This window comes from Lithobates pipiens, unplaced genomic scaffold, assembly GCF_037356315.1.
Source record: "Lithobates pipiens isolate NorthernLeopardFrog02 unplaced genomic scaffold, aLitPip1_a1.2 Scaffold_16, whole genome shotgun sequence".
Classification (NCBI taxonomy): Eukaryota; Metazoa; Chordata; class Amphibia; order Anura; family Ranidae; genus Lithobates; species Lithobates pipiens.
Genome location: NW_027507748.1, coordinates 328,831,604 through 328,903,692, shown reverse-complemented (window position 1 = coordinate 328,903,692; position 72,089 = coordinate 328,831,604). Strand labels below are relative to the sequence as shown.

The following is a 72,089-nucleotide window of genomic DNA, read 5'->3' as shown; positions in this document are numbered from 1 at the left end:
GATGAGAAAACAACAAGCCACTCGTATAAGAAGCAGTATGGTCTCTGATATTTTAGGATAAATGTATGCAGCACATACTGATGTTGAAAAAATAAGAAAATACATTATTTTATATTAAAAGGAATCCAGAGCATTCTCTATGCTCAATGTTAGTTATAGAGGTTTTACAGAGAATCTTTTTTTACATTAACCTATTAACATTCGGTCACTTTACAACCCCAACTATCTAAAGGATGAGCACTGTGGTCTTGCTGCAAGATCCTGAATTCAGAAGCCACCACTGTTTGCCCATATCATACTTGTTCTTTACAGGAATGCTTTTTTATACACTGGTTTTCTCACATGGTTCAAAATAATACCTGAAAAAAATGTGGGTAATTTATAATAAAAAGGAAACATGAATTGCTCGTGGGACTTTAGATGAGGAACAACACACTCAATTATTAAATCAGAAAGGTAAAGATTGGTAGATACATTTTTCAACAGGTCAGCAGTCACATAATGCCATACAGTCAAGCAGATTTGTCAATATATACATATTCATTTCATAACCAGGGACAGTGTTTTGAAGACCAATTCATAATAGGTATGAACTTGCATCTGTGTAACCTGTTGCTTTTCATGACATAGCTTCACTTCTTCAGGGGTTGATGCACGCACAATTGTCTATAAAGTAGAAATACTTTAGGAATATACGACACATAATAAAATGTATTCTGTTAATGCAAACATTGGATATCAACCAAAATAGGATTTATACATATACATTATAGTTTATGTGATGTATACTAATGTCAGAAAACGTGAATCAGACTGAGACAGAAGTACTGTTAAATCGCACTTGTTTAATAATAATACAAAAAGGTAAACAGAGTAAACTTAGTCAGACAAGCCAAAATGTCAGGGAGCCAGGGATGAGTGTAGCAGAATAGCAAGCAGGATCTGGAGTAGAAGGAATGTCAGCCAAGCAAGTCTTGAACAGGAACACAGGAGAGCGTCTCTAGAGATGTGACCAAGGCGAAGGCAGAGGTCACCTGGACTGGATGGCTTAAGTAGGCAGGACTGACGAGCAGGATATCATCAACAGGTGAGTCACTGGGGAGAGGTAGTAGCTGCCAATTAGCTGACAGCTGAGCGGCCAGCTTTGAGAAGGAAGGGCTGAGCCCAGCCCTGACAGTATCCCCTCCTCAATGACCCCTCCCCCTCAGAGGACCACCAGGCTTGAGGGGAAACCATCTATGGAAAGGAGGACAGGGGCATGTACATCCAAGGTTGAGACCCAAGATCGTTCCCCCCAGACTGTACCCTTTCCAATGCACCAGGTACTGTATGCGCCCACAGAACCTACGGAAGTCAACAATGGACTGTACTTCATACTCCTCATGGTTCTCAACTTGTACAAGGTTTTAATAAGGAGAAATGAAATACATTCGAAATATGTATATTAGAAGGAAGGTCTAATGCGTAAGCCACTGGGTTAATTCTGCGAAGAATACGGAAAGGCCCAATAAATCAAGGTTCACACTTCGGAGAGGGAACATGAAGTCAGAGGATGCAAGATGACAGCCAGACCCTGTCCCCAAACTTGTATGAAGGCGCATGCAGGCGTCTGTGGTCACCATTGAGTCTGCACCTGTCATTAGCATGTCGCAAAGCCTCCTGGACTTGTGTCCAAGTGGAATGAAGACTATGGAGATGCTGCTCTAACGCAGGAATACTCTGTGGAATAAATGAGTTGGGCAACATGGAAGGTTGGAAACCATAGTTCACCTTAAACTGGGACAATCAAGAAGCATAATTCAAGGCACGATTGTGAGCAAACTCCGCCCATGTTGAGAGGTCTGACCAGTTGTTATGGTGGTCAGAAATATAGCAACGTAGGAATTGCTCCAAGGACTGATTGGCTTGTTCTGCGTCCCCATTAGACTGCGGGTGATAAGCAGAGAAGAAAGCAAGTGCAAAAATTACAATGAGAATATCAGTATACTTATATAAATAAAATAGAAAAATCACTCCTATGTATTAAAGAAAATACAAAGAATAATAATTAACCGGTCATGTGACAAAAAAACACAATGGTATTGCAGTCTGGGGTTGTCCTGAGTCCTGAACTTACACAACCAGCAATTTCGATGTGAGGGATTGGTTGGAGCTGCGAGAAGTCCCCTTATCTCTTTATCCATCCTGAAATACCCTGGACTGGGGGAGTCAGTCATTCGCTCTTTATGGTTCTCTGTAATAAAGAACCATATGCTTCTGGTAAGCAGCAGTGTTAACCGTGGTGGAGGTGTTCACAACTCACACTAATTTGGATGGTCTGTCATCACTTTATCACTGTGGAGCTACTATTGCTATTTTTCAATTTGGGACTTTTTTATATGGACTTTTTAAAGTTACTACTACCAAAGTGTTCCTCTCACACTGTTTAATAATTGTGTCTTCTTTTTGTCACATGATCAGTCAATTAATATTTTTTGTATTTCTCTTAACACATACACAGTTTAACAATTGTGTTTTTTTCGTAAAAAATTGCAAAAATGTCAGCCAGTTCTTTAGAAGTGGGCAACTTAAGTGGAATATGGTGGGACATTTTCAAGTACCGATCAACCACCATAAGAGTAACTGTGTTGTCCTGGGAGTTGGGTAACTCCATGATGAAATCCATAGACAGATGGGTCCAGGGCCTCTCTCCACTGGGTATGGGTTGTAGGAGGCCCAATGGAAGGTGTCGTGCAGTCTTACTCTGAGCACACACAGAACACGCAGCTATGAAGGTGGTTACATCAGCACATAGACTAGGCCAACAGAATTGTTGGGAAATGGCTCAAAAGAGTTGATTCTTCCCAGGGTGGTAAAATGGTAAGTCTGGAGCACGGCAGTATGGAGACTCTCTGGAACAAAGTAGCGGTCACAAGGTTTCTCAGGAGGAGCCTGGACCTAAACAGCAAGAACTTTGTCACCCAAAGGATAAGTGAGACCGGTGCGAACCGTAGCCAGAATACGATCATGAGGAATCACAGGAACCTAAACCGACTCCATCTTGGAAGTGGGGGAAAATTGTGACAAAGCATCAGGCTTTACATTCTTAGTACCAGGTAAGAATGAGACAATGTTATTGAAACTAGACAAGAAAAGAGCCCATCGCGCCCTTCTGGGAGAGAAGCATTTAGCCTCAGACAAGAATGTGAGATTCTGATGGTCAGTAAGAATGAGAACCGGCACAGTGGTACCTTCAAGGAGATGTCTTCATTCTTTCAGGGATAAATGATCTCTAACAGCTGTCACCAATCTCCTAATTATACTCCGCAGGTGTCAACTTCTTGGAAAAGTAGCCACAAGAATGCATAGCGCTCTCAGAGGTAGGACGTTGAGACAGTAGGGCACCAACTCCAGTCTCAGCAGCATTAACCTAAAGGATAAAAGGTAACGTAGGATCAGGATGTGCCAATACAGGAGCAGAAACAATGACAGCCTTGAGACTCTCAAAGGCCTTAATGAGAGACCAACTCTGTGAGTGAGGCCGCGTACACACGCGGGGACTGTTCGCTCAACTTTGTCCGCTGAACAGTGTTTCTGACGAACAAAGTCGAAACTCGTGTCTGACGAACAAAGTCGACAGTCTGACGAACAAAGTTTTTCGGAAATTCCGAAAAACTGTCCGCTGAAACTTGGTTTGAGCGGACAGTCCGCCCATGTGTAGGCTTGTTCGTCAAACTAAGTCTCGCGCATGCTCAAAAAGAATTTACACGCCGAAGGTTGCATTGCAGTGTATAGGACGTCGCTTTCTAGTCCCGTCGTACGTGCCGTTCACATCATCGCGCATGGTTTCAGCGGACTGTTCGTTCGTCGTGTGTGGGCAAGTCCGTCCATGCTAATTTTGAGCGGACTGTCCGCTGAAACTGTTTGACGGACAAAGTTGAGCGAACAGTCCCCGCGTGTGTACGCAGCCTTACTGTTCTTTCTGGTCATATCAGTCAGGGGCTTGACCAGAGACGAGAAGTTACGAATAAACTTCCGATTATAGTTGGAAAAGCCAAGAAAACGCTGCAGAGGACGTAAACCCATGGGTCAGGGGCCACTGTAGGACTTCTGAAAGTTTCTCAGGGTCCATCGAAAAAACACAGCAGTGGAAATTACATAACCAAGGAATTATTCCTATTCAGGATGGAATTCGCACTTCTCCAATTTACAATAGGGATTGTTCTCTCTTAGTTTCTGAAGCACACGACAGACACATGAGGGACTTGGAAAATATGAGGATATTGTTGAGATAAACCCCCACACATAAGTGCAACAAATCTCGGAGGACAGCGTTGATAAATTTCAAAGGTCAAAAGGCATTATAAGGTACTCATAGTGGCCTGTTCTGGAATTAAACACAGCTTTCCACTCGTCGCCCTCCTTAATCCTCACAAGATTGTATGAACCTCTCAAATCAAGCTTTGTGAAAACCGGATCAGATAGACATTCTTAATTGTGAGACGATTGAGACCCCTATAATCAATACAAGGTCTCAGTTCACCACTCTTCTTCTTCACGAAAAAGAAACCAGCACCAGCAGGAGATGTGGATTTGCGGATAAAACCTTAAGAAAGTGCTTCTGCAACATACTACTCTATGGCCTTATCCTCTAAGACCGACAAAGGGTACAACCGGCCACAAGAGGGTATGGCACCAGGTTGAAGGTCAATTGTGCAATCATACGAAGGGTTTGGAGGCCAACTAGCATCTTGACCTTTGTCAAAGACATTGCTAAATTGCAGTACTCTTCCAGCAGGGAGGAGAGCGAAGAGGTGCAAAGGACCTTGGCTACCTTCTGGAAGCATGTCTAATTGCATTGTGGTAACCAGAAGAGAACCTCAGCACGGAGCCAATCAAAAGAGGGGTTGTGCCTCTGTAACCAAGGATAACCAATAACCAGCGGAAACTTGGGTGAGGAAATAACTTGGAATTGGATAACTTGCAGTGGAATCAAGTGCTTAGATACAAAGGCAGCATCAATGAACGGGCCTGCAGCCCTAGAGTCGATTAGAGCTTGTATCTCGATTAACTATTCAGCCCAAGAAAGAGTAACCGAAACCAGGCGCTTATCCTTCTGGAAAACTGGGGACGAAACAACACCACCTAAGGTCTGTCCGTGACAGGACCTCAAGGTCCGGGGGTTTCCTGGACGGGTAGGATAAGACTTCAAAAAGTAGAATTGGATGATTCACAGGGCCACACATGTAAATTGCCACCATCCCTCGGTAATACATACAATAAACCTCAAAAATGTGTGATTTTGTAGGCAATTAAAAAAGTGAAATTTCATATATTTATAAAATTAATATTTATTGTAGAAAAATTACATAAAAAATCTCATATTGAAATTACAAAAATTGCATCAATGATATTATCATTATTGCACAATTGACTGTTAACCCTGAAGTGGTAGTCCCCATCTACTTGCTGTTCCCTTCATCATTGATTGTGCTAAGGAATACAGCAGAGGGAGGTATCCAACATGTTTCAAAATATACTGTTATAAGTGAATCTTCTTAAGGGAATAATACCACTTCTGAAAAAAACTGCTTAAATTAGTGAATCATTGGCACATAATTACATGAAAAAATGCATGTAAATCATCATCCACATGCACTTACAATGTAAAAATATGTTTAGCAGAAGCACTTCTCCAGGTGGCAAGGATAACATACATCGGCCATTGAAGATCTCCGCCAAAGAGTCACCAAATTATCCCCATCCATTGGTTGCCTGATGTGGGCTGACCCAAAATATGATGGGAGGCTTGCATTGTAGGATAAGGGGGGGCAAGACAAAAAATAGTGGTAAAACCCCCGGGAAGATAATTTGTATCAATTGCAGGGGATACTGGGTCAGCCTGGGGGTTGTTCCCCGAAAGGCTGGCCTAGTATCTAAATGTAAGTTACTTAATTGACATATTCAATTAGTGAAAAACTTGCCCAAAGTGAATACAAAATGGACTTGAGGGGGTACCCTTGTAAGACCTGGGGAACCTTCCCATGTGGGCAGGGCGGTGCTACCAATAGGCGGACTAGGAAACTGCCTAGGGCGCACTGCCACCTAGGGCGCCCGGCCGCTGGTTATTCTACTCCCGCACTATCCACAGAGCTTGCAAGTATCCACCAGGCAGTCGCTCTGACACGTGTCAAGCAGCAGCACCACCCCCTTCCCCCCCGCATGGCTCTCCGCTCTGACATCATGTGTCCAACAAACACCCTGCCCCCCCTCCCCGTAGGGCACTCTCCGCCCTGATGTGTGTTCAGCAATCATTCCCCCCTCTCCGCTCTGAGATCATGATGTCACATCAGCTACACACTTCTCCCGAGTCCCGCCCCTCCTGTGTGCTCCGTCCAATCCACCTCCAGAATGTCTGCCCCGAGCAGCTTTACTCTTCTATCAAGTCTCGTCCCTCCTGTGTGCTCTGTCTGTGAAGGGGAGGTGGGCGTTAAGATTAAAAACAAGCAGCCAACAGCCACACTGAAAAACTGCTGAATGAACCAGTGAGCCCCTGGGTACCAATCCAAGTGAGTGAGCACTTTCACTGACCAGACCCTGCTCCCTTCTCTCTCTCTCCCTGACCCCCCTCTCTCTCTCCCTCTCCCTGACCTCTCTCTCTCTCCCTGACCTCTCTCTCTCTCTCTCCCCCCTGACCTCTCTCTCTCTATGACCTCTCTCTCTCTCTCTCACCCCCTGTCTCTCAGTCCCTGACCCCCCTCGCTCTCTCTTTTTCTCTCTTTGCCCCCACTCTCTCTCTCTCCTTGCCAGCACTGGAAGTAGCTTTACTCCAGTCTATCTCCTGTTTTAACTCCTTCCTTCCCATCGTCTGCCTATACATTGATGTATAACAGAATTACTTGATTAACTTTATCCAGTTAAAGTTGTATTAAAGCAAATCAAAATATTTATTACACTGCAGCTTACCAATTCTTAGATGGGTGGCTGCATTAGTTATGTTTTTGTTTTTTTAGGTTTTCTCTTTTATATTCACCTGGTGATCCTGCTAGTAAGTCTGTTGTTTTTCAAATGAATGAGCTGTCTTACAGATGTAGGGATAGTATTGTCCACAATTACAGAAGGTTAAATCACAACATACATGATTATGTCAAAACGTTAAAAAACATACATACAACAAAGAGCCACATAAATAGGAGAAAAGGGTACATATGTATAATATATATAAGGTTATTATTATTATATATATTATATATAATTATATAGTATATAAAATATATATTATATATTATTATATTATAATAACCTTATATATATTATACATATATACTTTTTTCTCCTATTTATGTGACTCTTTGTTGTATGTATGTTTTTCAAAGTTTTGACATCATGCATGTTGCAATTTAACCTTCTGTAATTGTGGACAATACTATCCTTGACTGTACTCAATTTTTTGTATTCCGGTGGTCTCCAGTTTCCAGTGCTCCTTTTAGCATATATTTTTTGTCTGTTCAGTAATTTCCTTGTTATTGCATCATTTAATGACACATGGTGGCTTTGTTATTCATCGTTATTCCCCCTATGTGATCTACCATATATATGACATTCTTTCTACACAAGCACCGTTGACTCTCTAGTTCTTGTTCCCCTGCTTTTTTCCCCCCCAGCCTGGATCGGCGCCGATGGATCGCCCGGCACACAAAGCCGCCGGGGGGTTTCCTCTCCCGTGGCGACATGCATGGAGATTGCAGCCGACGCATCTTGAGAAGGCTGCCCTTCATCTTGCGACCCCAGCAGACATGCACTGTCCGCTGGGGAAGCTTAGTGAGTCGGTGGGTGGAGTGGGCGGGGCCCCGTTCAGGCACGTGTGTTTCTGACATGCGCGCTGGGGACAGGGCTGCGCTCTCACTACCCAGGGGGCGTGCCGGCATCGGATCCTCTTCCCCCTTCCTCTCAATCAGCTGCTGCAATCAGCTGTGTGCCAGCTGATTGGAGAGGTGGCCCCTTTTTAAACCCCGAGACGAAATGTCCGCCGGTACTCCACGAGCGGACATTCTGGTGTTTCTGTGTTGTCCATCTCTCCAAGTAGCTACCCCCAGCTTATCCACTCCTGCTACACACTTATGGCGTTTTCCGCCATATGGTGCGACTTATTGCCTAGATGTGTTTTTTTGTCTTATTCCTCGATGTGGTTTTTTTTTTTCTTTTCTAATAATTAATGTACAAATACTATATTGATACTTTTACAGTCTCTACTACATCTCGGAGACTTGGCTTCTTTCACCCACTTGCCTATTCCATTGGGGGCACCATTGCAGGTATTTTTTTGCTTTTGCTTATACTAACCAATTCCACCCTGTATTCAAATCCATACACTATGAGTCTGGGTCTTTTGTTCTACACCACAATGCCTATGTCTCTTCTTTCTGTCCCTTTTTTTCAGGATCCCTTGCCACTGTCGCCTCAGTGTATCCCCCGGCTGCTATCCAGTGCTACCCCAGTTTCATCGGAGAGGAAGGGGGTAGGGGATTTGTAGGGTACCCCTCCCTACATTTTTGGCTTGCAAATTCAATCCACTTTTTATACATCTATACATGTGAGCCCTGAACACTGGAAAGCCACATATTATGGCCGCTTGCTTCAACTGTTTTTAATCTTCAGATACCGCAAGTCTACATCTCTGTACCTTGTTAAGTAAGTACAATTTTGGATCTATATACATTGTCCACCTGTATGTATCTCACCCTAATGTCCTGTCATTGGTATTCTCCACCAGAATTAGGCTTTTTATCCCATACCCACCCCGATGAAGGAGTTTACAATACCTCCGAAATGCGCAGGGTAACGAGTATCTCGATCTGCCTTACTCTGTATGGATGATAAATGTATTCGCTTCTTGTATCACGGACAGTGCTGCTTATTTTTTAAATTGTTTTGTGATATATTTTCTTTTTTTGTTACTACATAGAACTATTTTTATTTTTACAAAATATATATTTTTCTACTTTTATTGTTGTACGTGCCTCCAAAGTCCGCCAATAGGGATCCTCTTTCTTCTTTCAAAATTATCAAATACATAAATTGAAAATCAACAGTGACAGAAATGAAAACAAATAAAAATATAAATAATAAAGATGCCTAATTCATATGTCAATAGCACATAACCAGTAATAAATGAATAAAAAAAAGGGAAACGTGACTATGTGTATCTATCACGTGTAAATTAATCAAAATGTATCCACTATATAATAGTCCACTGTAGATCTTAAACTCCAACGTGACGATCAAACTTCCACCCAAAGACTTAAGATTAAAGTTGTTTAAGATCTACAGTGGACTATTATATAGTGGATACATTTTGATTAATTTATATGTGATAGTTACACATAGTCACGTTTCCCTTTTTTTCGGATTTATTTATTACTGGTTATGTGCTATTAGCATATGAATTAGGCATCTTTATTATCTATTTTTTTTATTTGTTTTAATTTCTGTCACTGTTGATTTGCAATTTATGTATTTGATAATTTTGAAGCACTTTATGTCACTTTTTGCACTTTATATTTTCAGAGCACTTTATGCATAATTTGCATGTTAGTCAATTCTGAGTGTGATTATGGTATATTTTTTGCACTATATTGAATTGATGAGTGCTGTCATGTTTTAGCACAGCTCCTTTTAAATTTATATTTGGGTAGGTATTGTATAACATTTGGAGCTGCAGCTTGTCACTTTTTAGGTAGCGCAGTTTTTTCTTTTACAATATTCTAGACCTGCACCTGCTGCTACAGGAAAGTGATGTCTCCTGGGAGACTAATATGGACAAGGAGGTGCTGAATGAGGAACATTCTGACTTAGTCAAACAACAACCAAAACATTTTTAAAGAAAGTAGAACAAATTTCCACCCATAAGTCAAAATCCTCCCTTAGCATTATTTGTGAGACAAACAACAAGAGAAATAGAAAATATGAGAAATGACAATGCTACCGAAAAGCACTGAACAGATTTTGGCATTCAAGTCTTTGAAAAATAATTTTGGAATAACAACAGAGTCATCTGACAATAATGAGAATATGTGTCAAAAAAACCCTAAATGACAAAAAATATTATCGGGAAATATCTTTATCGCTCATTGATAGGTTTAACCAAGATTTCTATCAGCGGTTGGATGAAACACACTGTGAGGCCATTATTTCTAAAGAGTTATGGGATTTTGTACATACAAAATATCCCTGTATACCCACTATGTACGCGTTGCCGAAGGTACACAAGGACCTTTTCAATCCACCCAGGAGACCCATATTTCAGGCAACAGATGTGTCTCTGAAGCTATGAGTCAGGTAATTGATGATCATTTGAGACCCCATGTTAAGAATTTGATGTCCTACACCAAGGACACAATTCATTTGTTACAGATCTTGGAAAATTTAGAAATTCCCCGTTCAGCTTTGTTGGTCACAATTGACGCTGAGTCTCTTTACAACAGTATTCCACGTGATTTGGGTGTGGTGGCTTTTGGAAGAGTTCTCCGGCAGAGATCAACACATGAATGGAAATACAACAAATTTATATGCACCATGTTGGAATTTATTCTAAAACATAATGTTTTTTTCTTACAAAGGCTCCCACTACCTTGAGGTACAGGGTGTGGGTATGGGGACATGTTGTGCCCACTCTTACACCAACATGTACCTGGGTGAGTGGGAGAAGGAATTTTTGGCCAGTGAGGAGAATTCTATGTATACACAACATATCGTCATGAGGCAAAGATACATTGACGATCTGTTATTGATATGGGATGGTCCTGAAAGTAAATTAGTGACTTGCCTCAACCATATGAATCGTAACAATCTTAATCTCTTTTTTTACAATGACCTATGATTTTCAAAAGGTTGATTATACTTCTTTGAGTCATCCCAATCATGGCTGCTATTCTGGTCTCCGGATGTTTGTCGAGAGACGGAAAGTGATGCGGCGATGATGGAGGTGGAGGTGATGCGGTCGTGTCGGGTTGATGTGTATTGCGTCACTTCCTCTTTTATACTTGCAGCCTAAACATCGCTGCAGCAAAAGTGGCGGTGACACGATTACATGTGAAGATGCGTATGGCATCACTTCCTCCTGCACATGCGCAGTATAATAGGGACACCACCAGCACCTCTTAGTGCCATTCCTCTTGCCTCTCATCGATGTGGAGCCTTGTTCTTTCCCTTTCTCTTGTTGCCGGTCCTTAGGAACTTCGACCTCTGTCACAATTGATATTTAGAAACGGGATTGCCTGGACTAACGCATGCTTGGATGAAGGGGAACTTTCAACTAAGTATCTTCCATTTAGTTAATGGGCCAGCCTTTTCGGGGAACAACATCCAGGCTGACCCAGTATACCCTGGAATTGATACTAATTATCTTAGTGGGTATTTACCACCATTTTCTGCCTTGCCCCCTATATCCTACAGTGCAAGCCTTCCATCGTGTTTTGGGGCAGCCCACATCAAGCAAACAATGAATGCTGATAATTTGGTGACTCTTTGGTGGAGGTCTTCAATAGCCGATGTATGTTATCCTTGCCATCTGGAGGAGTGATGCTAAACATATTTTTACATTGTAAGTGCATGTGGATGACAATTTACATGTATTTTTTCATATAATTATGTACCAATGGTTCACTAAATTAAGCTGTTTTTTCAGAAGTGGTATTATTCCCTGAAGAAGATTAATTTATAACAGTATATTTTGAAACATTTTGGATACCCCCTTCTGCTGTATTCCTCGGCACAATCAATGATGAAGGGAACAGCATGTAGATGGGGACTACCACTCCATGGTTAACCGTCTCAAGACAACAGGTTTTTGCGTCTCCCATAGAGGGTTTGCCCAGGCCAGGGCTCTCTCAGAAAGCAAAGATATCATGAAACCTACTTTGCTTCTGTCCATGGGACATGCCTGGGGAAGCATCTCAAAGTATATCTCAACCTGGTTGAGAAACCCTCTGCATTGGACTGGATCACCTCCAAATCGCTGGGGAAGCAGAGCAGAACCAGACATACCTCTTATAGAGGCAATACTTGAGGCGGGTGCCCGCACAGAGACTGGAGCAGCAGCAGGGATGGCCTGCAACACAGGTTGTACCAGAGCAACCATAGTGGGAGATTCCAGGTTGAGCCGTGTGACTCAGTAGCGTTTGTAATGCCATGGAAAATGTATCCATGCGGTGATCCTGCTTATCCAATCTGGAATTTTGTTTACCAACAAGTGGACTAACTGCATCTTCTGAATTCATGGCCTTCGCCTACTGTCAGAAACTATGAATCAGACTGAGACAGACATACAGTTAAATTACACTTGTTTAATAATAATAAAAAAGGTAAACAGAGTAAACATAGTCAAAATATAGCCAGAGTTCAGGAACCAGAATGGATAGTCAGACAAGCCAAAATGTCAGGGAGCCAGAGATGAGCATATTAGAACAGCAAGCAGAATCTGGAGCCAGAAGGAATGTCAGCCAAGCAAGTCTTTAACAGGAACACAGGAGACCGTCTCTAGAGATGTGTCCATGGGGAAGGCAGAAATCATCTGGACTGGATGGCTTAAGTAGACAGGACTGTTAAGCAGGATATCATCAACAGGTGAGTCACTGTGGAGAGATATGAGTTGGCAATTAGCCAACAGCTGAGTGGCCAGCTTTGAGAAGGAAGGTCTGAGCCCAGCCCTGACAACTAACACATAAGACACATTTTTCACAGACATCACGGTGGAGAACTTGTTGGATTGCTATGCATGCCTGCCATTCTATCTTGTCCTATTTGCACTGCTGGGCTCTTCGAATCCCACACCCACAGTTCCCATGTCAGACAGTTCCAGTCGACTACCATTAGGTCATGAGCATGAACATGTGATGTCTTGCAGATTTGTGAGTATGGGTCCCCTTTTGGTTGATACCCAATTTTTCCATTAACAGAATACATTTTATTATGTGTGTCATATATTCCTTAAACCATTTCTACTTTATAGACAATTGTGTGTGCATCAACCCCTGAGGAAGTGGCACTGTCACGAAAAGTGTCGGATTACGTTGGCGTTCACACCTATTATGGATTGATATTCGAAACACTGTACCTGGCTACAGAATTATTATGTACCTTATATATTGACCAATCTGCTTGACTATATGCCATTATGTCACCGAAGATCTGTTGAAAATGTATCTACCAAAAATATGTAATTGTGTATTTTGCACCTCATCTAAAGTCCCACAGGCAATTCATGTTTCTTTGTATATTGTATTGGGATGGAGGTGTCTCACGAGTCACAGCCCACTATATTTTGTTAGTTAGTAATCAATATAACAAGTACTTTTATAACAAGTACTGCGTTCTATTATTAATAACCAAATTGTGAAAGAAAAAGATGGACATCAAGACCCACCCAACAAAGACTAAAGAAGAACTTCAGTCCTCTTTACCTTTCGCCCATCCTCACTACCTCACCCCGCCCCACTTTGCTGCCATATTTTTTAGTCTGGTGCCACTACAGATGCACTGAAGGGCTCTGTATGGCCTCTGGGTCCCAGCAGAGCCCTGCAGCACATCTGTGCACATGTGGGGGTTTCTGTGCACGCAGAGACATAGCAGGGTTTGGGACTCCCATACTCGCACTGTTTATGCTTTTGCGCAGAAAACTCACCCATTTCCAGATGTGCTGCAGGGCCCGAAGCCCTGCTGCACATCTATGCATAGGATCTGGAGGGAAGGGAATGGCTTTCTCCCTTAGTAACAAAAACCTTATAAAGTAAAAAAAAAAATGTAATAATCAAATGTAAGGGGGAGAGGGCAGGGGGATATCATTTTATTTTTTTAAAGTGAAGGTCCGCTATGAAGGCTATATCATAATAATCATTAAAACATTGACAGCTAATACCATATAGCCTTACCCACCACCTGCTATAGGCGTAGAACATACAGAATTAATCAAGTGTATGATACAGCATGTAATACATTAAACCTAGTACACATTTTTAGAAAATCTGCTGAAAATATCCATATTTGGAATGATTGTTTGATTCTCTCTTCGTTGGTATACTGCTTTTATGAGCCAATGTCCACTGATCAGACAGACATTTCCAAAGGGACACATTAGAATTTTTTTTGCTAGTTACCAGCAGGAACAATTTTCATTTCATTTGTGCAGTATTTGTCCTTAAAAAAAATCAAATGAGTGAGATCGTTCATGAATGGAAAAAAAGTACAACCCACAAGATGGCAACAAATAATTTTAATTAGCACAAAATAATTATCATATACAGAATAATAAAGCATTTTTTAAGGACATATAAACTGAAATGGTGTATGTGATAGTGTCAAGTGAATAACAGTATAGTATAGTACATAGTTACATCAGAGGCGGCTCTCCAATTAGGCAAATTAGGCGATCGCCTTAGGCCTCGCGATCGCAGGGGCCTCGCCATCGCCGAATTTGCCTGATCTGTGTAAGCGGGTGCCGTGGATCCCAATCCCACTTGCTTTCCCCGGCGGCAAATGACAGGAGCAGTCCAGGTTGACCTCCTTCACCTCCTGCTCGAGCCGCCGCTAAAAGACTGGAAGGCTCTCTCTCTCTGCTTCCTGCCCATTCCCCTCCTTCCTCCTGTCAGGATTGAGCAGAAGATCGTAGTGGTTGTGTCTGTGTGCAGAGAGAGAGAAGCTGCTGCGGGCTCTCTCCCCCTCCTCACCACTGTACTAGTGTTTCTTCCCCCTCCTTCTTATTAGACAGGGAAAAAAACACTAAAATGAAGCAGAGAGGAGGATTGTGGGAAATGTAGTCCCGAGGGCTGGACATAGCAACACTAAGGGAAGAAACTGCAGCCTCCCAGCATGCCCAGCTGAAGAGGAGGGAGAGAAAAGCAGAAGCCCGAGAGAATTTTGGGGAAGTGCACCCAGGACTCCATCAGAGAGAGAATCCCACTGCACTGCACCACCAGAGAGAAATCCACACAGCCTAGCACCGTCCCTTCTGAAGAAAGGCATGAGGTTATTTCCAGAATACAGATCTGGGCACTACCCAGCAGAGTCGCCGCAGGCAACCCAGAATGAGCTTACCCCTGATCGGAGGAACCATTGTTGCTGCATCCCCGGGTCTGGTAAGAGGGCCGGTCGGCCATTATCTACTGCCATCTATAGGAACTGCCCACCCTGTTATTCTTTGGCCCTGATACTGCCCACGGGTCCTATTCACATCTGCAACATGCACCAGCGATTAGAGAGGAAGATTTAGGACTTAGTGCTGGTTCACATTACTGCAGCGATGTTCAACATCGGATGTGATTTGTACCAAACTGCAGTGCAAATCACATGCGATCTCTGTGCGATGTGATTTCAGCCATACAGTTTGTTTGGCTGAATTCATATGGCATTCGGACCATATGAATTCAGCCAAACCTCTTTTCTGATCTGCAGCAGAATCGGAATGCATGGGTGTTCACATCCATGCGATCTGATTCCTGTCCGAATTTGTAGTTCACACTGCGATTATGCAAACTGATTTGGGGGATGTCATTAACTTTGTATTGACACTCCCATCAGTTTGCATAGGGCAGTGTGAACTGCTGCCGGGAGACATGCGATGAGGGAACCCACAGTGGGTTTGCAGGGTTCCCACATCACTGCAGTGTGAACCAACACTTAGGCTCGGTTCACACTGGTGCAATGCGAGAACCCTGCGAATCCACTGCGGGTTCCCACATCGCACCTAACTCGAAGGTGGTTCACACTGCCTTATGCGAACCACTGGAAGTGTCAATACAAAGTTAAAGTGTTGCACAGAAAAAAATAAAAAATTCATGAAAATTCCTAAAAAAAAAAATATATATATATTTTTTTTAACTTACCTCTCAATGCCTGTTGCTAGGGGGTCCCTTGTAGTCTGCCTTCTTCAGTGCCTGGACTGGTGACATCACTTCCCCTCGGTGCAGGAAGGGCTCAGCTCTGCCCCCTCCCTCCTGTCAGTCATCTGGGACACGTGACAGGTCCCAGATGACTGCACGGCCAATCACGGCGCCGCTCGCGCATGCACAGTGGATGCCCGGCTGTGGCTTCCCACAGTTAGAATTCTGGCACTGCCGAGCGGAGGGGGAAATGAGCGGGGCCTTGTTCCCCCGCATCACTAGACCCTGGGACAGGTAAGTGTCTGATTTATTAAAAGTCAGCAGCTGCAGTATTTGTAGCTGCTGACTTTTTTTTTTTTAAGAGGAACTCCTCTTTAATGACACCCCCACATCTGTTCACATATTGCTGTGCAAACTGTCAATTCAGACAAGGATTGGATCGTATGGGTGTGAACACCTATGTGATCCGATTCTGGTGCAGACCAAAAAAGGGTCCTGCCTGACCTTGGTCCAAATGCGATGCAAATTCAGCCATACTATCTGTATAGCAGAAATTGCATAGCACAGACTTCACATGTGATTTGCACTGCAGTGTGGTGTGGTGTGAATCACATGTGAGGTTGCACAGCACACTGGTGTGAACCGAGAATAAAAAAGGCCCTATAACTGTAGTGGCCCCAGGGCTATGGCTGGCACTACCATATGGCAGCTTAAGCAGCCACCTCTGGGCGCCAGGATAGGGGGGCAGTAAAATCCTAATCTCCAGCTACTTGATAGGGATTCAGATTTTTACAGTGCTCTATTTATTTATTTTTTTTACACACTTCCAGCCCCTATAGCAGCTGGGAGTGTGTGTACTTTAGTAAATATGACTGTCGCCTTTCATCTGGAAGTGTTACAAGTGGCTGGTAAGCCGCCTATCACTGCCAGCACTGACACGATGTGCAACCCCCTTCATCATGTTTACCGGACACCACTGTCCCACCTGCAGGCCCGGTGCTGTCATGGTGGGTGGCACTGGGAAGAGCGGCAGTAGCTTAGTAGACCTTCGTCCACTCAGCCACCCTCCTGTACACAGACCGGGAAGTGTGATGTATGACACGTCAGGGGTGGGCTGGGCCGGGGGGGCAGAGTGGCAATTGCCGCCTAGGCCACTCTAACCTATGTTGAAAATGGCCGCTGCCTTTTTATTTTTCCTCATGTAGGAAGTTGGGCCGGCGGCCCAGACGGCCGCTGTTGCATTCCGGGAGTTGTAGTCCACGCTCAAGTTCCCAAGCAGGGCAGAGGAAACTACAACTCTGGTGAGCCTGCATTTAGGGACATTGATGAGGCTGCATTGATGGGCACTGATGTGGCTGCATTTATGGACACTGGTAAATCTGCATTAATGGGCACTGATGAGGTTGAATTGATGGGCAATGATGAGGTGGCACTGGTGAGGTTGCATTGAAAAACCAGGTGGGCATGGATGAGCTGATTCGGTGGTTCAATGGGCCACTTGACTGGACAGGCTGCCAGCCCTCCCCTGTATGATGTCACTATAACAGTTGTTGCCAATTAAAGGGGGACCCCACCTTCTCTATTTTTTTTCGCGTGCACTCGAAAACCACTAGGAAACTGCTATTCCTTTAGACCCATTTAGATTACAGTTGTGTTGATGAATATTGATTTACCTAGTCTTGTATTGATTTTTTTGCTATTGATATAGAGCTGATTTTATAGATATATTTGTTTAGATTTATTACCTGAGGGCAGTTCTACTCTGCTTTGTGAATTGCACTTTTTGTCATTTATGAAAGTTTCTAATTCTAGACAAATAGTGTCTACCACTAAGCATGTGTGTAATTTCATATATCCTACAGTAAGGTGAAAGGTACTATACGCTACGTGTGTCTGTTCTGACTCAATCAACCAGGTGTGTCAGAGGGGCTAAGGGTGTTCTTGGAGTTGAAGCGTAGAATAGGGAACCCAAAATTACCAGGCGACACACATTACCCCAGTTTTCATTGACAGGGGACTTTAACTGCTGTGCTCAGGCAGCGTTAAACGTGCCAAACATCTCATCTGCAGCACTTTATTTTAGAGGTGACAGGACATCTTAATGCCGATGTGTGCAGGCAACGTTAAGAGCCCTGTTACACTCACTTCTCACGTAACCTAAGACACCTCATGTTCTGCCTGGCAAATAAGGAGTGACATTGCATCCACGCAAGTCACTTTTCCCATCCACCGCACGAGGATCTCAATCTGTGAAGGCCTGCTGCGCAGTTTAAGGGCATCGGTGGGGCCTCATGTCTAGGTTTTGCCTAAGCCCTTACAAAGCCTAGAGCCGCCTCTGAGTTACATAGTTGGTGAGGTTGAAAAAAGACATCCATCCAGTTCAACGTGTGTGTGTGTGTGTGCGTTTATGTTAATAGTACATTGTATAGCTCTGTATGTCGTTAAGGTGCCCATCTAAGGTCCCTTTCACACATAATGTCCATTTTTGACAAACTCAGTTTGCTCAGGGAGGATCGTTCTGTCGATCCCAGCTGAGCTGGTGGATGACAGGTCCGTCTCTGTTCACTGTGCAGAGACGGACCTGTCAAATGTCCACTCAAATGTCCACTCTCCGCTTTGGGGGATAAGATGAAAACAGATCCACCGTTCCATTTTCATTCAATCCACCAGATGGATGGAAAATAGGGTTTCTATCTGTCTGAATTTAGTGGATCGGATGTCAGTGGACATTTCACCGCTGATATCCATCGCTCCATAGAACTGTATGGAGCGTCCGTTCAGGTCCACCTAAAAAAAACGTCAGGAGGACCTGAACGGCCCGCATGTGTGAAAGGAGCCTTATAGTTTTTTTTTAATATTGATGCTCCCTGCTAATACGTTGGGAGAGAATTCTTGCCTTACCACTCTGACAGTAAAGAACCCTCTACACAGTTTAAGGTTAAACTGTTTCTCTTCTAACTTCAGTGAATGGCCGTGTGTCTTTTTAAATACCCTTTCACTGAAAAGTTTTTTTCCCTAGCATATGCTAGGGTCACCAGTATGGTATTTGCACATTGATATCATATCCCCTCCCAAGCGCCTCCTCTCCAGAGAGAATAAGTTCAAAGCGTGTAGCCTTTCCCCATAGCTGAGGTTCTTCAGTCCCTTTATTCATTTTGTAGCCCTTCTCTAGACTCCAGCTTCGGCAGATCCCTCCTGAGAACTGGTGCCCAGAACTGGATGGCATACTCAAGAAGCGGCTGGACTAGAGTCTTGTAGAGTGGGAGAATTATTGTTTTATCTCAAGTCAATCCCCTTTTTAATGCATGCCAATATTCTGTTGGCTTTGCTTGCAGCATTGCATACCATTGCTGAGCCTATCATCTACTAGGACTCCCAGGTCCTTTTCCATCCTAGATTCCCCCAGAAGTTCTCCTCTAGCGAGTAACTTACATTCATATTTTTGGCACCTAAATGCATTACTTTACATTTTTCAACATTAAACCACATTTGCCATGTATTTGCCCACCCCATTAATTTAAGTTCAGATCTTCTTGCAAGGTTTCCACATCCTGCGTAGACATTATTGCCCTGCTTAACTTGGTACCGTCCGCAAATACTGAGATTGGGCTCTGTTTATCCCATCCTCCAGATCGTTTATGAATAAATTAACCTCCTCGCGCCCGCCCTATAGCCGAATTACGGCCGTAGAGCAGGCGCGTTCGTTTGGGCGGTCGTCCCTGGACGGCCTGATGTTTACTTCCGCAATGCGCGCCGCCGCGGGCGCGCATCGCGGAAGTTCTGTGTTCGCCGTGTCCCCCGGGGACAGGCAAACACAGATCGCTGTAAACGGCCAATCACAGCGGCCGTTTACAGCGTGATCGGCGTGTCCAATGGGAGATGATCTCATATGTAAACATATGAGATCATCTCGCAGCGCCGCTCTCCTTCCTCGCACAGACAGTGCGAGAGGGGAGAGATGAACGGCTGCAGCGGCAGCCGTTCTGATTCCGGAAAAAAAATAAAATAAAAAAATGAAATAAAAAGTGCCATCCGCCCCCAGCAGTGCCATCCGCCCCCAGCAGTGCCATCCGCCCCCAGCAGTGCTATCTGCCCCAGTGCCATCCACCCCAGTGCTACCTGCCCCCAGTGCCATCCACCCCAGTGCTACCTGCCCCCAGTGCCATCCACCCCAGTGCTACCTGCCCCTAGTGCCATCCACCCCAGTGCTACCTGCCCCTAGTGCCATCCACCCCAGTGCTACCTGCCCCCAGTGCCATCCACCCCAGTGCTACCTGCCCCCAGTGCCATCCACCCCAGTGCTACCTGCCCCCAGTGCCATCCACCCCAGTGCCACCTGCCCCCAGTGCCACCTGCCGTCAGTGCCACCTGCCGTCAGTGCCACCTGCCGTCAGTGCCACGTGTCATCAGTGCCACATAGTGCCATCTGTCATCAGTGCCACGTATCAGTGCCATTTGTCATCAGTGCCACCTGTCAGTGTCACGTGCCATCTGTTGTCAGTGTCACGTGTCATCAATGCCACTTATCAGTGCCATCTGTCATCAGTGTCACGCGTCATCGGTGGCATGTATTAGTGCCATCTGTCATCGGTGGCACATATTAGTGCCACGTATTAGTGCCATCTGTCATCGGAGCCACGTTTCAGTGCCACGTGTCATCAGTGCCACGTATTAGTGCCACGTGTCATCAGTGCCACGTATAAGTGCCACGCGTCATCAGTGCCACATATTAGTGCCATCTGTCATCAGTGCCACATATTAGTGCCATCTGTCATCAGTGCCACCTGTCAGCATTGCCACGTATCAGTGCCATCTGTCATCAGTGTCACGTGTCATTGTCCTGGTGCTTCAAAAGTGTAATAAATAGTCAACAAGTTAGATGTGTAACTTATGTTCCTAGAACACATGATGGCGCTACCTGCATGTTGGGCCTCTCTATGTGGCCAGGCTGTGAAAAAGTCCCACACATGTGGTATTGTAATACTCAGGAGGAGTAGCAGAATTTTTTGGGGGGTGTCATTTGTGGTATACACATGCCACATGAGAGAAATAACCTATTACAATGACAATTTTGTGGAGAAAAAAAAAAAAAATGAAAAATCTTAATTTTGCAAAGAATTGTGGGAAAAAAATGACAACATCAAAAAGCTCACTATACCTCTTACTAAATACCTTGGAATGTCTACTTTCCAAAAAGGGGTCATTTGGGGGGTATTTGTACTTTCCTGACTTGTTCGGGTCACAAGAAGCGAGATAGGCCACCAGTACATCAGATGTGATCAATTTTGTGCGATTCGCACCACAGCTTGTAGACTCTCTAACTTTCACAAAGACCAAATAATATCCACTAATTTGGGTTATTTTTACCAAAGACATGTAGCAGTATAAATTGTGACCAAAATTTATGAAGAAAAATTAATAATTTGCATAATTCTGTCACAGAAACAAAGAAATATGCGTTTTTTTTCAAAATTTTCGGTCTTTTTTCATTTATAGCGCAAAAAATAAAAACCCCAGAGGTGATCAAATACCACCAAAAGAAAGCTCTATTTGTGGGAAAAAAAGGACAAAAAATTCATTTGGGTACAGTGTTGCATGACTGAGTAATTGTCATTCAAAGTGTGAGAGCACCGAAAGCTGAAAATTGGTCTGGGCAGGAAGGTGTTTAAGTGCCCTGTAAGCAAGTGGTTAAATATAGGATTTTTCTGAGGACAGATCCCTGAGGGATCCCACTTTCCACACCGGACCATTCTGGGTACTCCCCATTTATCACCACCCTTTGGACCCCTGTAGCCAGTTTTCAATTCAGGTACTTGCACTATGGTCCATGCAGACAGACCTTAGTTTGTACAGTAAACGTTTGTGGGGAACTGTATCAAATGCCTTTGCAAAATCTAGATACACCCCATCCACGGGCCTTTCTTTATCTAGATGGCAGCTCACTTCTTCATAGAAGGTTAGAGCGGTTGTATACCCGCTGAAGTTTTTTTTCCCTGATCTTCAAAGGAAAAGTCATAATGAGCTAGTATGCACCGCATACTAGCTCATTATGAAATACTTACTTTAGAACGAGGCCCCGACATCTGGCCCAATCCACGCTGAGGGAGCTGACACCTTCCCTCATGGTTTCTTATGGATATCATGCGCGCGGGAGATTTCTTTCCGGCAGGGTCAGCGTCCGCCGGACTTTCAGCCGAGAATCCCCTTTGCGCATGCGAGGGGAATATCTCCTAAACCGTACAGGTTTAGGAAATATTTTTTTTACTTACAGGTAAGCCTTATTATAGGCTTTCCTGTAGGTTAAAGTAAAAAAATTGACTATACAACCACTTTAATGGATTGGTTGTGCAAGACGGATTCTTCATGAAACCATGCTGATTACTAAAAACTTGTATATAGTCCCTTATCATCCCCTCCAATAGCTTGCAGGCTATTGATGTTAAGCTAACTGGCCTTTAGTCAGGGATATATATTTTTTAAATATTGGTGCTATGTTGGCTTTTCTCCAATCAGCTGGTACCATTCCAGTCAGTAAAATATCCACAAAAATTAGGAACAATGATCTGGCTATCACCTGACTGAGTTCCCTATTCCATCTATTAAATCCTCTGCCCTTGTTGTTTTAACTTTGGATAGTAAACATTTTTTTCTAACAGTAAATGCCTTAAATAGCCCATTTCCTGTTTCTTGTCTGGAAAAAGGCCTAGGCTTATGACATCACGCACAGCTTTATCTCTCACTCTCATGAGAGTTTGCCGGGAAGAGAGGGGGGATGAGTCATAAGAGGGCCAATGAGAGATGCAGAGAAGGAAGTGTGCCTCTGTTTTTCTGTGTAAATCCAGGAAGTGAACAGGCAGCAACTTCAGCTGCTCACAGTTAAAATGATTGCAGCCAGACTCAGTGGGAGAAGACTTCTGCAGCATATTTTGCAAGTACAAAATCACAGTATATATATAAAAGAATATGCAAAGTAGTTGGAGGGAAGCTTCAGAACGGCAAAGATGTTTTTATTACAAATTATGTGAGCAGACTGCAGTTCCTCTTTAACCACTTTCAGACCGGACCATTTTGCTGGTCAATGACCAGAGGTCTTTTTACAATTTGGCACTGCGCTGCTTTAACTGGTAATTGCGCGGTCATGCAATGTTGTACCCAAACAAAATTTGCGTCCTTTTCTTCCCACAAATAGAGCTTTCTTTTGATGGTATTTGATTGCCTCTGCGATTTTAATTTTTTGCGATATAAACGTAAAAAGACCGCAAATTTTGAAAAAAAATGATATTTTCTAATTTTTGTTATTAGAAAAATCCAATAAACTCAATTTTAGTCATACATTTAGGCCAAAATGTATTCAGCCACATGTCTTTGGTAAAAAAAAAGTCAATAATTGTATATTTATTGGTTTGCGCAAAAGTTGTCACATCTACAAACTAAGGTACGTTTTCTGGAATTTACGCAGCTTTTAGTTTACGACTGCCTATCTCATTTTTTGAGGTGCTAAAATGGCAGGGCAGTACAAAACCCCCCCAAATGACCCCATTTTGGAAAGTAGACCCCCTAAGGAAATTGATAAGTGGCATGTTGAGCCCATTGAATATTTTATTTTTTTGCCTCAAGCGATTGAATAATGACAAAAAATTTTTTATTTTTTTTTTACACAAAGTTGTCACTAAATGATATATTGCTCACACCTGCTATGGGTATATGTGAAATGACACCCCAAAATAAATTCTGCTGCTTCTCCTGAGTACGGGGATACCACATATGTGGGACTTTTTGGGAGCCTAGCCGCGTACGGGGCCCCGAAAACCAAGCACCGCCTTCAGGCTTTCTAAGGGCGTAAATTTTTGAGTTCACTTCTCACTACCTATTACAGTTTTGAAGGCCATAAAATGCCAAGATGGCACAAAACCCCCACAAATGACCCCATTTTAGAAAGTAGACACCCCAAGCTATTTGCTGAGAGGCATGTTGAGTCCATGGAATATTTTATATTTTGCCACAAGTTGCGGGAAAATTACAAACTTTTTTTTTTTTTTTTTTCACAAAGTTGTCACTAAATGATATATTGCTCACGCATGCCATGGGCATATGTGAAATGACACCCCAAAATAAATTCTGCTGCTTCTCCTGAGTACGGGGATACCACATATGTGGGACTTTTTGGGAGCCTAGCCGCGTACGGGGCCCCGAAAACCAAGCACCGCCTTCAGGCTTTCTAAGGGCGTTACAGTTTTGAAGGCCATAAAATGCCAAGATGGCACAAACCCCCCCCCCCAAATGACCCCATTTTGGAAAGTAGACACCCCTAAATTTAGGGGTACACTAGTGAGACTAGGTAATAAATGGCGGGTGCCCTGAAACTATAAAAAAATAACTAACCAACCAGCGTCACCTGTAACAGTTATATGGTGATCACTGGTGAAAGGGTTAACTAGGGGGCAATCAGGGGGCTTTATGCGGTAGTATATGGGGGTCCCTGGCGCTATAAAAAGCTGCGGCGAACCTAAATACCTACCTGCCTAACTAGCGTCACCTGTGACACTAATACAGCGATCAGAAAAACGATCGCTTATTAGGCTGGGTTCACACTGGAGCGATGCGGGAACGCCACGAATCCGCGGCGGGTTCCCGCATCGCATGCCTCCCGGCGGCAGTTCACACTGCCCTATGCGAACTGCTGGGAGTGTCAGTGAAATGTTAATGACACCCCCAGATCAGTTCGCATATCGCAGTGCGATCTGCAAACTTGGATCGCATGGTGTGAACACCCATGCGATCCGATTCTGCTGTGGACCAAAAAAAGGGTCCCGTGCGAGTTTGCGGCGGGTGCGGCGGGTGCGGCGGGTGCGACGCGAATTCAGCCATACTATCTGTATGGCTGAACTCAAATCGCACAGAGATCGGATGTGATTTGCACTGCAGTGCGGTGCGTATCAAATCCGTTCTCATAAACCGCTGCAATGTGAACCCAGCCTTAGTGACACTGGCGACGGGGGTGATCACGGGGTTAAACCTTTATTGGGGGGGTTAGGGGGGTACCTTAGAACTAAAGGGGGCTAACCCTAACTGCCCTAACAGTTATTACAGTCACAAAGGACACCCGCCGGGTGATCAGGGGGTTAAACCTTTATTAGGTAATAAATGGCGGGTGCCCTGAAACTATAAAAAAATAACTAACCAACCAGCGTCACCTGTAACAGTTATATGGTGATCACTGGTGAAAGGGTTAACTAGGGGGCAATCAGGGGGCTTTATGCGGTAGTATATGGGGGTCCCTGGCGCTATAAAAAGCTGCGGCGAACCTAAATACCTACCTGCCTAACTAGCGTCACCTGTGACACTAATACAGCGATCAGAAAAATGATCGCTTATTAGGCTGGGTTCACACTGGAGCGATGCGGGAACGCCACGAATCCGCGGCGGGTTCCCGCATCGCATGCCTCCCGGCGGCAGTTCACACTGCCCTATGCGAACTGCTGGGAGTGTCAGTGAAATGTTAATGACACCCCCAGATTAGTTCGCATATCGCAGTGCGATCTGCAAACTCGGATCGCATGGTGTGAACACCCATGCGATCCGATTCTGCTGCGGGCCAAAAAAAGGGTCCCGTGCGAATTTGCGGCGGGTGCGGCGGGTGCGATGCGAATTCAGCCATACTAGCTGTATGGCTGAACTCGAATCGCACAGAGATCGGATGTGATTTGCACTGCAGTGCGGTGCGAATCACATTTGTTCTCATAAACCGCTGCAATGTGAACCCAGCCTTAGTGACACTGGCGACGGGGGGTGATCATGGGGTTAAACCTTTATTGGGGGGGTTAGGGGGGTACATTAGAACTAAAGGGGGCTAACCCTAACTGCCCTAACAGTTATTACAGTCACAAATGACACCAATGCAAAAAAAAAAAAAAATGACATTGGTGTCACTGTGACTGGGGGGCAGGGGTAATTGGGGGGGTGATCGGGGGGGTGTGAGTGTGCCTGGCATGTTCTACTGTGTAGTGACATGTTGGTGCAACTCACCGATCCTCTCTCCTCGGTGTCGGAATGAAAAATACCGTCACGGAGGAGAGAATACATCACTTACTCTCCTGTGTTTACATTACAGGAGAGGAAGTGATGTCACGAAGGATTTCTATTCGTCGGGAGCGATCGCGAGGGGGTGGCCATGAATGAATGGCCGCCCCCTCGTCCGGGATCGCTCCCGAACGAATACCGACCGCCGCAGGCACCGGGCGGGGGCCCGATCGGGCCCCCGACCCGCGGGAAGGCAGGGACGTACATGTACGCCCTTATGCCTGCCCGTGCCATTCTGTCGACGTACATCGTCGTGCGGCGGTCGGGAAGTGGTTAAGGACAGATTATCTTTTGGATTACAAAAAAAGGGTTGTGATTATAATAATAATAATAATTATTATTATTATTACTATAATTTGAAGGCACATTACATCACTTTTGATTCTATGCTGGAATGTGGCTGCATACGTGGGAAGTTTTCCTGTGTTCTTTGAGAATTTTTGTACCATTAATGGCATTCTCGGTTTCAACATGGTACAAACATTCATAAAATAATTTAATGATTGTTCATCCAATTGTTTAATTATATGTACTAATCTATAGTTTTACAGCCACACAAAGTGGGGGGGGGGGGGGGGGCGACACTCTGTGACTAACACTATCATAATAACCACAACAGTTTATAAATCTTGGATAGCAAATTTAGCTTATGGAACATATACAGCCACATGAGGTAGATACATTTTATACTATAACTGTATCCTTTCAATGGATAACAACAGTTCACCTACTAGTAACAGGCCCCAAGAGGCGGCACATCTATCTAGGAACTTCTTCAAGTAGTATGCATCCATGCCCTAGTATATAGTGCTTTGAAAAAGTATTAAAAATTTCCACATTTTGTCATGTTACAACCAAAAACATTTTATTGGTATTTTATGTGATAGACCAACACAAAGTGGCACATAATTGTGAAGTGGAAGGAAAATGATAAATGGTTTTCCAAATTATTTACAAATAAATATCTGAAAAGATTGGTGTGCATTTGTATTCAGCCCTCTTTACTCTGATACCCCCAACTAAAATCTAGTGAAACCAATTGCCTTCAGAAGTTACCTAATTAGTAAATAGAGTCCACCTGTGTGTGTAATGCAATCTCAGTATAAAGACAGCTATTCTGTGAAGCCCTCAGAGGTAGTGATGGCCGAACGGTTCGCCCGGCGGTCGTTTCGCGGCGAATTTCCGACATTCGCGGTCCGCACGTTCGAACGCCTTTTTCCGTCGTTCGCCGCGGCGGACTTACGTGTTTAATGTATACAAGAACTTTAACCTTTGGTGACACGTTTATCATGTGATACAGGACAGCCAATTGAGACATGACAGCACATGGACACTTGTACATTCCCCCTAACCTATAAATACACCCGATCCGGTGGCCATTTTACATTCTTTCTTCTGTTACGATAGGGACAGGTTCCTGTGTGGAGTAGGGAGAGATAAACCACTAGCTATTTGGTACACAAAAGTTCTTTTCAGGACTGGTATAGGTGTTAGGTGTTGATAGGTTTGCTGTGCTGCTGATTCTTGCAGCAGCCTGAGTGTCTTTTGTTAGTTTAGAGAAAGGGAAAGGACGGTGTATGCTACAGGGACAGCCAGATTAGTCTTTCATCATCATCATCATCATCATCATCATTAGCTGTTACTATCAAGGTCCACAAAAGAGCTGTTCCAGTAACCACTAATCGTTCTCTTTTTTTGCCAATTTGTATAGGGACAGGAAGGAAGCAGTGTTGTCAGGCAGTGAGGGTAATTTTAAAGACTTGCTGTTATTATTAGTTCCACAAAGGTTCTTTTCAGGACTGGTATCAGTGGTACAGTAATAGGCTTGTACATGTATAATATTCTTTCTTCCAAATATAGAAAGGATATTATACTTGACTGCTGCCCTTCTGCTGCAGTCTGCTAAACATTCACAACTCACTTGTTCCACAAAAGTTCTTATAAGGACTGGTAACTTGGTATAGGGTGCTACGGTACATAGGCTTGAGTGCGGTACAGTCTGCTGTTCTGTAAGGACCGCTATCGGTCCACAATAGATAGGGTTGACGTGCACCACTGCTGACCGCTGCCCTATACTGCAGCAGTCCTTCAGCGGTATAGGGACTGACGTACAGTCTGCTAAACACTAATACACAACCTGCTTGGTCCACAAAAGTTCTTATAAGGACTGGTAACTTGGTATAGGGTGCTACGGTACATAGGCTTGAGTGCGGTACAGTCTGCTGTTCTGTAAGGACCGCTATCGGTCCACAATAGATAGGGTTGACGTGCACCACTGCTGACCGCTCACCTATACTGCAGCAGTCCTTCAGCGGTATAGGGACTGACGTACAGTCTGCTAATCACTAACACACAACCTGCTTGTTCCACAAAAGTTCTTATAAGGACTGGTAACTTGGTATAGGGTGCTACGGTACATAGGCTTGAGTGCGGTACAGTCTGCTGTTCTGTAAGGACCGCTATCGGTCCACAATAGATAGGGTTGACGTGCACCACTGCTGACCGCTGCCCTATACTGCAGCAGTCCTTCAGCGGTATAGGGACTGACGTACAGTCTGCTAAACACTAATACACAACCTGCTTGGTCCACAAAAGTTCTTATAAGGACTGGTAACTTGGTATAGGGTGCTACGGTACATAGGCTTGAGTGCGGTACAGTCTGCTGTTCTGTAAGGACCGCTATCGGTCCACAATAGATAGGGTTGACGTGCACCACTGCTGACCGCTCACCTATACTGCAGCAGTCCTTCAGCGGTATAGGGACTGACGTACAGTCTGCTAATCACTAACACACAACCTGCTTGTTCCACAAAAGTTCTTATAAGGACTGGTAACTTGGTATAGGGTGCTACGGTACATAGGCTTGAGTGCGGTACAGTCTGCTGTTCTGTAAGGACCGCTATCGGTCCACAATAGATAGGGTTGACGTGCACCACTGCTGACCGCTGCCCTATACTGCAGCAGTCCTTCAGCGGTATAGGGACTGACGTACAGTCTGCTAAACACTAATACACAACCTGCTTGGTCCACAAAAGTTCTTATAAGGACTGGTAACTTGGTATAGGGTGCTACGGTACATAGGCTTGAGTGCGGTACAGTCTGCTGTTCTGTAAGGACCGCTATCGGTCCACAATAGATAGGGTTGACGTGCACCACTGCTGACCGCTCACCTATACTGCAGCAGTCCTTCAGCGGTATAGGGACTGACGTACAGTCTGCTAATCACTAACACACAACCTGCTTGTTCCACAAAAGTTCTTATAAGGACTGGTAACTTGGTATAGGGTGCTACGGTACATAGGCTTGAGTGCGGTACAGTCTGCTGTTCTGTAAGGACCGCTATCGGTCCACAATAGATAGGGTTGACGTGCACCACTGCTGACCGCTGCCCTATACTGCAGCAGTCCTTCAGCGGTATAGGGACTGACGTACAGTCTGCTAAACACTAATACACAACCTGCTTGGTCCACAAAAGTTCTTATAAGGACTGGTAACTTGGTATAGGGTGCTACGGTACATAGGCTTGAGTGCGGTACAGTCTGCTGTTCTGTAAGGACCGCTATCGGTCCACAATAGATAGGGTTGACGTGCACCACTGCTGACCGCTGCCCTATACTGCAGCAGTCCTTCATCGGTATAGGGACTAAGAGTTTTGTCACAGGGTCATTTAAAAAATGACAGGCAGAGGAAGAGGCAGGCCCTTCCGCAGGGGTGGTAGGGGTAGGGCAGGAGCAACAGGCTTGAGCCAAAGTGGGAAGTTGCAGAAGGTGCGTTCAATTACTTTAAAGGATGCACCAGACTTGGTTGAGTGGCTCGCTCAGCCTTACTCTTCTGCACCCTCCTCATCCTCTCGATCTGCACCCTCTTCTTCACTCTCTGCTATGTGCACCCCCAAAGACACTACCACCAACAACACGACCACCACCACCACCACCACATACCTTCCGCTTGAGTCACTGGAATTATTTTCCGATCCATATCAAGAGGACATTTCTGATGCGCAGCCACTCTTGGTATTGGATCAGGAAGAGGAGGTAGCAACAAGCGCTACTCAGCAGTCTGACGCCAGTACCCAGATCAGCCCAAGGAGGAGGTTGGTCCCCGGTGTTGCTGCCTACTCCGAGATCTCTACTTATAGCGGTGGGGAAGGTGACGTTGATGATGACGTGTCTAGTGATGTCACGTGGGTGCCCACAAGAGAGGAAGAGGAGGGGAGTTCAGAGGGAGATATGGACCAGCAGATAGGGAGGAGAAGCAGCAATGACTTACATTGCACAGCAGGGACAAAGCAGACTGCAAATGTATCAGGAGCGAGTCATCGACCATGTACGGTCACATCTGGCGCTCCCAGGACACCGGCACATGGCTCCGCAGTGTGGGCTTTTTTTAACGTGTCCGCTGCTGACAATAGCGTTGCCATCTGCAATCTTTGCAGTCAACGCGTTAGTCGCGGTAAGCCCAATACTCACCTAGGGACGACCGCCTTAAGAAGGCACATGAGCAGCCATCACCGAGCCCAGTGGGAGCAACGGAACACACAAAGCCACACTGCAGGCTCTCACCGTCCAGCCTCGTCTTCTACTTCTCCTTCTCCTCTCTCCTCACAATTGTCCTCCACTCCACCTTCCATCACGCCAAGCTCACATTTTTCTGCAAAAAGGCAGGCTTCCGTGGGCCTAATGTTTGAGCGTAAAAAAATGATGACGCCGGATAACCCTCTTGCCCAACGGTTGGCGGCTGGCTTGTCAGAACTCATAGCCCGCCAACTACTGCCATATAAACTGGTGGACTCGGAGGCCTTTCGCAAATTTGTGGCCATTGGAACACCACAATGGAAGGTCCCAGGAAGGAAGTATTTCTCAGAGAAGGGCATCCCAGAGCTATATGGCCATGTTCAGCGGCAAGTGAATGTATCTCTGGCACACAGTGTCGGTGCCAAGATACATCTGACCACAGACACGTGGTCTAGCAAACACGGGCAGGGAAGGTATATCAGTTTTACTGCCCACTGGGTGAACCTTCTGACGGCCGTCAAGCATGTAACCCGTGGCACCCGTGTAGATTTGGTTTTACCGCCACGGATTGCATGCAGGCCTGACTCTTCTTCTCCTCCTCCTACTCCATCCTCCTCCCTCTCCTCCTCAGCTGCCTCCTCCTTTTCCGCTGCTAGCGTCTCTTCCACTGCACCGCCCAAGCTCCCCAGAACCTATTCCACATGCCAGGTGAGACGTTGCCATGCCGTGCTGCGTCTGTTGTGCCTGGAAGCAAAGAGCCACACTGGCCCGGCACTCCTTTCAGCTTTGCGTTCACAGGCAGATGAGTGGCTAACACCGCTCAATTTGACAGTTGGTAAAGTGGTGTGTGACAACGGTGCCAATCTGCTTAGCGCATTGAAACAGGGCAAAATCACGCACGTGCCGTGCATGGCACACGTCTTAAACTTGGTCGTGCAGCGATTCCTTGTCAAATACCCTGGGGTCCAGGACATCTTGCGGCAGGCAAGGAAAATCTCGGCCCATTTCAGAAGATCTTACACGGCCATGGCTCGCCTTGCTGACATTCAGCGGCGACACCATCTGCCGGTCAGACGTCTTATTTGCGATTGCCCGACGCGATGGAACTCAACCTTCTATATGCTTGATAGGCTGCTCCAGCAGAAACGTGCAGTTAACGTCTACCTGTATGAACTCTGCGAAAGAAACGGTTCTGGGGAGCTGGGTTTTTTTTCACCGCGCCAGTGGCTGCTCATGCGCGACACATGCAGACTTCTGCGGCCATTTGAGGAGATCACCAAACTGGTCAGTCGCAGCCATGGCGCCATCAGTGACATGGTACCTTATGCCTTCTTTCTGGAGCGTGCATTGCGTCGTGTCATTGATCAGGCTGTGGAGGAGCAGGAGCGGGAAGATGAGGAAGTCGCAATGCTGGATGAATTCCCAGGGGGGGCTACTCTATCTGAGACAAGTCAACAACAGGAGTCTGATGAGGAGTCAGAGGAGGATGGTGCCGGGGCGGATGAGCAGGAGCAAGAAGAGCATGCTTTAAACCTTTCTGGGATCCCTGTTGTGCGAGGATGGGGAGAGGAGAATGAAGAGGACGACATTATCCTGGATGATGAGCAGGAGCCAGGCCACCACACCGCTTCCACTTTAGTGCAAATGGGGGCCTTCATGCTCCAGTGTTTTAATAGGGACCCCCGTATAAAAAGCATGAGGGTCAAGGACCAGTACTGGGTGGCAACGTACTTAGACCCCCCGGTACAAACACAAAATGGCGGAAATGTTACCGCCGTCGCAGAGGGCTGTCAGAATGCAGCACTTCCAGGCCTTGCTTCGAGAAATGCTGCATTCTGCTTTTGCGTGCGCTGGCAGAGGAGCAATTCCCACTCCCAGAGAAGGATTTGCGGGTACCAATCCAACAGCGCCTGCAAGAAGAGGCCGGTTTGAAGATGTGTTGGTGACTTCGGATATGAGGTCATTCTTTCAGCCGACCCATCGACAGGTGTCATCCGGATCCAGCATCAGGGAACGCCTAGACCGTCAGGTGTCCGACTACATTGGGTTAACGGCCGATGTGGACGCTCTGAGGAGTGATGAACCCCTAGACTACTGGGTGGGCAGGCTTGACCTCTGGCCAGAGCTTGCCCAATTTGCAATCGAACTGTTGGCTTGCCCCTCATCCAGTGTCCTGTCCGAAAGGACGTTCAGCGCAGCAGGGGGGATTGTGACCGATAAGCGTACTCGCCTAGCTCACCACAGTGTTAACTACCTCACATTTCTAAAAATGAATGAGGCATGGATCTCGGAGGAATTCAACACATGTGACCAGTAGACCATGTATATGTCTATAAACTATTTTTTTAATCAAGCACACAGACCTTCTTAATTCATTTGGCTCACTTCCTTGACCCAAAAAAGCACACCGTACTATATGCCCCTACCCTCCTCTTTGAAGAGGTTGAGCGGTGTCATATTTCTACTGGGGCTGCTTATGATATCCCTGTGCTGTGCTGACTTCCTCCTGGGGGTTCTTATTATGAAGGGATCACACTATCCCTGTGCTGTGCTGACTTCCTCCTGGGGGTTCTTATTATGAGGGGATCACACCATCCCTGTGCTGTGCTGACTTCCTCCTGGGGCTGCTTACGGTGCTGCTGTCAGTGCTGTATGTCACGGTGCTGCTGTCAGTGCTGTATGTCACGGTGCTGCTGTCAGCGCTGTATGTCACGGTGCTGCTGTCAGCGCTGTATGTCACGGTGCTGCTGTCAGCGCTGTATGTCACGGTGCTGCTGTCAGCGCTGTATGTCACGGTGCTGCTGTCAGCGCTGTATGTCACGGTGCTGCTGTCAGCGCTGTATGTCACGGTGCTGCTGTCAGCGCTGTATGTCACGGTGCTGCTGTCAGCGCTGTATGTCACGGTGCTGCTGTCAGCGCTGTATGTCACGGTGCTGCTGTCAGCGCTGTATGTCACGGTGCTGCTGTCAGCGCTGTATGTCACGGTGCTGCTGTCAGCGCTGTATGTCACGGTGCTGCTGTCAGCGCTGTATGTCACGGTGCTGCTGTCAGCGCTGTATGTCACGGTGCTGCTGTCAGTGCTCTGTATTACGGTGCTGCTGTCAGATGCCTCTATCACGGTGCATGTGTCATTCCGGTATGTCACGCTGCTGGTGATCATCTCCTGCACCCTCTTCTTTGCCTACCCTGGTCCCTGACCTTCCCTCTCCTCCATTGCCTTCATTAGCTCCATAGTCCTGAATTGTTAGAACAATTTCCCAAATAAAATAAAAATGCTTGTAGTTATCGATCCCAAATTCACCTCATACATGTATTATGTCATTGTCCAGATGGTGGGACTACGTTTTACCCCCTAATAATTACCACGTGGCCGCAAATTCGACATGAAGGTTTGCAAAGTTCGCCTCCCATTGAAGTCAATGGGGCCCGCGGCGAACGTTCGGTTTCGCGAACGTTTGGGTCCGTTCGCATTTCGCGTTCGCGAAACGTCCCGTCGGAAGTTCGTCCATCACTACTCAGAGGTTTGTTAGAGAACTTTAGTGAACAAACAGCATCATACAGGCCAAGGAACATACCAGACAGGTCAGGGTTAAAGTTGTGGAGAAGTTTAAAGCAGGGTTAGGTCATAAAAAAATGCTTTGAGCATCTCATGGAGCACTGTTCAATCCATCATCCGAAAATGGAGAGAGTATGGCAAAACTGCAAACCTACCAAGACAAGGCCGTCCACCTAAACTGACAGGCCGGGCAAGGAGAGCAATAAAGGAGTTGTAAACCTTCTTTTTTTTTAAATACCAAACATGTTATACTTACCTTCACTGTGCAGTTTGTTTTGAACAGAGTGGCCCCGAACCTCTTCTGGGGTCCCACGGCGGTGCTGGTGGCTCCTCCCTGTATCGATTGTCCACGTAGGAGAAGCGCTCTCCTTGGTGGACACCCGTGCGTGCATGCTCCTGAGTCCCGCATCTGTGTCCATTCACACAGAATGCAGGTCTCAGCCCTGCCCCCTGGCGCCACATCATTAGATTTTATTGACAGCAGCGGGAGCCAATGACTGTGCTGCTATCAATCTATCCAACCGGGACATGAGACACTAGTTACAGATGGTGTGCTCATTCCCGGACAGAGGATGACAGCTTCCAGGTAAGTAAAATGGGGGGACGGGGGGGGGGCTTCAGCACTAAAAAAGTTTTTCACCTTAATGCATAGACTGCATTAAGGTGAAAAACCATGAGTGTTTACAACCCCTTTAATGTTAAAAGCAGCCAAGTGGCCCATGGTAACTCTAGAGAAGCTGCAGAGATCCACAGCTCAGGTGGGATAATCTGTCTACAGGACAACTATTAGTCAGGCACTCCACAATCTGGCCTTTCTGGAAGAGTGTCAAGAAGAAAGCCATTGTTGCAAGAAAGCCAAAAGAAGTCCTGTTTGCAGTTTGCGAGAAGCCATGAGGAGGACACAGCAAATGTGTGGAAGAAGGTGCTTTAGTCAGATGAGACAAAAATGTAGCTTTTTGCCTAAAAGCAAAACACTATGTGTGGCGGAAAACTAACACTGCACATCATCCTGAACACACTATCCCCACTGTAAAACTTGGTGGTGGCAGCATCATGTTGTGAGGATGCTTTTCTTCAGCGAGGACAGGGAAGCTGGTCAGAGTTGATGGGAAGATGGATGGAGCCAAATACAGGGCAATCTTAGAAGAAAACCTGTAAAGCCCCATACACATGATCGGATTTTGCGATGGGAAATGTTGTATGTCAGGCTGTTGGCGGAAAATCCCACCATGTGTATGCTCCATCGGACATTTGTTGTCAGACTTTCCGCCAATAAATGTTGGCTAGCATGTCTTCAAATTTTCCACCAACAAATGTGTGTTGTCGGATTTTCCGATTGTGTGTACACAAGTCCAACAGACAAAAGTCCAAAGTACAAACATGCATGCTCGGAAGCAAAAGCAGTCAGTCTAAACTAGTGTTTGTAATGGAGAATTAACATTCGTGACAGAGCAAATTATGAAATCTCAAAATGCAACGCACAATTATTTTCTTCTTTAATGGGATAATAATGGGATAATAATGAAGCTGCTTTGCTGGTGATACTGATGGAGTTATTGCAAACAAATTTTCAAAGGCTTTTTTTTTCTAGTGATATCAAGAATAATATTATGTCTTTTTTTATTTGTACAAGTTACCACAACACCATTATCCCGTAGTTTATAAGATCAAAGATACAACTATGTTGGCGTCCTTGGCAATTTTACATTGTATTTTTTAAATGTAACTGCCTACTCCCAAACTGTCATTTGAAGTAAAACACATAGCCAAGTATTATTCTACACAACTTTTTTATTGTGAATTAAAAAAAAATAGACATGAAAGACATGCTATCTGCTAATAGAACTTAACCAAAAAGTGCATTCTATCATCCAAAAATCATTATTCAACCTAAAAAAAATGTCAAAGCAATAACTCCAAGGCCAATAATATATAACACGTTATCTCCTCCGATTCTGCAACATTTCTGGTTGATGAACGAATGACGAAATGAAAAGCGTGAACTGAAAAGCACTAAATGAAAAACGCAAAAAGAAAAGCACGAATTAATGCTCACCAAACTTCTATTAACATGAAATTAGCAGAAGAAGCCCAAAGGGTGGCGCTAAAGAGCTGAAAAAACATGTAGTACGTCTACTACATCACTATGTTCGTAATTGTTGGCCAACATTTGTGCCACCGTGTGTATGCAAGACAAGTTTGAACCAACACCCTTAGAATAAAATTTTACAGTTTTGTTGTCGGAAAGTCCAATCGTGTGTACGAGGCGTTAGAGTCTGCAAAAGACTTGAAACTGGGGTGGAGGTTCCCCTTCAAGCAGGAAAATGACCCTAAACATACAGCCAGAGCTACAATGTAATGGTTTAGATCAAAGCATATTCATGTGTTACAATGGGTCCGTCAAAGTCCAGACCTAAATCAACTTGAGAATCTGTGGCAAGACTTGAAAATTGCTGTTCACAAACACTCTCAATCCAATCTGAGAGAGCTGGAGCTATTTTGCAAAGAATGTAGTGAGAAGGGGAGACACTGCGCTACTATAATAGAATCAGCAGCTAACACTCAAACAAACAAAGTTGAAATAGATATAAAACAGAAAATGTAGCGCTAGGGTGAGAAACACATTAACATTTGAAAAGTGATTAGATCCAAATAATCCATGCTAAGAAAAGAAGTCCCCCACTTATTGTGAGAAAAACTGCAAAAAATATTGCGTGTAGTATACAACACCAAATACAATATACATATAACTGTATGTCATAAATAATAATTGCGTGAAAGAATATAAAGCTATATGGTACTAAGACTAAAAATGGACTGAAGTCAGTTCATCAAATTATGAAGGAAGTCCTCTTAATAAATTAAACAGAAGTGATCAATCTTCCCATCTAAACCTTGATCTATGGTTTAGATGGGAAGATTGATCATCAAGTGTGGGACTTCTTTTCTTAGCACGGATTATTTGGATCGAATCACTTTTCAAATGTTAATGTGTTTCTCACCCTAGCGCTACATTTTCTGTTTTATATTTTGCAAAGAACAATGGGCAAAAATGTCACTCTCTAGTTGTGCAAAGCTGGTAGAGATATACCCAAAAAGACTTGCAGCTGTAATTGCAGTGAAAGGTGGATCTACAAAGTATTGACTCAGCGGGGCTGAATACAAATGCACGCCACATTTTTCACATATTTATTTGTAAAAAAAAAATGAAAATCATTTATCATTTTATTTCCACTTCACAATTATGTGTTACTTTGTGTTGGTCTATCACATAAAATCCCAATAAAATACATTTACGTTTTTTGTTTGTAACATCACAAAATGTGGAAAATTTCAATGGGGTATGAATACTTTTTCAAGGCCCTATAAGAACAGTTATGTGTAGTCCCTTACATGGTCCAAAAAACAGACTGTCAGCAGCATTATTGGCTTTTACTCAAAATTTACACTAATGTGTATCCAAGTGTGGCAGGAATATTAAATTGTAACTTCCTTTGGGAGCATAAACTAAAATTAACAGTTTAGTGTTTTCTGTAAAGTGCTACAGAATATGTTGTCAAAATACATTTTAAATAAAACAATTCCCTTGTAACTTGCAAAAAAACTTCCTCACACCTGTATATATGTCAGCTCCCCCCCCCCCCACACACCTGTATATATGCCAGCCCCCCCTCCCCCACACTCACATCTGTATATATGTCAGCCCCCTCACACCTGTATATTTGTCAGTCCCCCCTGATCCCTATATATATGTCTGCCCCCACACATCTGTAGATATGCCACAAACAAACTGAAAAATTCGGAAAAAAAAAAACATCAATTGCAGCCTCACTGTGCCCATCAAACACAGCCACTGTGCCCCATCAAGTGCAGTCACTATGCCCATCAAATGCAGCCACTGTGCCATCCAACGCAACCACTGTGCCATCAAACGCAGCCACTGTGCCCATCAAATGCAGGCATTATGCCCATCAAATGCTGCCACTGTGACATCAAATTATGCCACTGTGCCCATTTAAAGGTTAACACTGTGACCCTCCCGCCTGCTTGCTGTCTGCCCGGCACCTACCCTATCTCGTGGGGCAGTGGGTGATGGTGGCCAGCTGTGTCCTCCATGCGTCTCTTCTCCTCTCCTCCTGATAGGTGTCCAATCACAGCACCTGTTGTTTTAGCCAATCAGGTGATGTGTAACACACCCATGCTTCCTGATTGGCGGAGAGGCAGTTCAGTGTTAGAAAAGCGAATATTCATTCGATGTTCTAACACACCTTGGTGAACTACGACCGCAATGCTCTGCGCTAGCACTTCACCTTTTTTGAAGCCTACTAGAGCCTATGGCTCTAATCAGGTACGTCAAAAATACACGCTTGCTGCTGTAATCCAGGCGCCCCGCCCCCGAAAAGGGGCTGGACACCTGAACAGGGGGTGGCTACAGTGGCCATGGATAGATTAATGCAATGCAATGCATGAATCTATCCATGATACATAGAGGTGGGTGGCCGGAGAGAGGGGGTGGCGCCCGTGTGCCCTTAATGGAACAAAAATATTAAAGCACACACATGCAAAACTGACATTTACCTCCAGCAAGGCTTTTTTAAAACACCTAGACATTTTCAAAAAACATTATCAAAATATATGGGGATTTGGTCACACCATATTGCTATATGGTGCTTTAGCCCACTTACTGCAACAAAGCACCCCATAATTAGTGGGTCCTACTACAATATCTTGTTTGTGTGCCCTTAATGGGCGCACTGCCACTGCCTGTAAATATGCCAGCCCAGCCCCCCCCCCCCCCACATACCTGTGTATATATATGTCAACCCCACCCACACATACACAAAAAGAAGTCTCTGCCCCCCTCTCCATACACAAACAGCCCCCCACTCCCTTTCCTTCACAGCCCATACTCGTAAAGAATTTCTTCCTACCTGGTCCCAGCTCATTTTCAAAAAGCTGACATGTGACAGACGCAGAAAATGCCAGTACACGAGGGGTGCACATGCACATAGTAGCCAGAGGTGGCAGTAAAGAGCTCGATGTCTGAGCTCAATGCCACAGAGAGCACACACTGTGAGATTGGTTCTGTAATGCACAGCATAGCTCCCCTTCACCCGCCCTGCCTTCTTCTGGCCCGGGCGGGTCCCCTTACAGTTGTAACGGCTGTACCCTCCTGATGACGGCCCTGCTGGTAAATCATCCCTAGCTAAAAGAAAACTCAAAATGTAAAAAAAAGTTACATTATTGCTTTTATTAATTCTAAAACCACTAAAAGCCAATTGCGAACGTACCTGAAAAAACAATTGTACCAACTGTTCAGGCATAAAGAAAAAGGTTAGTGAATATGACTAGCTTACATTGTTCCTTTACTTTTAGTATCCAGAACTTTCATGGAAGTGTCAATCAATGCTGAACCTTGGAAAATGTTAATAAGCACTGAAAAGGGTCGGGAAATATTGTACATTATGAGGTTTAATAGAAAACGTAATTATCTGTCCAACTTTTGTACTATATTGTGCAGCATGGCAATGAGCTTACCACTTTGTATAACAATGTATATTTTTCCAAGTCATAATTTAATTCTGTCTTACAAGCGCTCTGTAAAACTCTCCTGTAAGTACTTTTACAGCTACATGTGTGCCCTCATCTGTGACACTGCGCAAGAGCTGTGACTGTTTGATTAAGACAAGCACAGTATATTTAGCTTCAGGGTTTTGTGTTTTAGGTTTAATTAGGTCCTTAATCCAAACATCAATCATCGAAGGAATGTTCCTGAATTTGGCTTTCAACATCTACATATTTTTCTGTGTAAGTATTAGGTATCGCTATTGTACATCTTTTCTAGTCCGCAAAGGGTAAAACAAGGACAAGTTATGTCGGTAGAACAAGAGAAAATTTAATTCTTGCATATCAAATGTTATTTAAAGGCAGTTATAGATGTTGTTAGGATAAGTGATTTGTTCTATAAAAATATGCTATAAACCTGTAGCAAGTAAAATTCAAGGCAAAGCAATAACGCATGCATGTAACATACTGCACTATGTATTAAAGTGGAATTGAACTTAGCAAGTGAACATTTTCTATGTTATAGGGGACACGTAGGCATGCAATATATGCATAAATAGTTCTCTGAAATTAATACTTTTTTTCTTGAATTCATGTTAAAAAATAACAATGCACTCCCTCATATGTACAGTGCCTCGAAAAAGTATTCACACCCCTTGAAATTTTCCACATTTTGTCCTGTTACAATCAAAAATGGAAATGTATTTTATTGGGATTGGACCTAGGGATTGTTCACACCACAGAGATGCAGGCTACATGTGTGAGGCTGCTCGCTTGTTAAATGGATAGCAATTCCATCTAGCAGCACTGGGGTTGCTAGTTCAATTCCCCAACATCCTAATGCTTGTGTTGAAGTTTATATGTTCTCCCTGTGTGGGTTTCTCACCACAATCCAAAGACATGCTGGTATTTTATTTATCTCCTGTCGAAATAGTCTCTAATATAAGAAAGTTATGCCGCGTACACACGACCAGACTTTTCGATGGACTAGGTCTGACGGTCTACCCGACGGACTTTTAGCAAAGTTCTGATGGACTTTCTGAACGAAAGGACTTGGCCACAAACAAGCACACCAAAGTCCGATGGATTCAAATGATTCAGTTCTCTCCCCCACCCCTCCCTGGTGGCGGCATCACTAGCGTGGGCACCTGGCTGTGACAGCTGGCAGCTTAACAACCGGGTGCGCACTGTGCATGAGTGAGTCATGCTGCGCATCCTGAATGTCCCAGAAGATTGCAGGGAGGGAAGTGGAGAGGAGAACTTCCGCTTGAGTCACCTAGGTGAATGTGGCATGTCATGAGTTTAGGAATCCTTAAAGCGGAAGTTCAATTTTTGGGTGGAACTCTGCTTTAAAGTTGACACATGCCCTGTATGGGGATTTAGATCTTGTGGATTGGCATAAACTACCGGATATGCTTCCAGATCATATATTAATACGTCTCTAATAGAAGCTAATTATAATGTTTTACTTCGGTGGTACATGGTCCCAAGGAGATTGGCCTCTTATGTCCTGGGAGCATGACCATGTTGCTTTAGAGCAGGGGTGCCCAACCTTTTGAAGAGCGAGGGACAGTTAAGCAACTTGGTAACCGATCACGGGGCCACAATGAGCAGAGCAGGCGGATGATATGTCCATGCAGAGCGGACCCGGATACAGCTCACTCTAATCTATGGGTCCTCTGATCCGATCCGCCCAGACAGACGGAGCATCGCAGTGCACCTGTGTCTTTCCTGCGGGGTTAGCTACACTTTGCCATAGACTTCTATTATATTGTGCAGGTGTAATACACTTTCTGAAAGCACACCAAACCCACAGGTAATAACAGAAGTCTATGGCTCAATGCAGTAACCTTAAGGTGAACTGCACCTGCGGATAATTTTGAAAGCAGCCCAGTAACCACTGCGCAGTTATGCCTATACATACACTACATTTTTAGTAATAAACTGACCTTAATAACAGTCTTCCATTCAGGTATCACATCATTAAAAACACAGATGGTCTGCGATGGCAGGTCTGCAACCCATGATCTGGGCTTGCCAATCTGCCACCCCACAGAAGAAGGTCGCGGGCCACATCAGAGGGCTCTGCGGGCCACATGTTGCCCCCAGGCCACTGGTTAGGCACCCCTGCTTTAGAAGATGTGGCCAAGAAGGCTTGTTCCTCCATATTTGGTGGGAATGCCCAAAAGTTTGCAGATTTTGGATCCGGGTCTAAAATTTCCTATATTCTCCGACAGACAAAAATTGTAAAAAAAAAATAAACCCACAACAGGCTCTATTAGGCCAACCCATTTTAGAGGCTCCATGGCATGTGAGAAGGCTGATCGCTTTTGTATTCTTAGCAGCTCTTATTGCGATAGCTAGGTTGTGGCAATCTCCCATTATATCAGTTGATATGATTAAGACAAAACTCTCCTGGATAATGGTCAGCGAGAATCTCTCAGCCATCCTCAATGATAACATACCCCAGTTTGAAAATTTTTAGGAACCCTGGATCACTTATCTTTCAGGTAACACCTACAATCTGAAAGGCGATTCAGTTTGTATAGGTAGCGCTATACAAGTCATTCATTCATTCATTAAAGAAAATAAATATTTTGAAAACCTTTAGTTTTGATGCATCTGGAAAGTAAAGTTCAAGTTGGTTTTAGGCTGGGTTTACGCACCAAAATGGTGCAGGACCCATTATTTGATTTGTACTGAAATCAGATGAGTGTCCAGACCCATGCGATCCAATTCCACAGTTTGCACTGCGTTCTGTGAACTGATTTGGGCTCGCAGAGAGCAGTGGGAACTGCCTGCTAGGGATGGGGCGAACGGACCACCAGAACATCCAAACCCCGCAAAAGTTCGAACCCGAATAACAAACCCCATTAAAGTCAGTAGGACCCTAATATCAAAAATCAAAAGTGCCCATTTTGAAGGCTCATATGCAAGCAATTGGGCATACAATGGTTATAATGGTCCGGGTCCTGACCTGGGGGACATGTATCAATAACATTTTTTTGTGAAAAACATCATTTTAAAATGAGCAGTGATTTTTCCAAAAGAAAACCTTCCAATATAGTACCTGGGGGGTCCCCTTAGTCTACCTGTAAAGTAGCAGATCTGTACCATGTCTAGAATCTGCGGCAGCAATAATTGCATTTATAAAGCCCAAAAAAATACATTTTCCCTGCAAGCTGCCTTTATTTTGCTCAGCAACAGCTGGGGAGCCACTTTAACTTTGTATAGAAGTAATGGGTGCGTAAAAATTGGTCTTTGGGTGTCGGTGGTTCGTTCCCCCCGTAACTCTATAGAGGTAAACTTGATGAAAGCAAGAATTGGCCTCGCTGTAAAAAAATGGCAATGATATGCACCTGTCAAACAGGTATAGAAAAATTGGTCTTTGGGTGTCGGTCGCACCTTCCCATCATAACCCTATAGAGGTAAACTTGATGAAAACAAGAATTAGCCTTGCTGTAAAAAATTGCAATGATTTGCACCTGTCAAACAGGTACAGAAAAATTGGCCTTTGGGTGTCGGGGGCACCTTCTCACCATAACCCTATAGAGGTGCTCTTGATGAAGGAAAAAAAAATTGCAATGATATGCACCTGTCAAACAGGTGCTGAAAAATTGGACTTTGGGTGTTTATTGTGCCCATGAAACCTATACCAAAAACATTCTTCCAGATGAAATAATTGAACACCCTCAAAGCTAGGCAGCCTTGAAGTCCTGCAGAGATTCCACATCCCAAAAAGACTTCATCAGCGACATCAGCATCAGGGGCTTCATAGCTGGTAATCCAGGACTGATTCATTTTTATAAAAGTCAAATGGTCCATGGAGTCTGTGGACAGACGCGTTCTATGATCAGTAACAAAACCTCCTGCAGCACTGAATGCCTGTTCTGAAAGCACGCTGGATGCAGTGCAGCCCAAAAACTCAATAGCATACTGGGAAAGTTCTGGCCAGGGGTCTATTTTCATGACCTAGTAAGTAAGTGGATCGTCATCTGGAAAGCTCTCCATCTCTGTTTTAGCCCCAAGGTAATGGTCCACCATGTGATGTAGACACTGCCGATAGGATGTGGAAGCTGACAGCCCTGGGCAGCGAGAACTAAAAACAATTTTGTATGGTAGAAAAACATTCTTCTTTTACCACCACTTTAACTTTTACAGTTATGCACTTGCAGTCATGTAAACGATACCAGAAAAATACCACTTTTTCTACCTTCAGCACCTAGTAGACATATCTGTATAAAATATGACATCAGACATAATTTATTTGGTTTTATGTCACTTTTATTTTAGCAGTGAACTCACTTTAACACTTTAAATTATATTCTGACAAGCAGAATGTTTGATTCACAAATGTAGGAAAATGGATGTTTACAAAACACTGAAATATTTATATTATATATACATTTTATATATTATCTTTTTGAGTGGGAGGAGAAGCAAATATTCCTTTTAAACACAAAATATATTTATAAATACACACACATGCATATGCATGCGTGTTTCAGTATATTCATAAATATACTGAACAACGAATTGACTCATCACATTATATCATCAATGTGATGTCACAATAATGTGCAGTCTTCCATGCTCTTGCTTAAAGACCTATGCAGTAAAAAGATTATTAAAACTAGAGCTGTGTTAAGGTATTTCATAATATAATGCAGTATGAAGTATGTGGCAATATATATATTCTGGAGGCAAGAAGATTACTTCTCTGTGCATGGTTTGCATTTAGAACTTAGCATCTTTTTTGATTAGCTTTTTCTTAATTAGGCATATAGGTCATTTAAAGCTATGCATCTTCCAACCAATATTGCATATATTATTACTGGAGATTTTTGGTTGGGGATCACAAGTCGGCAATCTGTGAAATATTTAGTATAATACAATTCCTGTAATGATATATACAAATGCAGAATAACGTATCACTTATTTTCTACACGTATTGATATGGATTTAAAGACATACACATATATAAATATTTCTTTTATATATATATATATATATATATATATATATATATATATATATATATATATATATATATATATATATATATAATATATATATAATATATATATATGGACACAGATATATATATATAGACAAGTATGTCTTTTTGCGGAGCCTAGAATGAAACAGCAAAACATTTCAATTTATAGTGCAGTGTTGCTGTACTGTGGACTGGTTAATGAAGTTAAAGAGTCTAAGAAATGAAATTTATTCTGCACTAGAAATTTTGTATTGGGCTGTTCTCTTCTTTTATTACATTATCCATACAAATACCCACTCAGAGCTATTTACTTAAAACATGATTACCCATCTTTGTCATGTAAACTATATATATAAGTATATATACATGTGTATCTATTCCTGCAGAGGTTGTTTCTGCATACTTTGCATACAACATATTTCACAGGATCTTGTTTGCTCTTTTCATTCGAGATATAATTTTTTGCATCAGAGATGGTCATATCCTCTCATCAATAACCTACGATGTTTCAGCCATGTAACAGTTCAGAGAATTAGGCACTCTTTGAGCAGGCTAGATGGAGGGTTTGATTTTTGGCTTCGGAACTATAGATCTGGGAGCCATGGGATGGATCCTGGATGTTAAAGGAAGAACAGATCAAGGGTTTTTCACACAGTGATTTTATTCTCCAGAGCAGTGAGCCTTTTGGATACAGCTTCAAGTGAGGCAGGAGTTAAGGAAACAACTGAATGGTACAAAATAAAGCATTATTGGCAAGGTTAGAGGCGAAAGAGCAACAACTTAGGGCATGGATGCTCAATCTGTGGCCCTTCAGCTGTTGCGGAACTACAGATGCCTTTGTCTTTGGGAGACATGCATTTAACTGTCAGCTTTGCAATGCCTCATGGGACTTGTAGTTCCCCTAACAGTTGGAGGGCCACAGGTTAAGCGCCCATGGATTAGGACAAAGATTCTTCCAATCCCTGCACTGTATTCCACTCACCCAACGAATAAAATTCAAAGTATTAACAATAATTTACAAAGCCATCCACAACTCTGCCCCCAGCTACATCACTTACCTAGTCTCAAAATACCAACCAAGCTGCTCTCTTCGGTCCTTCCAAGACCTCCTGCTCTCTAGCTCCCTTGTCACCACCTCACATGCTTGCCTCCAGGATTTCTCCAGAGATTCTCCCATCCTTAGGAACTTCCTACCCCAATCTTTCCGATTGTCCCCTAATCTATTCATCTTTAGACAATCCCTGAAAACCCTTCTATTTAAAGAAGCTTATCCTGCTTCTAACTAATACACTGTTTTACTTTCTCCATCAGCTCATCCCCCACAGCTATTACCTTTTGTATCAATTGGCCCTCCCCCCTAGATTGTAAGCTCTACGGAGCAGGGTCCTCTGATTCCTCTTGTACCAAATTGTAATGTACCTGTAATGCCTGCCTTCGTTTTGTTGATCACTGCGCAAACTGTTGGTGCCAAATAAATCCTGTATAATAATAATAATAAGTATAATAATTTTGTAACCCTTTTACACATTTCCTTTTAAAGTTCCTCTCGGTTTATCCAAACTGCATAGGTAGATTTAATCTTATGATATTGAAACAATCAAGATCTTTAGAAGGTGGCGGGATATTGAGTTTCTAGCTCACCTGCCGACCCTCATTTACAGGAAACCCACACTCATTTAACTAATCAGTGAGTTGGAATCAGTGAGGATCCTGCTTTATTTTTCCAGTAGAGGACACATGAGATTGTGAGCTGGGATTTCTTTGTCTCTGTAATATCGTTGCTGACTGACCTCCTGATATAAAGCCCAATCCTAATCAAAAATTTTTTTTTTTTAATTCTATATTTTTTTTTCAATTTTTTTTTTTTTAATACATATAGACAAACACAATTCAGTTGCATGTGTATCACAGAATATATCTTAACACAGATTGATTCTATTTTCGGCAGATATATATAAGGTCTTAAAAAAATCAAATTTTCTTTGGTTTATTTATTTTAACATTCATATAACTTTTACCTTCGTGTCTCACTTGTGCACAGGTATGGTTATTAGATATAAAAAGAGAAAAAAAAATCATTTTTTAAACTGCACAATGACAAAGGTCCCAACACCTTTTTTTTTTTATTGTTGGTTGTTTCCAGGGCTTTTTTTCTCAGAGAATAGGTGCAGGAACTCAACCTTGCCCGCCACACACACATACCTGCCAAATGGCATCAAATAGTAGCTCCTCCCTCTGCATACAACCCCCTTCCTCCACTGCCCTCATCTTCTCCCCCCTCCTTAAAAAGCTCCACCATCTGTCATATGTTTTACCTTTGTTGCAATATCAAGCTGAAACATCTATCTGGCTGTAGTACCTCCCAGCATACTATACTATACTACACTGACTTGCAAAGGAGATCATGCAGTAGGAGCGTCAACAACTGGTCACCAGGGAAAAAATGGAGACCACAGAGGGTACAGCCTACCACGCACCGTCTCCTGCCCATGACTGCACTGATCCCTGGGCACGTGTTCTGTATCTCCCTGGTTCCTGTCCGGCACTCAGTGGGATCTGCGCAGGAGATCTGACCTGTGGGAGCTACTGGGAGATAAGCTATCACTTGTAAATGTAGAAGCTGGACTTCAGTGTTACCAAGTGATAGTGGTGAGCAGGGAGCAGACAACCTGAGCCAGAGGCAGTGGAACTGAGTTCCCTCTAGTTTTTGCTGCTACAATACAGACTCTCCTATAGTACAGACCCACCCCTTCAGTGCAGACCCCCCTACAGTACAGACCCCCTACAGTGCAGACTCCCTACAGTGCAGACCCGCTCTCCTACAGTATAGCCCCCCTACAGTGTAGGGCCCCCTCCTACAACACAGACCCCCTACAGTGCAGACCCCCTCCTTCAGACCCATAATGTAGCTCAGCTGAGATGATCAGTGACAGCGCGGGACATGCACAGTCTGCACGTGTAGACATAACGGAGGAGGGGGAGGCGGCTTCACTCTGCTCGGCTGTGTGAGAGAGCCTAGACTTATCATAATCACCCCCCCCTCCCCTTGGCCTGCGCCCCTGACGGGCACAGATCTCACCAACTGCTTGGCTGATCAACAAAGAATGGTGCAAGCACAATGCTTTCACCACACTTCTAAACATATAAATGGAGTAGATGCTGCTCCTAATAAACAAAAGGGGCACAACAAGCCCTTTTGTTAACTTTGAGCAATCAGTTCTCTGTTCTGCTCTGTTTAGTCTTTTTTTAAAAAACATAACTACTGTATAGTCTGTTCTTGTTATAGTTTAAAAAGGATATTTTTCCTTGTTAATGACTGGATGAGCTCTTCCACCTTGGTCTGGAACTTCACAATTGCCTCACATTCACAGGGGTTCTCTTCTGCGCATGCAAAAGAAAAAGGTAAGACAATCATATCAGCTAAATACAAATGCATCATGCATTTCTATTGCCAACATACATTTTTTCCTACTTCATTGACACATACCCACACAAATCTTCATCTGAAGTTTCTTGCCAATTTCCTTCATGGCCTTGAAATCAGCTGTGTAGAAATAATGTTCACCCACAGGTTCTGAGGCAATCATCCTCAGCTCATCCTCCACAGCATTGCCCACACCGACAGCATACATCTTGTAACCTGTGCAACATTTATAGATGCTCGTTAGTTCTAAATAGTTGTTCAACTTCTGAGACGTAATACATTTAATTGGCCTGCATTCTATACAACCAAATTTGTTGTAAGCAATTATTACAACACCAACACCTTATGCAACATTATTTAATAGTGATAGTAAACCAGTTCTTTAAGTGTATGTACATCAGTACCCCCAACTCACCATTTATATGCCGCATGTATTGCTCCCACTCTAAACATGCAACATGCAAGCATGGATTTTTTTTAAAAGGTCAGAGAAACACAAATCTCTATGGTCCAAATCATATTCAGTTGGCAGTGGCAGTCCGGCTGGTAGGTTAGCTTCAGTGCTCATTCACACCAGTGCATGCGCCTTTTTTTTTGTCCATGTTTCTTATGTATAGGGCAGCCCATTAAAATTATTAAGCTCCCTAAATACAAAAATGCGAAAAAAAAAAAACAGGCATGCTCAGTCACACCTCCTGGTGTGAACTGGGCCTCAGTTTTTGGGCAGTAGCGCTATTAGGTAAACTATTTCCTACCTGAACCCTTAATGCTAAAAGTAAACTATATTGATTTTGTGCCACCTACAGGAAAATTGGACACTAGAAGCAAAACAACCTCAAAAACCTTCTGGTCAGACAGTATAACTCCTCCCACCCCCACTCCCATGATGTACCGGTCTCATGCTAGTGTCCTTGGAGAATGGTCATCCTTTTTGTTTGACAATAGTAACAACTTTTTTTCTTTTTCCATCTAAAATTAAACATCTTTGTTCACTGCAGAGACAGGAGAACTCCTTGGTTGCCATACCCAGACCTGAGGTAGATACAGGCCAGGCTTGTAATGTGACCTTAGGCACTAAGTTTTAGTAGTAGAACTCTCAAGGCACTTTGTGACCTATGTTAGTTAGCTACTGGGTACTCTTAAAGTTTAGGGCTCTGATACACCATCCAGTGAAAGCCTGTTTCTGAAGATTCCTTTGGCATATGCCCACCAAAAGTGTGAAGACTGTCTGGACTGTGAATAGCTCACTGTTCTTCACTGGTGTTTAATGCTGCTGCCACTGTAGCTTCAGAATACTCTCTAGAGCATTGGTATGGTAATTGCAGGGGGTTGTCCCCCCTTTCCCTTTCTTTATAGGGAGCCTGGGAGACAGTTTTTATGATGTTGCAAGTGCCTGAGCATGTGCTCTTGTGATTTCCCTAGGAGGCTGAAGCTTGCCGTATAGTGCTATGACACAATGTATGCAAGGTCAGGCAGGTCCTGCCTAGGACCCAGTAACAGCAGGGGTAGTTTACAGCTTTGCACCTTTTGGATTTGATTCAGAAGTTCTTTGGAGCCTTCCCTAACTCTGTCTGGCATAGCTGCTTCCTCAGCAATATCCAGGGAGGAATATTCCACAGCTGTCAAGTCTATGCTACAAATAACTGCTTTGATTACTCACCCAGAATGCAGGGACTGCAAGCATTTTTCTATGCTTTCTCCTCTCCGCTTTGATATGTATGTCTGCAGCTGCAGTTGTTTCTGCACATTCAGCTGAGGGTAATGAAGAGTCCTACATATCCATTATGTGCCTAACAAGACTCCGTTTGATGACATATCTCCTAAGCTTGAGATAGCATCTCGGTTCTTATTGGCACACAGCATACCTACCTAGTACTGGAGCATCTTGCTTCCAAGTTCTCTATCCTGTCCTTTAAGAGCCCACAGCTCATCAAAACCTTCCCAGTATGTTTGCTGAAGCAAACCGTTTTGTATGGTGGTCCTTTCCTGACACACTGATTTCCTCTCACAAGAGTATTGCTGAGCAATACCCTACCAAAAAGGTGTTTGAACCCTTCCCATAGTGGACCTGGCCATTTCTTGTCTGAAGAAAACCCTGACCATTCCTGTTGACCACATTGAAGTATTTAAAGACCCATATAGTGGATGCAACCTAACACAACCTAACTGTAACAATGACAAGCCTCCATCCCTGATATGTATACAACAAAAGGATGAAATAAATGAGACTTTATATGAGGCAAGTCACTGAATGCATACCTTATTCAATTAATTTATAAAATGAAAATTTCTGGCAAATGTATTACATTATACTGTGTCGTGTATTTCAGACACCCTCTATAATGTGATTTGTTATTAATAAATCATTTTATAAATGAATTGAATAAGGTATGCATTTAGTGACTTGCCTCAAATAAAGTCCCATTTCTTTCCTCCTCTTGTTGTATTTAAAGACACAGTCAATGAAAGTCTGCAAATCCTTTCCAAGTCCCTTTTCCCTGGCAGACTTTGCTCCACAACCTGCCATTGAGGTTATTGCCATTAGCCATTATGGTTCCAAACACCTGGATTGATCTTAACTGTTCCTTCAGTTTTACAACAGTTTGAACTCGTGCCTATTGCCCCACACTATTGTGTTGATGGGCTTCTGGATATCATATGTCTCATATCCAGAATGAATTCTTCTTTCTGTGTATATAAGGAGGGCTCTTTGGCTAAACTGACGAGCTTCCGAACAGCAGTGCAACAAATCCTTACTGCACATGCTTTTTGATGTAGAATGCCTCTTTGGTGCTCCTCTAGACAACTTTATTAAATATGTCACTAAAGAGTACCATCTTTGACCTAGTGTAGCCCTACCACCATAAGGGCCGCTGGTAACAGCTGGATCTTCCCTAACAGAACAGAGGCTTCCAGTCACCCACACACAATTCCATCACTCAAAATGAAGCTGTAATGAACCAGTCTAGGGGTTGTCTTTTTTTTTGTTGGTAATTTATTGCTCAAAGAACATAAACTGGAGAGGAGATCAAGGCATATGATAATCCAAGATGCTCAGAGCTTGCTAATTAGAGGACAATCTTCTCCTTGGGCAATATGGGCATCTGGTTACCAGAGATCTGAGAGTGGGTCTTTGCTCACAAGTCCCCAGGACAGCTGCCACTTCCCAGCTTCCTCTAGACATGGTCCAGTGAGACCTCTTCAGACCAGATCCCCTGTGGTGAGGTTCTGCAACCATCTCTTAGCAAAGTCCATCGAGGCCCTCAGCTCTGACACTGATGAGTCCTTTAGAGCTGCTGTACAGTCCAAGGGATGCCTGAGAGCAGCAGTCCCTCTGGCTCTGGAGCCCTCCTGGGGAAAAGGAACTGAGCTGTCCCGTGTTTCAGACTATTTATCTCCATTCCAGACCCTTTCTGGACACCACTTTCCAAAGATTGGCTGGGACCTGATGAATATTTAGGCTGGTAAAAGATTCTCCCAGAGGCAGGCAAAGCAATCAAACCAATCAAAGCAATCTCCCAGCCTGTGAAACCCTGAACAGACCAGGCCAAACAATTGCTGCACCCTTGAGTACAAAAGGAGCCAAAAGCTAAATTTACCTAGCATCCTACACTAGAAGGGTGCTGCACCAGCAAAAAAGCTAAAACTCAAGCTGGAAAACCTTCTTCCTCTGACACTAAGACACAACTATTACAAGACCTCCATGTCATGTTTCCTATACCAGAAATGGAGACACAGGTCCCACCCTTCTGCCTTATGATCACTCTTACTATTGCTTTTGTATGAAACTCAAGCATGTTGGCAATGGCAGGGGATATACTGGCTAGCTAACAGCTTTTTTTGTTGCCATATCCTATTCTCGTGTAGGTGGCAGATCAATCCAGATGTCTAAGAATTCTTGGTGACCCTCCATGAACTCTACCAAAAGAATTTTTACGGTAAGTCAAAAATTCTGTTTAATATGTTCTGACTATATCATATAAAGAAAATATGTACAGAACCCCTTTAATAATTGCCTACAACACTATTTTATATGTTATTACACAGGATTCTGACAACCTTCATCCTTTTCAGTTTAAAAACCTGTAAATCTTTTAAAATAGAAAAGGTAAAGTATATCTGAAACCATTTTTTTCCATTAAGATAGAGTAGTGGAGGGTTAAAATTGCTGCCACCTGTGTTTCATTAGAGAGACTTCCCATTATGACCTGTCCTGTAGACTCAACAGAAAGTAAGAGGATATCTACTTAGATAGTTGTAACGGAAACAGGTGGAAGATTAGAAGTTTTCTCCTCTTTCCCTGTTTTGAACAGTCATAGCCCTTGTACACACGGTCAGAGAATCCGTCGGAATGTGTCCTATCGGACCGTGTCATCGGACAATCCGACTGTGTGTGGTATGCATCGGACTGATTCCGTCGGAATATCCGTCGGACCCAATCTTCCAACATGTGGGAAATATTTCCCGACCAACTGGGCCGATCGGACATACTATGATCATGTGTAGAGAATTTTGATCGGACCAAGTGCCACGCATGCTCAGATCAAATTCCTACATCAAAGCTATTGGCTACTAGCCTGAATGTAGTCCCATCGTAACGAAATGACGTCATCACGTTCTGAAAGATCGGATTTTTTCGCCAACTTTGTTCGACCGTGTGCATGCAACAATTTCGGACAAGATCCGATGGACAAAATCCGACGGGCAAAATCCGACGGATTTGGTTGTGGAAATCTCCGACCGTGTGTACAGGGGCATAGAGAGTGAATGTTCACAACAGAGACACAGACAGCAATAACAACCTGTCAGGGGTTGCAACCCTTCTCCACTCTGTCCAAATCTAAAAAAAAAAAAAAAAAAATTGAAATCTTTATCATCTTGAGAGTAGTCCGCAAAGATCAATAGCTTTTCACCCTCTAGTTGCAATGATTTGGCGTTACGGAAAGATTGCAATATGGCTACCCTATCCAAATAATAGAGATAGCGTGCAATGATGGGGCGTGGGGAGCACCTTTCATTTGATGGGGCTCTTATGCACTGTGCTCTTTCCACTGTGCATGGGTTTGCGAGCCAGAGGGATGATGGTATGCGCCTGGAGCAGAGGTCATCCAGAGATTCCGAGTTGACAGACTTAGGTAGACCAATGATGCACAAGTTATTTCTGCAAGAGCGATTTTCTAAATCATCCAGTTTTTCTAGGATGTATTGCTGGGTTTGGAAGGTTTTATAAGCCGCAGCCTGCGAGGTCTGATTCTCTTTTTCTAGCTCAGAGATGCGATTCTCTGCCTCAGAGATCCTGCCTGCCTGCTCTTTAATCTCCCTCCTGAGCTGATCAATACCAGCATTTACAGCTCTGTCCATGGCTGCTGTGGTCGTTAATGAGAGCAGGGCAGTCACTGCCTGTGCCATCCTTCCATACTGCTCTTCTAGAGGGTCAGGGGCAGCAGGAACTGGCTGGGCTAGAAGTACGCTGTTACACACAGCTGCGCCGTTGGCTTGCTTGCTGAGAGCAGAGGGACAGAGCCTCTGGAGCCACGGGCTGTGTGGCGGTGGAGCCACCTGTAATGAGGAACTATTCCTTGCTCTGGGAGAGCGGAGAGAGAGTGGGGAGCATAAGGGAAGCAAGAGAGGACCCGGGGCTGTGCCTGAGAAAGGGAGCCATTCTGTTTCACAGTGTCCTCGCCGGAGCCGCTGTCTCTCGCTGCGTTTACATGTGGCGCGGGAACCGGAAGTGATATTTATCATTTAAAGTCTAGCCCTAACAGTAATACTAATCTACCCTCTAAATTAATATTTAAAGTGTTAATAAAATAAAATAAAAAAATACATTTAAATAAAAAAAAAACAGACATGTAATACTCACCTGCTCTGTGCGGTGGTATTGTACAGATTGCCCCCGATCCTCAATTTCTTTGTGGGTCCCCATAGAAAGCCTCTAGACTTACATAGTGGGACTTAGCCTGTCCCTACTTCCTGCTTGCTGCATTTGATTGACTGCAGCAGGAGCCAATGGCTGGATCTATTCTACCCTCTCTTCCCCTTCACACAGGGAAGGGGGGGTGGCAGAGAAATATAAATTGCTTTTACCACTTTAATTAAACTAATCCCTTCTAAGATATGGTCTTCATTTTTACTGGGAGTAATGGCAGCAGCATTGCCTGTCCCAAAAAGTAACACTACCAATATGCTGTGGCTAAAAAAGGCAATCTGCAGTCCCAGCTGCTTGGATACATAAGCATGCCTGTGTATTACACTGAGAACTTTAGCACATACCACAGCCAATATAATTAGAACTAACAAACTTTGGGCCAGTTGTGCTTTCAGATATTCTCTGTGCTTATATCTATACTATTCTTAATCCAGTAATATCTGTCACTAACTGTTAACTTTGCTATTCTTCCAACTTTCTTATCCTCCAACATGAAACTGATTTTGATTCCTGATTTGTTTCTCATCACATGGCATGTGTAATTAACTTTACTTCTAAAACTTGCACAGTACTGTGCCTGTACTGTAAGTAGCTGACCGGTAACTTAAAGCGGACCTTCAGTAATTCTTTCAGCTTTCCATCTATTAAATCTTCTGCCCTTGTTGTTTTAACTTTGGATAGTAAATTCTTTTTTTTTCTTGCAATAAATACCTTATGCAGCCCACTTCCTGTTCCTTGTCTGGTCATTAGTCTAGGCTTATGTCTTCATGCACAGCTCTCTCTTTCTTACTCTCATGAGAATTTGCCAGGACGGGAGGGGAATGAGTCATTAGAGGGCCAATGAGAGCTGCAGAGCTTCAGAACTGGGGATGTGCCTCTGTGTGTCTGTGTAAATCCAGGAAGTGAAACAGGCAGTAGCTTTAGCTGCCCACAGCAAAAATGGGTGCAGCCAGACTCAGTGAATGGAGATTTGTGCAGCATATTTGGAAAGTACAGAATCACAGTATATATAAAATAATATGGCATGTGGTTTGAGGGAAGCTTCAGAATGGCAAAGATGTTTTTATTACAAATTATTTTTCTGTTGATGACCTATGGTCATTGTTTGCCTGTGCTTGCTGCTCTCTGTGCAGTACCTGAACGTTGTATAATGGTTTTATCATTGCTGATATTTGACTGTTTAATTATGTTGCTAGTTACCATTTTGATACTCTTGCTACTTCACTGACTATCACAATCTTATAATGACAGTCTATGGACTCATTCGCATGGGAGTTGTGACTCATTCACCATAATGGGATATTTTTTTTCAGCACATCTAGATTTTATGTGCTGTGTGCAGGCAGTCGATTCACGTCCATTAGGAAGCAGCAGCTGCACAGACACAGCTTCCATTCCTAATGGGACATACATGTAGGTGTGTGGCCCTGAACGTAGACAGTCCTAAAGGATGTAAATAAGAGATCTTCATTCGTAAAATCAGTTTCTATTCAGGTTAAATTATATTACTAAATTCATTTTTTCTTGTATAAGCCTGCAGGAATAATCAATGATGTTTGATTATTAAGTCATATGCAAAAAAGGTATATTGGTTTATTTTTTTCTGCTAAACACTGCAGCTAAAGATATCAGAAGTCGTAGGTGTTGCTGTAAAATATACAAATGCTTCTTACCTAGTTGCTTTGCTTTCAGAGCAGCATCATTGATGTAGTCCTGGGAACGACCATCAGTAAAGACAATGCCAACTTTGGATACACCAGGTCTTCCTCCATTGGAGGTGGTAAATGTGTTGTCAATCATATAGTTGATGGCTTGGCCAGTCATGGTGCCTTTTTCCATGTAAGCCATCTTTTTAACTGCAGATTTGATATCTTTCTTACTGTTAAATCTGCCCAATGGGAATTCCTGCCTTACCGAACTAGAATATTGAACTACACCGACATGTGCCTTGGTATCTCCAACATCCAAGGATTCCACAACTTGGTTGATAAATTGCTTGACAAGTTCAAAATTTTCTGGGCGCACACTCTTGGATCCATCAATTAGAAACACAAGATCAATAGCTGATGCACCACATGCTAAGTAGGAAAGACAAAATATATTGTCATTGTTATGTTCTGATAAAGGTAGAGGCTTTACAGTGCAAAATGGAAAATGACTCTTTGGGCACATGATCAAGACTAAGTAAAATATAGGTTGTACTCTGAAATTTACCATTGCACGTCTTGCCATCTTCATTTAATGTGTATCCATCCCTGCAGGCACAAGTGTAAGATCCAGGAGTGCTAACGCAGATCTGCTGACAGTCATGATCTCCAGTGGAACAGAGGTCAGCCATTTCTGGGCAAAAATAGAGAAGCTAAGTGAACACATTTTTAGCACCCTACATAATGTGCAAGCTAAGGCAAATACTAGCTAACCTACCACAGAATGCTTCTTTGAACTTCTTGCTAAGCTTCTCAATTACACTGTAACTCTCCACATAGTCTACATGGTCATCCAGGGGCTCACTGGCAATCTGACGAAGAGTGGTCATATCAACACGTCCTACTCCAATAGCAAACAGCTCCAAACCACTCTCACGAGCCCTAGCAGAGACATCCTTTACACCATCTTGAGGTCGGCCATCTGTTACCACAATGGCTACCTAAAACATAAGAAAATTATCAAAGTGAATGCTTGAGGCTTTGCTTTACATTGGGCCCAGTTGCAACATATCTTACCAAAGGCACATGGAGGATAGTCCATCTGTTAAGAATGATTCCAGATGGAGCTTACACCTCTAATCTGGAATGTGGGACCCCTATCATTAGAGGGTATTTATCTGCAAAGTCGTTTCAGCACCACAAGATGGGGTCATGGCCTTCCTCATGTCCACAAGGACTTATATGTTCACTAGGAGCTTCCTAACTTTTCCCAGCTACTGGACTATGATGTAAATCAGGGTTCCATTCATGCTAAGGATGTTTTATCAGTCACTGTAGTCTTCTGCCATTGTCCCAGACATACAAAGCGTTGTTTAAAATCTTATTGATGCATTTCCTCTCCCCCTGCATTTGCTTGCCTGGCCTGCTATGATATGCCTTGGGAATTTTAGAGCTCATACAGCTGCAAAGCCCTTCTCGCTACACCCGCTCTTTAGGGAATTTCTCTATGCTGAGTGGAAAAGCGGGGAAGGGTTCTGGGCCCCCACCTGACACGATGCCTGGGTGTTTTCACTTAAAGCCCTGTCCCTCTCTCTTATCTGCCTTTGCAGTTCATACTTGTAGATCTTTTGACTCTTACTTCCACTCAGAACATAGGTCCAGAAGCTGGAGATCTGCTAATACCTTTGGTATGGTTCTAGCATAAAGGTGCACCCTCACTTCTACAAATGAAGGGACTATTTGCAGAAATAGATGGGTCACTGAGTGTTAGGCTTCCTGGACTTTGGATGCCCATAATATGCCCTCTAGCTCACAGACTAATTACTTGGGGACACCATCTATTTGAGCTGCCTTGCACCATGCGCCCGTTGCTACTACACATAAGTGGCCCTTTTTACCAGGCCTCCTGGGTTCCATGCACTATGATACCTGCCACGTACCCGTCTTAGTAGGAACTTACCCTTGGGAGTTTTTACCCAGAAAAATATTCCCTCTCCTCCTGTGAAAAGTTCTGTATGTTTGGATCACCCTTTTCCTCAATATTCCCTTTCTCTAAGGGACCTGTCTGTATTAGAGTCTGGTGGAAACACTACTCCTTCCTCTAGGAAAATCTCAGTGCCATTCAAGGTTACATGAAACTTGTACTTGTACTTGTATTTTTTGACACTGGAATTTATGTCTGTCCTTGTGCTTTTTCTTGGTATTCTCATTTGTGACACTTAGGTGACCTTTTTTTGAAGCATTTGGTTTAGTGGAATCTTCCCTAGCAGTTAATATTCTCTTGGTGGGGAAGCTTGTCCTTTTAACATTGGCTCTCCTTGTCTTGTTGACCTTCAGTTTTTTCATTATCTCTTGGTATCCTAAAGATTAGACTTAAGAATAGATGTACAAGTGTCCCTACAGATAATATAGTCCCTCACATGAACTCTAAGTCTGTTGTTGTCTATGGATTAGCGCCTTTCCTCAATCATGAGAGAACTCCTGTATTAGCGCTGTCCTCAAGGGGTCCCGCTATGAGTAGATTTTTTTTTACCTTGATTCAATTTGACATAAACTTAGTAAACTTAGTAAGACCTTTACCACCCTGAATGGCTTGTTGTACCTTTGGATTGTCGGCAGACACCTCACACTTCAACCCTGTTGAGAACACTACCTGTGGAAAGGCACACATTCACAGGACCTCATGGATTTTTATTATTTGAAGTCCTCTCTTGCAACTATGGCTGATTCGCAGCCTCTAGGGGAGGTTCCTTCAAATATCTTTCCTTGTCCTGTTCTTAATCGGGTATTTTTCATAGGACTTAGGACTCAGGTTTCTTCCCATTATGACTGTGGAAGCTTCACTGGGTCGGGGAGGGTCAGAAGACTTACAGCCCCATGTTCTAAATCAGGTAAACAGGGCCTGCAGTGAGTTGTTTCCTGTCTGGTTCTTGTGACACTGTCAGGTGTCCTTGCGAATGGATCTGCACGTCTTACTGACTTTGCTGCACCGATATGGAGTAGTTGTCTTCCCACTCATGTCTATTTTGGTGCAGGGTTCTTCTTGCACCCTTTTAGTCCCTTTGCTTGTCAGTCCCTCTCTGAGTAAAGATGGTTCCTTTGTGGTTTTCTCCAATTCCTTATACCATTAAACCATTAGGGTATTTTTTTAGATGGTTCATTATTTTTATGATCTCATATGAGATTGAATGGCTGTCTTATGGCTTAGCTGTTAACCACCCCTATACTTAGATTGCTTTTGGATGTACCAAAAGTCTAAGCATTTCTATATTCCTGTGTCCCTCAATGGGCAATAAATAAAAAAAAATGTTTGCTTCCCGTGGCTCTTTTTCACAGGTTCCACCCTTGTGTTTGTTGACCGTATGTACAGTTCCTCACAAAAATAAAGCATGGTGGCTGGCCACTAACTTTTTTCTCTGTTTGCCAGTGTCCAAACTTCCTGTAGGCAGCAGCATAAAACCCAAATGTCTAAGAATTTCTATTTTTTATGTGCCCCTTAATAGACTTTAAGAAAATTATTTGACTGTTAATAGAAAAATACTGTTTTTTACCTACACTGCCAACTGAATCTGCATCAAAGAGATGAGAGGGGTATGTTCAAACTTCCTAAAGCCTTTGGCACTATGAGATTTATCAAAATGTCCTGGTAAACTTTTTAAATTCTTCAATCATTGGGATTTTATGTTTGTTCTTAAGCTGACAAGCAAGCTGGCTGGTTCATTGCCAGCTGTGCAAATCATCTTGCTGTGTGAGTACTTTGACAATAAGATCCAGTAGTGGAAAACATAGACTGGGCCATTTTGACTGCCTAAGGCATCTGGAAGTAGTTTGGAATGAAGTGGAGTTTTATTCATAAAAGTGTTTTATATAAAGAAAAGGCTCCAAATTCCCACCAAAGAGCTGCTTCTAAGCACAGGCTAGTAGCAATTGGTTTAGTTCATTAAATTAGTGATACAAGTGGTATTTATGGAGATTATAAGCCCTGCATGCAGATAGTAGAAGTAGGATTTTTTTTTTTTTTTTTTTTAAATAATCAGATCAGATTATATTTTTTACTTTCTGATCTTTAGAACTATCTAGTACACAGAAACCATACATATGCCAAAATGTGTCTTGCTCTGGCTACCACTTGCAGAAATTGCCATGGCAGTTTAGCTGTAAATATTTAGATGTTCTATGTCTCTAACCTGCTTAAAATTCATTTTATTCATTAAAATGTGAAATATATAGGTACAGTTTAATCTCCTAAAAGCTTTCATTGTATGATTTTAACGTGAATTTTCTCTATCAGAAACCCATTATCTCAAGACCTTTCTTTAGAATGGCCTTACAGTCTCCTTTTTTGATAAGTACAAGTGCAAGTGTAGGCAAACATCTTAATACAGATTTGAAATACATATATTCACTTTGTCCAGCCAAATTTGTAACCCATATACCCCTGAAGAATGCTATACAAGGTCCTGATTGATTACCTTTCTCTAAAGCAGTACAGCTTGGTCAAGACTGTGACTGTATAGCCAAAAAAAAGAAAAACAGCAACTAACTGATAAGGTCTGGTGCTGTCTTGTCTGATCTTCAAGCTTCATTGGTTAGAATCATGGCACTATGCAATTTATTTAGGCACTTTTATTCCCAATCTAATTGCTGATGTTCAGGAGGCTAAGACAAAGCAGGCTGGAGTGAATGCACAAAAATATTTAAGCACTTAAGCAAATACAAAACTGGATTTAGTAAAGGTAATGTACCTGTATATCTCCCTACACTTAACAGTTTAATACTTTTTTGGATACAAATGCATTAACCTGTACTGGCATCAGAGCCTGGCCATAGTGTTTGGGAAAAAGGTGAAACATGGTTAAATTATTAGTAGACATTCAACAAACATCTGCAGATAAATCAATCTATTTAAAATGTCTGCAACAAGAATATTCACCTGCAGTAATCAATTGGTAAATGTCACATTCACTGCTTTATAAATAGGCCCCAAAATCTAGGCTTTTCCTTTTATTTGTACCTGTGGCCTCACTAGTAACACACTTCCTGTCTTAGGGTGGCTCCACTTTATGGAGGAGCAATGGAGCCACCCCTGGACAGCAGTGTTGTCAAACTGTGGAGAGTGTTAAGCTGGGCATACATAAGTCACTGATCAAAAAAACTGACCACATTTCCCCATCCACATATGAGGTGTGGATGGGGAAGCAGGAACTTTGATATCAGAATACACTGATAAGCGCTGCAATCAATTGGATGTAGGACTAATCGAATACAAATCTTCCAACAAGCCCATTTGTGAGAAGTCGATCATTAGATTGACTTCTCATGAACAGGAACAATCATAGATGGATTGAATATGGACCGGCCCAAGTGGAATCAGCCCAGCGTTGATCCATATGTGGCCAACTTGATGCACAAGCAAATTCAGATGAATTTGACTAACCTAAAATAAAGCTTAGCTTGTTTATGCAGCTACAGCAGCATTTTTTTTACTTTTGAGAAAAGAGTTTTACATAAATGTGTAACCTGGACTGTAGCTGACAATTGTTGTGGAACTTCTTCCTTTGTTGCTGCTGTATTCTCAGAAATAATACTAGTACCTCGAGCCATGCCAGAAAGGCAGAGGGAGATTAGGGAAGTAAACAAGTGGATAAGGAGCTGGTGTAGTGAGGAGGGGGTTTGGGTTCCTGGAGAACTGGGCCGACTTCTCAGTCGGTTACCAGCTCTATAGAAGGGAGGGACTACACCTAAATGAGGGGGGTGAAGATCGGCTGGGAGTGAAGATGGACGAAACGTTAGAGGAGCTTTTAAACTAGGCAATGAGGGGGAGGGTCCAGAGGTAGAGGTAGTCAGCATGGAACATATTCCATAGGGTAGTATTGGGGACATTAGTGGTAGGTTGACTAAAGCACCAACACGTAAGTATAGTAACTAGTTCTATTTGCAACCTCAGAACACCCAATAAGGAGACAGTATGTGACCAGTCTAAACTATGTGGCATGTTCACCAATGCCAGGAGTCTGGCGGACAAGATGGGAGAACTAGAGCTACTGTTGTTCAAGGATTTAGATTTTGTAGACATTTCAGAGACCTGGTTCAACAGCTCTCATGATTGGCTGGCAACCAATCAAGGGTATTCCATATATCGCAGGGATAGGAGAGGATAAAAAAGGGGGAGGGGTATGCCTGTATTTCAAAAATTATGTACAAGTGAATGAGAGCAATAACATCACTAAGGGAGCAAGGGAGGAGGTGGAATCCTTATGGGTAGAACTGCAAAGGCATGAAATTAATGGGAAAATAATAATGGAAGTATGCTATAGGCCCCCTAACCAGAAGGAGGAGGCGGAGGTGGACCCCCTATCACAATTTGGATTAGCGGCAAGGATGGGAAGTGTCATAATTGGAGATTTTAATTATCCAGATATAGATTGGGTGGAAGGAACCACACATTCATCTAAGGCTCGCCAGTTCCAAAATGTCTTGCTGGACAATTTCATGGGTCAGATGGTAAACGCACCAACTAGAAGCAAAGCGTTACTAGACCTACTGATTACCAACAATACAGACTTGATCACCAATGTAGAAATATGGGGCAATTTAGGAAACAGCGATCACAGGTCAATTCGTTTCAGTATAAATCACACTAATAGGAAACATAAGGGAAATAGGAATTAGGAAACAAAGACACTGAATTTCAAAAGAGCCAACTTCCCTAAACTATGAGCCTTGCTAGAAGATACAAATTGGGATAAAATCTTAGGAACAAAGAACACGGAGGAGAGATGGGTTCGCTTTAAGAGCATATTAAATAAGGGCATTAGCCAGTGCATCCCATTGGGTAATAAATTTAAAAGAGCGAACAAAAGTCCTAGATGGCTTAATGCCAATGTAAAAATGCATATAAAAGCAAAAGAGAAGGCTTTTAAAAAATACAAAGCTGAGGGATCATCATCAACATCATTCCAACTTTACAAAGAATGCAACAAGAAATGTAAGGGTGCAATCATGGTGGCTAAGATGGAAGACAAAAGGAACATAGAGGAGGAGAAAAGAAATCCCAAGAAAGTACATAAATAGTACGATAGGGAGGTCAGATTATATTGGTCCCATATAGAATGATAAAGGGAATCCGGTTACTAACGATGGGGAGATGGCAAAAGTATTGAATTCATTCTTCTCCTCAGACTTCACAAGGGAATTGGGGGATTTCAATAACCAAAACTGCAATGTTTATCCTCATGACACGTCACAGGAAGCACCCTCATGGCTAACAGAGGACAGAATTTGAAAAAGACTTGAAAAACGTAACATTAATAAGTGACTGGGACCAGATGGCTTTCATCCAAGGGTCCTTAAGGAACTCAGTCAAGTAATCGCCAGACCATTGTTCCTAATTTTTACAGTCTACTGACTGGAATGGTACCAGCTGATTGGAGAAAAGCCAATGTAGCACCAATATTTAAAAAAGGGCCAAGATACATCCCTGGGAATTATAGACCAGTTAGCCTAACATCAATTGTATGCAAGCCCTTGGAGGGGATGATATGGGACTATATACAAGATTTTAGTGAGTGTGTCATTACCAGCAGCTCCGGCCAATCACAGCGACAGAGCCTGCGATACCTGGAAATAACTCCGGGAGCAATGTCAGCTGCTGGAGCGGTGTGCCAGGACGGCCGCAGTGGCTTCGATTTCAGATAAGCTTTGCATACTAGCTCCTTATGCCTTTGCCTTGCAGTTTTTTTTTTGTCCTAGGGTTTACAACCACTTTAACTGACGCAAGGAGAGAAAAAGTTGATGAGAGAAAAGGAGAGTGGACAAAAGGAGGAAAAAAGAGACTGAACTGCTGGCTGAACAGAACTCTGCCATAGCTGACCACATATGGGAGAGACTGCCCATAGCTCAATGTGAAGTGTGATTTGGATGCCTGGTGTGATCAGACTGTAGTAGAAAATACCCCCACTTTTAAGGAAGAAAAATATGAACTGTCTCAGCATTATTGAAAGAGAGAGACCAAAGCAACTTACATCCCTGTCTGATTTCGGCTTGACTTTTACTGAATCAGAGCATACAGTATGTCTAGAGACTCAGAAGATGGTGCCCTGGATCTGGTAAAAAACTAACAAGTTCATCTGTTGTCTACTGGGAACTATTGGGCTTTCTTCACAGGTCCCAACTTTGATAGCCAATTTTTGTTTTCATCAGTCACTGGCCAGCGGAATGAAACTAGGACTTTAACTACAAGTTATGACTGTCTTTATATACTATTGATAGGCAAATGCAGTTCACTTCCTCTTTTTATTTTTTTGTTTTTCTGCATAGAATTTCCTAGAATTTTCATGTCTTTACAGTGGGTCCTGACTTTTGTCCTGGGCTTTTTTATTTTTTATAGTTATTTTTAACCATTAACAGTTTGTGTTTCTTTTCTGTGCAGATCCAAATGTCAGCCTGTTATCATACACAGGATTAAATAAAATACCTTGCGCAGATTTTTTTTTTTATAACTTTTCTTTTGTTTTACTTTATCTCCAGAGAGACAAGTCCATTCCTTTTACTAATTACTAATTTGTGAATCTCAAATAAAAGTAAGGTATGTCATTTAGTTTACAATTTGTGTATAGCTAACTCACAGCTATTTCTGACAAAGGTTTGTGTGTTTCAAAAGCCAGTTACACTATACCTGAAAAGGGGCCCACTCCCATCCCTTTGCACGTCCAACTGATAATACCTGTCATAGCTTTCTGTGTAAGCTTTATCTTAGCTACATTCCTTAAACTGAATGCTCTAGAGCTCAGTAAATATTAAACAAAGAAGCATACAGGACGTAACACTACTTAGTCTTGATATGTTCAAATACCATACTGATACAGGAGAATGGTTTGTAGATATCACAATTATGTAGCACGCTGACATCTGTAACATTAAAGGCATTGGTGTTAGCTTGCTATCAATGCATTATCATTTTTGCATGGTATTAATGTTCATGACAAATTCGAGGAGCCCTTTACTGAGAGAATAAACAAGACTATCATTGCTGATCTTTCATTATGAAAAAAGCTGTTTGCCTGGCCATGTCAATCCAATGTATATACAATTTTCCTAGTCTGATTTAGAATAGGTATGCAGATATGGAGGTTTGACTTTATTTGCTCCAGCTCAGAAACTGAGAGACTAATGAAACCATCGAATAAGCAAGACAGCCAGGTAACTAGAATTTTCACAAGTGGTCACCGGTAACAGTCTTCTTATTTTTTGTTAGTACAGGTTTAAACTAGTAATGCAGATAATGAGGCACCATACAGACCAAATGTTAACTCAGTTGTTCAACAATGTCACTGTATTGGGAAGCAAATATTGTAAATAAGTAGTCCCTGTAAAAAATAAAAATAAAAGTCCTTGTATTCAGAAATTAAATTAGATAATTTTTTTGATGTTTTACTCCTATATACATATGTTCAGAATACACATAAAATCCACTGATGCTTATGGCTGTTACATATACATACCACTTGCATTTCCAAAGTGGAAACCAATGCATTAGTTCATTTATGAATTTATGAAATAAGGCACAATTAAAGGGATTTACCGGATATAAATATATACCATTTTAACCACTTCCCGACCAGCGCACGACGATGTACGTCGACAGAATGGCACGGGCAGGCATATTGGCGTACATGTACGTCCAATATTCGTTGCCGCCGTGCCATCGGGAGCGCGCCGCCGGCGGCGCGCTCCCGCGCTGGTCGGGACCCCCGTGAGTCCGGTCGCGGGACCCGCGGACTCGATCGCCGTGAGCATCCCCGCGATCGTTTCACGGAGCGGCCGAATGGAGGAAATGCTGTATAAACAAAATTTTTCCATTCTGCCTAGCAACTAGTGACGCTGATCTCTGCTCCATGTGATTGGAGCAGAGATCAGTGTACACTAAATGAAAGCCCAACCCCCCCACAGTTAGTAACACACCCCTAGGAATACTTAACCCCTACACTGCCACCCACTGGTTAACCCTTTCACTGCCAGTGTCATTTACACAGGAATCACTGCATTTATATAGCAGTGATTACTCACTTGGTCCCAAAAATGTGTCAAAAATGTCCGATGGGTCCCCCACAATGTCGCAGTCACAATAAAAATTGCAGATCGCCGCCATTACTAGTAAAAAAAAAAATAATAAAAAATTATTAATAAAAATGCTATAAAACTATCCCTATTTTGTAAACGCTATAACTTTTGCGCAAACCAATCAATAATCGCTTATTGCAATTTTTTTTACCAAAAATATGTAGAAGAATATGTATCGGCCTAAACTGAGGGAAAAAAATGTTTTTTTATATATTTTTGGGGGATATTTATTATTACAAAAAGTAAAAAATAATGCGTTTTTTTCAAAATTATCGCTCTATTTTTGTTTATAGCGCAAAAAATAAAAACCGCAGGGGTGATCAAATACCACCAAAAGAAAGCTCTATTTGTGGGAAAAAAAGGACGTTAATTTTGTTTGGGAGCCACGTCGCACGACCGCGCAATTGTCAGTTAAAGCGACGCAGTGCCGAATCGCAAAAAGTGGTCTGGTCTTTGACCAGCAAATTGGTCCGGTCTGAAAGTGGTTAAAGTGTATCTCCAAGAACAACTTTTATTTTAGCTTAGAGTGATAGAGTGGGGAATGGTTAATTTTTTTTTTTAATGCTGTCTATGCCCTCGTTGGGGAGATTCCCTTATCTATTTGTACTGATGAACATTGTCATCAGGAATGAAAGTGAGGAGAAATACAATATGTTAGAGTTGTCCCCAGAACAAAAGATAAGGGTAAATCTTTCTATGGCGGGCCTGTTTCAGGGACAACTGCTAAGAGGGGAATTCACCTTGGGAGATTTGTTAGAATGTTCAGTGGCATCTTTGTGACAGGAGGTGAAGGGAAATTTCTCCAATAGTACAAACACAGCAAAAAGAAAAGAATAATAACATGGCAGATGTTTCTACCTTTCCCTACTATATCCAAAACGAAAAATAATTTTGTTTATACATACCATTTTGATGCTGAGTGTGAGACTGTGACCTGTGGTGTATATACAGTGATGTATATGGTTTCATCTAAACATTCTCTAAAGTGTGAGATTGGACTTTGTATGGCAAGGATCTGAAAAGGTTAAGCTCTCACATTAACGAGTGGATCCCGGATTCTTACACTTCCTCCTAACTTGCAGATATAGTTGTCAAGCTTTACCTTTCCTTGTTGAGCTTTGTTGTTATAAAAAGAGATCATTTCTGCAAATTCCTCTTTTTCCTAAGCTGAATGAGAAGAAATTTATAGCTCCTAATTTATTCTTTATTAGGAGCTCTTACCAGGAGTGAAGAATGATCTTTCAAGGTTTTGATCATATGGAAATGAACGATTAGATTTCCATTCATGCAAGAAAAATTTAATCCGTTATTTAAAAAAAAATGTATGATGAAAATCCTAATTTTACAGTGATATTTCAGATGTTAAATATCCTTTTGAAATTATATTAATATAGAAATGTGTGCCCACCATCACACATCATACAAAAAAGGTAGACCTTGTTTTTTTTTTCACTTGTTTGTATTGCATGGAGACAAGTAATTTTGTACTGGCCATCTTGTAACGGACACTATAGGGACAATTAAAATTACAAGTGTGATTCATTTTCACCTAACCTGGGAATCAGATTTTTTTATGAGATTATACTTGGGTCTTCTGATAGAATAAAGGGTTTGTTAATATTGTTGTGGTAGATTAACATATGCACTGCTCACCTTCTTGACACCTGATGATCTGAGACGTGCCCCTTCACCTTCAGTAAAAGCCTGGTTGATGGCATATTGAATGGCAAGGCCTGTCATTGTACCGGTGGACAGAGGCTGGACTTTTTTGACTGCCTGAAGCAACGCAGCTTTAGTTTTGTGGGTTTTGAGGGAGAACTCATTTTTGACAGAGCTGGCATAATTGAGGACTCCGACTCTTGTGGCATTCACACCGACATCCAGAGACTCGATGACCTGAGATAAGAAGTCTTTGACTTGTTCAAATTCAGAAGGCCGTACACTACGTGAGCTGTCTATGATGAATACCAGGTCAGTGGGATGAGTCCTGCAGTTTGAGCCTTTGTTGGATGAGAGGCAAGAATAAGCAAGAGATTGTTATTCAATTTAACAGACACTCATATACTCTTTTACATGTCATTCATCATTTTTTTGCTGTCTACAGTAATTAAGAAGACACATCATTAAATGAACAGTGACTACAAGTTAAGGCATATCTTTGTGAGATGGACACAGCAACAAAGCTACTTTTCATAAAATTACCAGTAAAACATTCAGTCATGGTTTGCAGGATACAAGACTGATGATCATGATCTCCCATTAACTGGGACAAGATCACACTGAAGAATACAAATTTTAAAGGCTAAAGCACGGAAGTAGCAGTTTTAGATTCGCAGTGATAAATATTTTTAAAAGAAAGGTCAAATCAATATGTTTGTACCGTGAAGGAATTTAATCAGTACAATGCTTCATTTGTTATTTTACTGTGTTTTGTATGGCGGTGGCCATTGCTAAAAGGCAGCATAGTCCAAACAGGCTGTTTTTGTTTGAAAACCTGATCTCCGTATTGGGTTCCAAAAATCTGACATACAACTTACAACTTGATGTGGCTCTTTATTAAAATACATTAGGAAACTATTTCTTAACATGTCATGACTAAAAATATTGTATATTTTTTCAGTTACAGATTTCATATTTTGGACAGTATTTATCGGTCTCATGCACTATAAACATGTGTATACTTAGTGATTGAAAAATAACATGAAAATTATACTATTTCTCTAGGAACCTAAAATTAGTATTAATTGACTCGTTTCACATAATACTACTGTCGATACTCTACAGAAGTATTCTTCAAATAAAATTGCCTGTTGTATTATTTGTTATGAGAAGAAAGATATCAGAAACAACAGATGTAAATGATTAAAATCAATACTTTTTTATCTATTAAACTAGAATGCAAGATCAATGTAAATTATGACCACACTAAATCTATGGAAAGTTCAAACAAGCAGAATATTTGACAGAAGCCACTGAGGATTTGAGGATTCTGACATAACCATACACCACACCAAGCTCCGTGTGCTCATTAAAACACATTGATCAAACTGTTAGCACAAGCTTAGTGTATTGCATTATCATTATTAAAAAACGCCCTAAACTCAAAGGTTAGAAACATCTATAATCAAAAAAAGCAAGCAACAACATTTTTAATAATAGTAGTAAGGCACAACATAATTATGAACATATGGATTAATAATAAAAACATATTACATAATTATAAAAATGTTTACTCTTTCACTACTCAGACAGTTTTCATTTGATAGAGATTAACCTATATTAAGTGTCTAATGCTACTAGGCCAAAAGCAAACAAGACTAATGTCAAAAAAATAAAAATAAATGTAAAATGAAAAAAAAAATGTTTTTATTTCAGGCGTAAAAAAATAACATGGACAATTTAGTAACACAGTATGAAAAGCTGTCATTTGAGGTAATCCATGAATTCAGCTTTCATTGGCTGCTAAACGCATCTTATTTTGTAAATTTACAGTAGTTTAGGTACACAGAAATAGAAAGGGGATTCATGCAGTATATGTACTTTAGATATTTTCTCCTTATACCATCAAGAACAACTTTAACGTAAACCTGTAGCTGTAGTGTGGTCATGTGCAAAAATAACAATGTAGATAGTTAGTAGGTAACAGACATTACTGCCATATAGTCACTGGGGCTTTTCGGAAAACCTAAATGTCTGGCTATGGGTGGAAATAATCATACCCCATTCTGCTCCAACAAGAGAGTGGTTTCACCAGTGCAACAGGCATGAGCATTGTCACATGGGGAGGAATGAGATTTGTGTAGAGCTTTTAAAATAGTGGCTTTCCGAAATTAAGTGACTAAGGAGATGTGCTGTTATAATCAGGGTGTGCTGTAGTGCCTTAGTGTGTCTGCTGGGTCATGCAGTTTTGTTTATTGTGAATATGCAAACTACAGGTTTACTTTAAATCAGTCTTAAATGATGTTTTCTAATGTTAAAGCTGTTTAGAGATTTGTTTATATATTTATAAAAAGTATGTCACGGCTTCTGAAACCATAGAAAACCTGCTATGTCTATAGATGTCCCCATTTTTTACAGCTAGACACATGATGAAGACATGTGGCCAGAGATATAGAACATGGTTTATTTTTTTATTTAAGAATAATGGTTGGATGACAACATAAACAAAATATTTTTTCATACAAAAGGTTTTTGTTTATCAGAATGACAGCATTATGTTGATCATATATTGGCAAATATAGAAACAACAAGTAAACCAGAGCATCAGGTACACCTAATCTATGTACCTTCATATATGGGCAGGTACTGTAATTACATGTTAATCGTGACACACCTTATACTTTATTCACCATGATAAATTGCACTGTTCAAACTGTAGAAATCAATAGAAACTGGCCAAAAAGCATTTACTAATCTGATTTCAGAAAACTGAAATTTGATTGCTTATTATGTCTAAAGCTGGCCATGCATTATACAACTTTCTTATTTAATTTCCTTTAGATTTACCTTCAACTATGTAGTGCAAGGACCTGTCTGCATACAAATTGAAGGTGTTTAGGTATATGGTTTTGCTGAATCTAAAGGAAAATTGTACAAGAACATTTTATAATATTTGGCCAGTCTTTGCTTTTCACATTGCTGATTAAACTGCCTTCCATTACAAGGCTGCTTATCTCTTGTTAATTCTATAAAATAAAATGTGTTGCAATTTACTTTGTGTAAAAATTCTAACTTTGCTAAAATATCTAACTAAAATCATAATAAATGATAAAAAATCATAATAAATTATCTATCTATCTATCTATCTATCTATCTATCTATCTATCTATCTATCTATCTATCTATCTATCTATCTATCTATCTATCTATCTATCTATCTATCGATCTATCTATCTATCTAGACTGTTAGAAATACCCCTTCCGCCTTTCCAAAGTATTTGATAGGAGTTCTTTAACACACTTAAATTAACAGTGCTCAGGTTTTAAGAATAGTATTCTGGGTCTTTTACAATACATTGTCTACAAGTTTGTGCTAAGGCCATTCAAAAAGAAATAGGGACTTACCCCTTTGCTGCTGTGGTGGTGCTCCCACTGCAACATAGGCATAGCAGCTGAAGAGCAGAAGAGCGGAGAGTAGACAGGTCTTCATGATGTCCAGAGGGGAATCAGAAAGCAAAGTGAGGATGAAGGAATGGGTAATTTGTGTTCAAGGTATCTTACTTACGTCCCTCCAGGTGTGCCTCCCAGTTAAGTGACATAGAGGGGTGGAATGGGTGGGGACTGGCTTGAGGGAGGTGAATTAGGAGGAGGAAGATTAAGGAAAGTATATTTATCGTTGTATAATATTGGTTTTCAAAACACTAAAGTTAACTCTTTCATTTGCTTGACTTTTCTTTACTATAGAAAAGTTGTAGGTACAAGAGAAACTCTTAAAGCACGCTTGTTACAGCTGTCTTCGACATCACCTACACATAACATGAAGCTAGAATTTAATAGTGGTGGCTGTTCACGTGTCCAGTGCTGAATCACAGTTTGGATAAATGAGCTGGTGAGGGCACCCAGAGGACCAGCTGTGGGCTCTGTTTTCCACCAGTCTGAGAAGGGTGAATAAAGACACGGAATGCTTGTAGACGGCAGCTAGTAATTTTGCTACTAATGGTTAATCAGGTGAAAGCACCTAAATGAGAGCCTTTCAGTGTAACTTATAAAAGGAGTCCTGTATCTGCAGGGAAGACATAAAGATCTCTGTTCAGGATCAGGGCTAATTCCAGCTTTAGCACACAAAGTATCTGCGTAGCCCTCTGCGCCGCTATGCAAGACTAAAGGAAAGCGGTGCATTAAGGCTCTATAAGCAACTGACATAGGACCATAGCAACCATTTTTAGAACATTTGCTCCGTGGAGGCAATTAACAAGTTAAAGAAAAGTTTAACCTCAGAAATATTATTTTATTGAAAGTCTGCAATGTTGCACTCTACTTTTATTTGACAACTCTAACAAAACAGCAACTGTTCACATTTATATACAGTACTTACAAGTCTTCCTTTCTACTCAGCCAGTAGCTTTAATCACTTTGTATACTTTACTTTTCCTCTTTTCCCTCCATATGACTACTCCCTATATTTAACTCCTACCATCTGCAGTCAAGCAGATTTTTTTTAATGTGATTCTTGAATGAAAGTCATGGTGCGATAATAAAGAACTTGTCAGTGCAGCACAGAACAAAACAGCATACATACAGTTATACATGCAGAGATTTTAACACAAAATATTAGGCCAGGTTCACATATATCTAAATCTGTATTTGTCTGTTTGTAGAAACCTAGTTAAATATTCCTGACAAGCCAAGATGCAATGATGCCCTGCCTCATTAAAGCATAGCATATTTTAATGGGGTGCTT

General features: G+C 42.6%; 1 protein-coding gene across 1 annotated transcript; it reads right to left on the bottom strand.

Moving 5' to 3' along the window:
• Window positions 1-43,831: 43,831 nt before the first annotated feature.
• Window positions 43,832-70,919, bottom strand: MATN1 (matrilin 1). Its single transcript, XM_077481756.1, has 8 exons — window positions 70,754-70,919; window positions 67,343-67,689; window positions 56,346-56,568; window positions 56,136-56,261; window positions 55,595-55,999; window positions 48,056-48,208; window positions 47,869-47,949; window positions 43,832-45,268 (listed from the first exon to the last, which is right to left on the bottom strand). Exons 1-8 carry the CDS (start codon window positions 70,836-70,838, stop codon window positions 45,216-45,218), a joined length of 1,473 nt encoding a protein of 490 aa, XP_077337882.1. The 5' UTR covers window positions 70,839-70,919; the 3' UTR covers window positions 43,832-45,215.
• Window positions 70,920-72,089: the final 1,170 nt, after the last annotated feature.

What these genes read in the sequence shown, in the direction of transcription:
- MATN1 (XM_077481756.1), bottom strand. Translation starts at nt 70,838, where the DNA reads ATGAAGACCTGTCTACTCTCCGCTCTTCTGCTCTTCAGCTGCTATGCC. An exon ending in TCTGAAAGCAAAGCAACTAG is followed by an intron (nt 48,209 to 55,594) that starts GTAAGAAGCATT and finishes AATGTTGCACAG; the next exon opens with GTTACAAGATGTATGCTGTC. An exon ending in CCAGTCATTAACAAGGAAAA is followed by an intron (nt 45,269 to 47,868) that starts ATATCCTTTTTA and finishes CTCCTGCCTCAC; the next exon opens with TTGAAGCTGTATCCAAAAGG.